The following is a 60,948-nucleotide window of genomic DNA, read 5'->3' on the forward strand; positions in this document are numbered from 1 at the left end:
AACTGGGGCTCAGATGCACGGCAGCTGTGACTCTCCCCCTCCTCTCAGCTCCCGGGCTTCTTCAGGCAAGATGAATGAACAACAAAGGCCTGGTGGCCATCTCAGCCAAACCAAGACATGGGTGTCATCTGCGGGACACATCGGCACAAACCTTTTATGTTGACAAATCAGGTTGATTAGAAGACGGATGGCCGCGCGGTCCTCAGCCTGCCAAGTGCTCAACCGTGATCCACAAAGCGCTCACAGGATTGATGGTGACAAATGGCCTTATCCTGGTGGAAACGGACACTACACCCCATTGCCTGATTGAGGACGGGAGTGGAGACACCATTGGAAATGTAGGTGCCAGACAGGGCAGAGATTCTCCTCCCAAAGTTGGTAAGATGCCTGCCCCTCCTTCCACACACACACACACACACACACACACACACACACACACACGTTCAACCAGGTAGTGGATCCCTTCCCTTGGAAAAACTATGGAGGAATTGCACTTGCAGTCCAGAATCCCCAAAGAGATTCGGACAGCTCCACCGGTGGGGGCCGCGGCCTGGGAGAGGTCTAAATGCCAGGGGACATACCTTGCCTATGCTCTTTCCTGGGATCCGTCACAAATCCCATAATTTCTCTCCGTGACCGATTGCAGGGTTTTCTGTCTTGGTCACTGAGGTTGCTGGTGAGAGACAGACGGGTCCCCACCGTTCATCCCGTTTTGCCTCCCGTGGGCAGAGAGGGAAGGCTCAGCTCTAGCTTCATCTTCAGCTGCGCAGAGATTTGGGCCCCGTGGATTTTCGGTTTGACCCAAGCTGGGTAGAGATGAGAACCAGCCCTGTGTGCGGAGGCCAGGGCACAGGGCACCCAGCAAACGCTGCCTTCGTGGGCTCAGTCGGGAAGGGAGACAGGCAGAGAGGGGCCAGTGCACGTGGTAAGAGGAAGTTTCTTCAAGAGGTGATCTTTCTGAAAGATTTGTGCTTTTTTTTTTTTTTTTTTAAATCTTATTGTGAGGACAGACAGAATGGTCAGTGTGAGAACATTATCACTCAGGAGACGGACAGCACTCTAGTATTTGTTGTTCACCCAAGAAGTCCGACTCCCACTCCTTCAAGTTAAGGTGAAGCGTTAGGATGGGCCCTGATCTGATATGTCCTCAGGCAAGGGGGAAATTTGGCTGGCAGGGTGTGATGGCGGACGTCTGTAATCCCAGCCACTCTGGAGAGACTGAGGCAGAAGGATCACGAGTTTAAGGCCAGCCTTAGCAGCTTCGGCCCCGGCACTGGGGACTGAACTCGGAGGTGCTTTACCACTGAGCCCCATCCTCTGCCCTTTTTCATTTTTTATTTTGAGACAGGGTCTCCCTAAGTTTCTTAGGGCCTCTCCAAATTGCCGAGGCTGGCTTTGAACTTGTGATCCTCCTGCCTTAGCCTGCTGAGTCGCTGGGATTACAGGCGTGTTCCACGACACCCAGTTCAAAATTGTAAGAAATAAAATAAAAGGGCCGGGACGGAGCTCAGTGAATAGTTCCCTTGGGTTCAGTCTGCGGTACCACACACACCAACACAAAAAGATGGTCGGGGGAGGGTTTGGACACAGAGACAGACACGTCCAGAGGGGGACAGTGTGAAGAGAGACGGGGGAGTGACGCTGCCACCAGCCAAGGACCAGTGGCCCTACCAGAGGCCGGAGGAGATAAGAGGTTTCAGAGGGAAATGGCCCCGTGGACACTTTGACCTTGGCTCAACCTTCCGTGCTTGTTTTTTGTGGGACTTTACGGTGGCGCCGAGGCCATACACATTCAGTGGAAACTCTACTTTGAATTTTGAATTTGGTCTTTTGGCAGGTGAGCAGAATCCCACCCGGTACTCAGCTGGGCTCCTGATTCCAGGCACGGACCACCTGGTGAGCAGACAGGGTGTATTTGGGACCTTCACTTCTGACAGGGTTACGGCAGTGAAGAAGCATCTGTAGCCCCAGAAAGGCTGGCGTGCCACAGGCTGCAGAGAGCCCTGGAATCAAACCAGGGCACAGACACTAAGGCACTGGGGACTCAAGGAAGCACAGGTCACCACCTCAGACCACCTAGTGGCAGATGGCCCAAGTCCTCAAAAAGACCTTTGAAAAACCTCCGTCCTAGGAACACAGGACCATTTAGCTGGGAGCTTCACGGGCAGCTACGAAGACGGATGAAGATCTCATCGCCGCGTGGCTTATAGTTGCAGAATTTGGAGACTACGTGAACTCCCGATTCTAAGCGGTTACGTGAATACGGCTCAGCCTTACATTTAAGTCATACTGTAGGAGAACATAGGAAAAAAACAGTTAATGATACGGAGACACACCAGTGTCGTGTGATTGGATCAACACGACAGGTCATAGAATCATGTACACCGTGCGGTCCTCTGTGTGTGTGTGTGTTAGTGTGTATTTCATCTGAAAGGACATTGCGGAGTGTTAATAGTCTTCGTCTTATAGGTGGCATGACTCTAAACAGTTTCTCTGTTCTTCTTTTGCTTCTATTCCAGAAATATTAATTGAGGGCCTTCGAGGTAGTCGGCCAGGGTTTCATATTCTGCGGTGAATGAACTAGGGACAAATAACTGAGCAATTTAATAATCACAATATAGTTACAGACCAGAACATGAAACGTAGGAAATTAAGGAAGTTCTGCCACGGGGGGCATCTGGCAGGGGCATACGTGGATCCCATCCCCAGAGAAGACCTCCGACACTGACGTGAAGGTCTGAAGGTGGAAAGGAGACCTTAGCAGGAGTGGCTGGGGGCGGGGGTGTGCCCAGCAGGATCTGCATAAGCAAAGGCCCTGAGCAGCCAGCACTCAGGGGAGGGAGATGGTCACTGGTGGATGGAGCACAGGGATCTGTCTTCAGAACTGGGCACTGGACAAGGTGCAGGAGCCTCTGTTCAGGGGGCAGCTGTTCTACCTGGGGCAGATCCCTTCCAAAGCATGTCCTTCCCACTACACTCACACAGTCTCCACAGCTGCCAGACCTAAGGTTCTGTGCGCATTCTCCACCTGGGCCCAGAGAATGTACCAGGCAGGCTGGCTGCTCTCTGGGATAATTTTGGAAATAGTCAACTTTTTTTGTTTTTAAACCAAGTTGCTACCCCCCACTTCCTGGGGTGCCCCTTGAAGTCCAGCCGAGGCTCACTCTAGGAAGTCTGGACCCTAGGGTGAGATAATAATTGCTAAGGAGGATGTAAATGAGTTCAATGAAACGTCTATGTAATTTTGGGAGTTTTTGTACAAACACTTAAGGAAAAAAAAAAAAAAGGAACATTTTTCTTAACCAAAAACCAAAATAACTTTACCCTAATTATTCAAATGGACTGGAATAGTTTCTTGGGGGTAATTAACTATTTCCTTCTTTTTGACAGCGTGATTATGGTCCCCATGTTTTCTGGGGTGGGGATGATACAATAGGATCCTTTGACCAGACCCCACATTCCAGAGCCCTACACTAATGGTCACCCTGGGCCAGAGTCAACCTAGAATTTCCAAGTACCGTGGAGGGACTTGGGTTCGAGAAAGGAAAACTGACAGATGCCTTGGAGCTGGAGGTGGGCGCCAGCTGGGAGTCGGTTGGCCTCAAGCCTTCCTGGTTGTGTGCCAGGCAACGGATGAGCAGGCGGACCCCGGGGGTGCAGCCAGAAGCGGGTGAGCGTGGAGCAGAGGAGGCGCCCCCGCTAGGAACACACCTCGGCTTCCCAGGCCCTCTAGAAAGTCAGCACCTCTGTTGGCCTCAGTGAACAGATGAGGAAACTGTGGCTGCCCCACAGGACACGGCCGCAAGTGGACTCTGGCCCAGGTCTGCCCCACCCACAGTCTGCTCTTTTTTTTTCCCCCAAAGTGGTCGGTGGACGCATTACCTTTACTTATTGATTTATTTTTATGTGGTGCTGAAGGTTGAACCCAGGGCCTCCTGCCTGCTGGGCAAGCTCTCTATCCTTAGCCACAGCCCCAGCCCACCCCCCACCCCCAGTCTGCTCTTGACCAGAATGACCTGGTGAAGAGTCAGAGAATTAAGGCTGGAGCCTGTGGAAGGACCTAAGCCTGTGAACCTGAGGCGGAGGCCTGAGCAGCACAGGATGTGCACACCACCCCTGGGGGGGGGGGGGACACACAGACGTTGGCTGTCCTGGGGGGCGGCGGGGGGCGCTCGGTCACCCCAAAGCAACAGGCCCTCAGGAAGCACTCGCAAGGAGCTTGAGGGGGGAGGGCCTGGTATGAAGATTTGGGATAGGGAAGAGGGGCTGACAGGCCAAGCCAAGGGTTTCTAGTGTTTTCTTTGGAGGCACAGATGCCTGAGAGCCCAGCGATGCCGTTGATCCCACCTCAGAGGAAGGCACACATAACTGACTCTGTACACGTTCAAGGTTTCACCAGCCTGGGAGCACATCCGGGCGGAGGTGAGATCCCCTGGTTATGAGTATGAGCGAGAAGCAGAGAAACAGGCCTCTGGGAGAAGCGGCAGAAGTATATAGTTCACCTTTACACCACGATTACCATGTCTCTCTATAAGGTCTGTTGACACCAAATTCACATCTTTATGCATGCATTTTGTATGATGAGGACCGTGCATTAGGAATTGTAATGTACACACACAAAAAAATCAATAAGAGAGCTCATGTATATGGCATAATTTGGTGTGAACATACTTTATATACAGAGTTACGAAAAATTGTGCTGTGAATGGATGATTATGAATGTAATGCATTCCACTATTGTCCTGTATGTAAGAAATAAATTTTAAAATGAACACAATCTAAAAGAAAAAAAACAAGTATATAGTCCAATAATATGTAAGAAATTTCTTCAACGCAGTAGCAAAACAACTTAACAACCCAATTTAAAACACGGGATAAAGACTCGACTCCTAAGACGTACAAGTATAGGAAAAGATGCTTGAGGTCAATCACCGGGCAGTAGGGAAACGTCAATCAAAACCACAAGGCACCATCACCTCCTCCCTGTTAGGGTGGATGTTAAACAAAAACCAGGTGGTGAGGCTGTGGAGAAATGGGTGCTCACCGCAGTGTTACTCACCGCAGTGTTAGTCACAAGAGCCAAGATATGGAACTACCCATGTGTCCATTGTTGGATGAAGAGTTATATGGAAAATGTTGGGTAGAAATACAATGGAATACTACTCGGCCTTTAAAAAGAAGGAAATCTTATGATGTGACAACATGAATGAAACTCCAGGACATTTTGCTAAATGAAATAAGTGAGCCCTGGAACAAATAATGTAATTCTGGGGCTGGGGTTGTGGCTCAGCAGTAGAGCGCTTGCCTAGCCCATGTGAGGCCCTGGTTTGATTTTCAGCACCATATAAACATAAATAAATAAATAAAGGTACTGTGTCCAACTACAACTAAAAAATAAATTTTTTTTTTTTAAATGTGTGATTCTGCTTCTATGAGCGACCTAAAACTGTCACTCATGAAGCTGGAGAGGAACATGGTAGTTCTGGGTGTGGGTGGTGGTGATTTGCCAATCAATCAGCAAATCCCAACCTGCGAGCTGAGTAACTTCTAGGTAGCCGTGGAACCGCATCATCGCTGTTGCTGAGAGTACTACACTGCACGCTTAGAATTCTGCCAAGGTGTTTGGTGTTTATACCACAATAAAAGAAGGGGTGGAAACATGAGTGATGGGCTAGTCCAGCTGAGATGCCAAATCCTCGCCCACAGCCACCAGGAGGTGGTACACTTTTAGCCTCTAGCGTCACCAGAGCTTCTCCTCCGGGCTGCACGGGAAGGCCTGAAGAGGCACCCCCAGCCGTGGCTCCAAGTGCTGCTAGGGCTTCCCCTCCCTCACAGAGCCAGGACTCTGGCCTTCATCGCCCTCCACCCGAGGCCGGGGGGCAGCAGGGACAAGTCAAACCAGACCCACAGCAGACCTTGATGAGCTCTCAGCACACAGTGCAACCCACAGAAGTCCTCTTAGTTTTAAAAAGGGTTCATCTGTAGGATTAAGAGGACTTGCTCAACGCACGGCCCGGGAAGGGAGCTCCGGTGAAACGCCACCCGTTGACTGACCTCCGTGTCCACATGAAGCACACCTACCCCTGGCAGCACCAGCCTCGCCCACTCTTGAATCACCTGCTGCTAGTTCCCCACACCTGGCCAGCCCAGAGAGTGATCAGATGAGGTCATCAGCCTCCCCAGAAAGGGGAGGGTGACAGGTTGGCAATGACTTCAAAGTCCCCTGGCCTCACCTGGCTATGCCACGGATACAAACCCATTTTCAGGGGGGCTCTTCACCTCTGAGACACTGAGTGGAACGCAAGTACCCCTAGGAGGACCCACCTCAGTCCCTTACCACTTGCACCTGCGTGGCCAGACTGCAGACACGCCTAGGAGGGAAACCCCGTACACGTGGGGACGCCGTCATTCACACCTGCTCCCCAACAAGAGCCTCAAGCAGCAACCAGGAAGTAAGTTTTACCAAACCTCCAGGCAGGCGCAGATCAGCCAAGGGCTCGGGTAAGGCGGGATGAATGGCAGATGCTCAAGCAGAAATGGTACCCAGTCCTGCTGCACCCTGGGATTCAAAGACGAGGCCAACGTTTTGAAAAATATAAAATTTTAATAAAGGCTACATCTCTTAATTACAATAATTATTGTACCAAGTAATTTTCCTTAGATGAACTCTTTATAATGCATAATTTACAGTATAAGTAGAACAAAATGCCATGACAAAAGTCATTGAGTACAAGACTTGTAATAAAAAGGCATAAAATATATTTATACATAAACCCCTTTCAAAAATTAAGGGAAGCTTGAGCCCTCAATATAGGGCGACACACAGGGGGTCCCGTGCAGGTACAGGTACTGTACTGATTCAGAGTCAAGCACTAGAGATAGTGGATTAATACTCTTTTGCCGTACACTATATACAGACGTATGGTACAGGTGACCAGGGCGGACCATGTACACATTAACTTAACACAAACCCCAACACAGTCAAGTGCTGGAGGAGAGGTGCTGCTAGGTCTCCCTGCCTCTGGGTGGGCAGGGTGGCGGCAGGGGTGGCGAGAGTTTCCTGAACGGCTGTGGTCCCAAGACTAATGGGAAAAAATCAGAACCGCCACTTCGATACCAGCACAGCTTGAACCACACGGCCGGGATCCCAGCAGCCCCAGCCACCGGGCCCAGGGCTGAGAGAGGCTACAAGATGTGGGGCCTCGGTCCCAGGGTGACTCTGGGGCCCCAACAAGGCACCCCCTCCTCCACGATGGAGCAGCCCATCCAACGTGACCACCCCAAAAAGGCGAGGTCGGCACACAGCCAACCCTCAAGACCTTTATGACAAAGCAGCACAGGGGTAAAAAAATGCACCAATTTCTGCATGTGTCAATGGCAGGGCACCATTAAAAAAAAAAAAAAAAAAATGTCCATCCTCCCCGGGAGAAAGGCAGTGCAAGGTGCAATTCCTTCTTCGCCAAGAAACCCTCCGTGCACTCCCAGCTCCGCTCCTAAGTGCAGACAGAACCACTGAACTTCCCCTCTCCCTTCCGTGTTTAAAGCAGCATATCCATAAACTGGGGCTGGGGGCAATCAACTGTTCAATAAATATCAGTAAGGACTCCTGTTCAGGTAAGCTACACACAGCTTCGCTCAGTTTATGGATCTCAGACCCCTAGGAAGTCATCTATTATGTATGGCAGGCTCTCCAACACAGTCAGCATCTTCAACAGCCACGAGTGGTCATGTTTTTAATAAATAGTTCAGGCTTTTCTTATCTCAGTACCCAGCTCATGAATAATGAAAATCAACCTCCCCCCCTCCCGAAGGCCCAGTGGCCAATGCTTCCCCAGAGTTAGTCTTCTTCATTGGTTTAATTTTCCTTCAAAATGTCGTGTGGCTGTTGCTTAGGTCCAAGACAGGGCATGCGGGCCCCAGCTCCACGCTTCGCCGAGGCTCAATCGATCCTCTCCACTTTGCCCAGAATCCTGCCCTCGTACATGGGGAGCACCGTCTCGTCGTCCCAGATCTCCTCAAACACTGCTCCACAGGCGAACTCATCACTTGCTTTTTTGAAGTAATACCTTAAAAAGAAAACAGGAAGAGTTTGTTGAGACTGCACCTTCCCGAGGAAGAGCCGAGCTGTGCACCGGCGACAGCAGGTGTGCTGCAAGTCGCTCTCCTCCTCTGGTTAAGGGGCAGGTGGGGCGTCTGGCCAAAAGGATCAGACACAGGGGGAGGCTGTACCCCTCCGGCCCGCCCAGGCCTCTCCGCCACAGGCCTTCAGCTCACACCGCTGCCCAAGGCCCACATGACATGGGAAGCAGAGCTGCTGCTCTCTCCCGTTTTGGGGGAGGGAGAGAATGGGAAGGGCAGTTCCGGTTCGGCCAGCCTAGCAAAGAGCCTGCACCCAGAAGGCAGAAGGCAGACTTGCAGCTGGTCTGTCAGTCCAGAGGCTGCTCGCCCTTCCCACCTCCTGGGCCCAGGGGCGATGGTCCCTGGCACAGCCATGCAGAAGGCCGGCCAGCTCTAGACCTGTCCCAGTGTCCAGAACAGAGCACTGGCCCCCCAACACCCTCCCGCTGGTCTCCATGTTCCTGCCTCCTCTCCCCTGCTCCCCCTCAATCCCCCTCAAGTCAGAGCAGAGGCCCTTCTCTGAGCTGTGGAGTCAGGCCCCTCTGAGCACCCCAGGCCTTTCTCCTAAAGCTGTGTGTGACTGTACAATCGCCAATGGCGGCCTCTCTCTGGAAACCACTGCTGTCCTCGGCCAGGCCCTGTAGAGGGGATCAGTAAGGGCCTCCAGGTTCCCGTTCCAAGAAAGGGAGACCCCCTCAGGCGGTCACAGTCCCCTGGGAGCAGGAGCAGCCTCTCAGGGTCAGGCTGGGTTTTGTTTGTTTGTTTTGCCTTTTCTCAAAACAAACAAAAAATCAACTGCTTTGTTAAGAGCTGAACTTCTTCCTGTCTAACGAGGTGAGCCAAAGGCTTTCTTAGGAGATAGGGTGAAGTCCAAGGGAACAGCTGGGTCCAGTCAGCGCCTCTGCTCCAGCGCTCTGGCCAGGGGGAAATGCTTCACGTCCAGGGAGCAGGTCAATATTCTTGGGGAAGCTTTCAGAGGAGACGGTGAGAAAGTGTGGAGGACCTCCATGGTGGGGACAGCAGAAAGGCACCCTTCCCAGTCCCTCAGGCAGCCCAGCCCTAACCCCTCCAGGCTCACCAACCTGGGCTCCCAGCGACCTTTTACACTACAACCCCCTCCAGAGAGGAGAGGCAAGGCTCCCCCGCCACCCGGGACTTCAAACGCGCTGCACTGCCCTCGTTTTCTCCAAGAAACAGGCTTTTCCACTGCAACATGCTTTATGTGGCAAACTCTGCTTTCTTCTGACATCTGGCACCAATAGCGTCTGGCACGTCTGGAAGGACTGTTTGCTTTTTGAACCCCTGCCACGTTGAGATTACTCAACAGCCCAGGTCCCCACTCCACAGCCCCAACCTCGCTGGGCCTTTTTATTGAGGGGGGAGGGGGTGCAAATTGAGATGTTGGGGCCCACACAGCACTGGGGGTAAGGCCTGGCACTCCACCCCCACCCCACCAGGAGGGCACTGAATCCAGCCCAGGCCCTGCAGAGATAAAGCAGCTAGGAGGACCTTCCCACAGCCTGATCCAATCAGGAAGGAATCTGAGAGTTGACCATTTGTGCAAGTCTCTGTGCATTAAAGGGGAGGCCAGGGCTTCAAAGCCAGGCTTATTAAATGTGCCTGAGGAAAAAAATCAGAGCCAGATGTGGCCGGAGTGGCCGACTGCACCTTCCCTGCAAGGCCTGCTCCGTGCTCTGTGCCTCCTCTCCCCTGAAGGTCACCTGCAGCTCCCCTCAAAGTCCAGCCGAGTCAAAGCCGAGATCAAAATGAATCCCTGGAGGAGCACACTTGTGTAATTAGTTTCACCTGTGTCTCCTCAAGATTAAAAGAAGCAGCAGCCAGGCCTGTTCCCTGGTCCCTTTGATAACTTCTCAGAATTGTCTCTTCCCAGGTATTAAAGGGAAAGATCTAGGCTCAGCGACACGCCCTGCTGGTCAGTCACCTGCAGGGTCTCAGCCCAACCTCCATCCCCTCCCTCTCCAAAGGAATCACTCTTGGCCCCTGCCCAAACTCTCAGATGAAGACGACTACTCTGGAGGGGAGGATGGCTGGACGCTGTCCAGGAGCCAAGGACCTCCCCCCACCCCACGCCACCCCTACAGGTTGCTGAGCCCTTCATCCCCTGGGTCTGGAGGCAGGATGTGCATGGATGCCTGCTGTGACCCTGCACAGGGCACACAATGAGGAGGTGGCACTCCTTCCTGGGTGCAGATGCACTGAGTGAGCACCTTCCCAGTGCCTCTGGGGTGTAGACGCAACTGAAGCAGAGCCCAGCTGTATTCTCTTGGGAAAAAGACCATGGACAAAGGGCAGAGAGCTCTGCAGAATCTGCTCTCATTAAGAGGAGACAAGTGAGAGATGGCCCAGGGTTGGCCCCCCTCTCCTCGGCTCCCGAACCCTCTCAAGGGCCCAGAAAATTCAGTGTGGCCTTCCCCAGGGCACTTCCACTCTGCAGATGAGGAAAGGAGGCCAGAAGTTAGGTTCCCTTCCAGGGCCCAGCAGGAAGGGTGGCCAGCCGTGTTCCCCTGTGCCCACCCACACACCCATCCTTCCTCAGTGGCCTGCAGACTCTTCCTTCCATGGTCTTGGCCCTTCTCTTGAGCTTCTAATGTGGAGAGGGGTGCTTTCAGGTTTTCCTTGGCAATCACTCTGCCCCACCCCCGCAAGGTCCCTCATGTCAGGCGGAGCCTCCACCCCAGGGACAAGCCCGGCTCTCCTGCTGCCCTTTTCCCCCAGTCCGTCCACTTGGAGGAAAAAGCCCAGTCAGGTCCCCAGAGAACCCCAAGCAGCCTCCCTCTTTTGGCTACTGCTACCACTGGGGGCGTGTGCGTGTGTGTGTGTGTGTGTGTGTGTGTGAGAGAGAGAGAGAGAGAGAGAGAGAGAGAGAGAGAGAGAGAGAGAGAGAGAGGGAGAGAGGGAGAGAGAGAAGGAACCAAAAAGCCAGCACCCCTGGAAGGGCCTCCCTCTGAGCCCGTCCCTCCAGCCCCGCCCAGGCCTGCCCAGGCCAGGGCAGCTGCTCCAGCCTCTGGCTCTGGGTTCTGAGCAAACAAACTCTAGAGCAAAAAAAGCCACAGGACTCTTACCTATAATTTCCCTTCTTGCTGAGCTGCTCTTTAAAGTGGCCCAGGGTCAAGCTCTGAGCCTTCAGCATCCTCCTGTACGGGATTTCTTCTCCACAGAAAAAGTAAGTAACGACCAACTCACTGGCCTGGAGCGCGTGGACTCCTGCCAGTTTCTTTGGCTCTTTGTGACTGAAAATAAGACGAAGTGCAGAAAGTTTAGCATCTCAAAACAGACACACGTTTAAAGACACGCCACGCATACCGAGGCAGGACAGGGTGTCCTGACACTGAGGCCGGAGCACAGGGCCCTCCTGTCAGAGGTGGCCACCTCTGGTGGACACACAGTCCAGAATCACATGATCTGTACAGAGCATGCAGGGAAGGAGTTTACCGTCCAGCTGTAAAATTGGTATCATCTTCCTCAATGCCACATGGAGGGACTCCATGCAGGTTAGTGCAAATGGGGGGTTTGCCAATAAGGCAAGAGAGAGGAGAAAGAACTGGAGCTACTAGGCTCATCCCCATTAGGGAATGCTGGGAGGTGAACCTCCAGGGGCGGCTTCCACCTGAAGCCCACCTAGCGTTCTGACAGAAAAAACACAACTAAGGTAGCCCAGTCATTTCAGCAATCCCAGTTATCCCGAGGTTTTGTAATTTAAAAAGTAACAACAACAACAACAACAACGACACTGATGATAGGCTGCTGGTGCCAGACAGCTGGTAGCCGTAAGGCCAACCAATGACAACAATGGGTGTGTCCAGGAAGACGACTTATTCAGGACTTCAAATGCCCACTGCTCAGGATGAAGAAGTCTAAGAAATAAAACTTCAGACCGTTTTAAATGCCCATCCTATAATTAAACTGAGCCAGACTTCTCCTTCTACTCTTATTGAAAAGGATCACGGCTCAATCTGGAGAAGACCACATAAAACAAAAAGATGCTCTTGTCAGTTGTCTGCAACAGCAGAGAACCTCCCTCGTGCTCAGGGGTGACGCGAGGTGCTTCTCATACCTCTAACTTACAGTTCAACGGGACAACTTTGCTTCTACCCATGAGCTAAGGGCTTCAGGTCCGGGCTGCTCATTCCTAGGAGGCCCAGAAAACCTGTGTTGTGATGCAGTTCTGAGTACTGACATGTTTTCCGGGATCCTCACTGAGTGCCACATCGACATTGACTGTTGCTCATCACTGGTGTTAAAATCAAGATGATTTTATATGCTGAAAAGAGTTTTACAAAAAAGTACCAGCCGGACATGGTAGTGGTACACACCTGTAAACCCACGACTTGAGAGGCTGAGGCAGGAAGATTCCAAGTTTGAGGTCAGCCTCAGTAACTTAGCGAGGCCCTAAGCAACTCTCATTAATAATGAGACCCTGTCTCAAAAAGTAAAAAGGGCTGGGGCTATCGCTCAGTGGTTAAGCACCCCTGGGTTTAATCCCCAGTACAAAAAAAAAAAAAAAAAAAGTAATTCCAGATAACAAGTACCCGGAAATGAAAGCCACTCAGCACATCTCAGTAATGCCGGGTAAAGACACTCACTCTTCTGGAGCCAGGCTTGGGTTGGAGAAGGGCATGGCTCCTGCCTGACCAGTGGCCAAGTGGTTCCTGTCTCTCTGCTGACTGGCCACACAGCACCTAAGGACACAGCCAGGGCAAAGGCATTATGAGATGCACAGCTGTCCCCAGGGCAATTGAAAACAGAGAGAAAATTACTCTCCTTGGCCTCCTGAAGAAACATGTGACCACCTCCATCCCTGTGAGACCCAGCCAGGGCCCTATGTTAACAGGGGCTACAGGAGGCCTGCCATGTCTCTCAGAACAGCCATCCTGAACCCCAGGGAGCCCAGGACAGGACTAGTCGTGGCTACTTACACGTTCATCTGTCCCACCTTAATGATCAGGAGACACTCATAAGGAGTGGGATTTGTAAGGAGATGCTGAAACTCACCCTCCCGCTCCCAGGTGTGACTTGCCCAGCAAACAGATCCTGCTCTAACTGGCAGAATGATCATAGCTAAACCAGTAATTTCTAGAGGGTAGAAAGGAGGCTCTTACTCAGCCCCAAGCCATCTCTCACCCGACAGGAGGGCCCTCCCATCAGCAACAGGCCACGTCTCCACCTCAAAACCCAACCCCTGCCTCAACCTCCAAGGGCCCCTGCACTCACCTCTGCTTTGGGGGCTTGGACACCTCTGCCAGCCTGCGGCAGGCCTCCTCTAGCTGTGCCAGGGTGTTGGGTGGTGTCAGGGGAGGCATGGCAGGGTCCTGGGTAAAGGGGTGGGGGCGGGGAGCCGGCCGGGGGTGCCCGCTGCCACCCCACAGATGGTGCCGGCTGACTCGTTCACCTGAGGACCCACGGGCAGACTCCGGTGGGTAGGCCTTTTTTGTGCTTTGGGCACTAAGCAAGGAATAAGAAAGAAAAAAAGAGAAATTAGGTTAGAAAAACTGGAAAATGTGACTTCAACAGAGACTTGTGTATTCTGCTGAGAGGGAGAAGAAGAAAATAACTCTACCATAACACCAACACAGGTCATTGCCAAAACATGACATTTTTGTGGTCTGCCCAGTCCAATGTCTAATATTAAGAGGGCAGGAGCAAACAGTCACATTTGTTTTCCCCACTTCAAAAATAGCCATCCCCACAATACCTCCGCACGGAGGCGGCTGCCCGTGTTTACCTATGGGGCTTGGGCTTGCTCTGCCGCTCACTCTCCAGCATCCACTGCCAGACATCCTGCGACCTGTCTCCTTCCTCCCCAGGAAGCTGCAAGGCCCCAGCTCCTCCAGGGGCCCCTCCTTCTCTGGAGGGCAGGGCCAGGCCCGGCTCCGTGCCTTTCCCGGTTCGTTTGGGCAAGGTACTGCCTCTGCTGCCACTGTGGGGAACCAAGAGCCACACTCAACCCAGCCAGCCAGTTAAGTCTCCAGGACTCTGCACCAGGCAGTCAGCAGATGGAGTGCGAGGAGGAAAGACCGCCCAGGCACCTGCCACCTGCCACCCTGCAGCGCCTCTGCCCACCTCCCAGAAGCCAAGTGCCCAGGACCTTGGACCCCACTTCCTACCCGTCCAGTGCCTGGGCTGACAGGGAAGCTCCACCTAGGACATGCTGGACTCCTGACACTCACCCAAACTGCTCCCCGGGGATGGGCTCTGGGGCCTTGGGGTGGCTCTTGCATTTTGCGTAGCAGTAATACTCGGTGCCCCCAGGGCAGAAGCAGCGCACCCTCTGTGTGGCCTCTGCCTCGATCTCCTCCTTGGTCTTGGGGATGGCATGGTGATGGATGTAGTGGTGGTGGACGTGCTTCGTCGTCTGTTTGGTTGTGAAGCCCTTGCTGCCGACCAGTGGGCAGGCAGCGATGGGGGGCAGCTTGCCCCCGGGCGGGAGGAGGGAGTGGTACTGCTGGTGGTGGTGGTGGTGGTGGTGGAGGTCGGGGGAGCGGGAGCGCGGGCTGTAGCGGCCCATGCCGGGTGACTGGCAGCCAGGGGTCTTGAGGACTCTAGACAGGTGGTCGTCCAGAATCGTCTGCGGGTCTTCCTCGTAGCTGCCAGAGGGCAGGAGGGACAGGGGGTGCTGGGCAGGCGCCCCCTCCCGCGAGCTCAGCGCCTGCTCGGACCCCTCCTTCTCTTCGTCCTGGAAGGGGAGGCAGCAGAGGGGAGGTGACCCAGGTGGCAGGTGGGGCCCCAGGCTCAGGTTCTCACCCACACGGGGCGCCACGCTTGCGCACACGGAGGGGCGCTACCTCGCGGATCTGCTGCAGCCTCTCCTCCAGGCTGTGGCGGCTCTCCAGCTCCAGCTTCAGCTTCTCCAGCCTCGAGATGAGCTCAGCCGCGAAGGCGGCAGGTTCCACGGGCGTCATCTCCTTGGGCAGGCGGTGGGTTCTCTAAGGAGGCGGGGGAAGGGACAGGCACGCTTAGCGGCCGGGAGGGCACTGGCGGCGGGCCCTGGCCGCAGCGGGGCCAGGGAAGCGCCTCGTCCCCACGTCTGGGTGGAGAGCGATTGGCGAGGCGGCCTGGGCTGCTCGGGATTTTTATGTGCGGGCGCCGCGGCCTCATGGAGAGCCATGGTCCCCACCAGCGTTTGCCTTGGGCAGGAGCAGTTGGTCGCACTCCGAGAGGCCCTGCTTGTTCTCTCTGTAGTACAACCAGCCCATCAGTAGCTACTCTGAAGTAGAAAATCTTCAAAGACTGTTGTCAAACATCAAAAAAAAAAAAAAAAAAAAAAAAAAGCAGGCCTCTGAGGTGGGGAGGGGAGAGAAACCAACTCAAGGAATAAAAAGTAGAGGCTAAACAGAAAGGGAGCTGGAAATTAGAAAAGTAAGATTGGAAAGGAGGTGGGGGGAGGAAGAGGGGAAAAAGAGTCCAACCGCCCCAGATCAGAGAAGAAGTGGTAATTTATTTCCTGGCCGCACACTGCGCACCTTTGAGGTGGTGTTGTCTCCACACTGTCCTGGATCTCCCCGTTTTTCTCCTCCCCTCCTCCCTATCTCTTTGTACAGAAAATGAAGAAAGCTGCTGCAGGCGAGGAGCAGAACACTGCTGAGCTCGGCTGCCTGAAGCTGATCTATCAAGGGAAAAGGGAACATCTCCAAATCAAGTGCAGAATATAAAAAGGCACCGAGAACGCCTGCCAAAAGCAGCAAACAGAGAGGACCCCCACCGCCCAGCTTTCTGTCCTTTTTCTGTCATCTTGCTCCCCCCCCACCACACCCCCCACCTCTCCACTTGTTCTAACCCCTTCTTCCTCATCTCCCTCTTGCTCTGCCGGCTTCTTTGGGGTGGGGGAGCAGAATGCCAACTTGCAAAAAAAGGCCAGCATCTCCCCAGCTGAAGACACGGGCCTTGCCACGGCAACCACTTAGCTTCGGAAACCTGAAAGGCCCCGGGTAGATGGCCATTCTCTCCAAGGCGGGCTCCACGCAGCCCAGCCCCCATCAGAGTAAGGCCCGGTGGAAGAAGTCGATTTGCACACCCCAGGACAAAATCATCTAATTTACAAGCCTGGACAAGAGAACTTTCCATTGTTAACATACATGCCACCACCACCCCAGTCAGAAATATCTGTCATCCACATTACTGCATGGGCAAAAAGGGAATTCTGGAGCACACCCGCCCCCCACCCCAATTAATTAAGTGTTCTGATTTGAAGACAAGGTAAGCCTGCCCTTGTCTGTGACAAGTGTTCAGAGGAGAGCTGTGGTCTGCACTGATGCAACATAGGATTAGCACTGGATGTGTTAATTTCCTAAATACCACATAGCCAGACAGACCAACTGGACTCTGAAGCCGGCAGATACCTGCTATAAGCTGGGTGCTCTCCTCCCTTCCCTGAGGAAGGGTGTCCTTGCATCCTGGATCTCAGGACATTCTGAGAAGCATATCCCTGAAATGGGATGCTTAAGGGGTAGCTCTGGAGTTCAGGGGGCCATGTACCAACTACTTTCAGGGACATGTAAATAAAAGGAAGGTTCCAGAGAAATCCTTTACCCACTACCTTAATCATAGGAAGAAGTTGCTCATGGGACCCTCACCTCCAAACACTTCATTCCTTCAAATGTGTTTGGCAGAGACTCATCAGCAGGTACTAACCCAGCTTCTGAGGTTTGAAACAGGCCCAAGAGAACAGCTGTCCTCCAGGGCTTCAGAAGTTAGTAAGGGAAATGGCCAAATAGATAAATGGATCACTGAAATGACAGAGCCATGCATCAATGCAATAAGAAGTCCCAGGACAGGGCTTTCCTTCCAAAGGAGCAGATTCCTCTAAACTCCCCATTCGTGCACTCTATCAAGTGTTCACTGAGCACCTGCTGTGTTTCAGGAAACCTTGTGCACAAAACTCCCTGCCCTCAGCAGGCTTCCATTTGCGTGGGAATGCAAATGACTTCACCGTGCAGTCATCTCCTGGCATTGCTTAGTTTCTGGAAAGGAGCTAATCTGGTTTCTTTCTCATAGGGAACTTTCCCTTTTGCGATTCAGAAAATGTAAAAAAGATTCAAAACATAAGTCATCTTGAACGTCATCGCGACATCACTGTCACCACACCCACAGAACCACGTTCTGCCTCTCATCCTGCTCTTCCTCCCTCTTTCCCCTAGGGCACCTTAAGTACAGCTCCTCCTCTCCTGTACCTCCCCACCCCACTTCCCATCCTTTTCTTCAGGACTCGGCTCTGGAGAAAACTGCACCTCCCCACCTCCCGCCTGAAATCTGTACTCACCGGGAAATGAGGTAGGGACACCTGGCCATTGGCCTTCACACTGCGATGCATTTCTCTCTGGAGCTGTTTCTTACTCCCCATACGGTAAGGAGGGATTCCATCGCTAAGGGAAAGAAAAGGACACGATCCATTGGCTCACAGGGATCATGGCAGCACATGCGTGGACTTACACATGCTGTCCGGAGACCCCACCAGAGCACAGGGCCACACACTTCCACAGGAGAGCGCCACACACCGCCAGACCTGATCAGTGTCCCCACGGGGAAAGAGCCACCCAAGACCAAGTTGCCAAACCAACTCCGAATCCTGCCCATCAATCCTCACTGGGAATCTGGCCCCCTCGCAGATGCAGAAGCATCAACTTGAAAGGAGCTTAGGACGTTCATTTCTCAGGCGGCTGTCTCAGAACCGGTGTGTCCTCCAGCCAACCCAATACAGAGCAAAGGCTTTCCTGTTTTCAGGTGCCCCAAACAGAAGATTCTCAGGCCCCTTTGGTTCTCCCCACAGCCTGTTATTATTCCAATTTAGGAAAACAGTGCATTACACATGGTGCTAGAGCAAAAGGTTGGAGGGATGGGAACCAAACCCACAGAGGATAACCCAGGCATTACAGAAGGTGTGCATAATCTCCAGCAGTCAACTTCTCAATCATTCCCAAAGTCCGTCTTTTTGATAAATCACCCTATGATTTCCCTTGGCTCCAACATCCGCTCCATAAACAAACTGGGGCATGATTTGGGCAAGGAAGTCCTTCTTGAAAGGAGACCTCAGGGCAACCTGAAGGAATTATGGGCCCATATGTCCATCAAGCTAGTTAAAAACAAGAACAAAACATTAGCAAACGTAAGAATTTTTAAAAAGAAAGCCTCCGCTCAAGGTAGCAGACACTAAACAATGACCCAGAGTTGCTATGATTCTTTTTAGAAAAGCATTTCATTTCATTCTTGAAAGCAGTAGAATGGTTAAGGACTGACTCTGTGTGCCGCCTCCCCCCATTTATGGGCCTCCCCGAGGCCACTTATTTACCAAGCTGCACGCTCAGGGGCTGGAGCTGCTGAAGTCAGGTCCCCACCATCTCGCTCTCCCTGGGGCTCTGTTCATCATGCGGTGAAAGGAAGGAGGACATCTTTGGTGCATCAGCAGTGCTGACCATGAACAAGGCCTGAGAACACCAAGGGAGCACCAGGAGGAACTGGGTACCTGTGGCTCCTTACCCTAAGTGATGCTCTTCCCCAAGTTGGCTGACCTAGGCCACAAACAGGGCCACGATGGAGAGTGCACTAGAGCAACAGGCCCACCGAGGCGAGCCACACCAGGGCTGGAGGGTGCACCAAGGGGATCACTGGGGGGCGGGGGGTGGCAAGAACTTCCAAGTGTGAGTCATGCTCCCCGCAGAAAGGGGAAAGGGCAGCAAGCAGAGAGTGAGCGCTGTGGCAGGGGCAAGCTGGCTGACCAGTGCCCATGAGAAGCAGGTCTCCCAGTCAGCTAGCTACTCACTGAGGCCTGCACTTGACCATGCCCTTGAAGGGCTCCAAGTCCAGCACCTTACTGAGTCACCTGAAACTAGTTTATTGCCTGCCAGACACAGGAGAAGACTGGACTCCCGTGAGCACACCTAGCTTGACCAGGAACCAACTCCCTCCCAAGGCAACTGACTGCAACCTCAGGCCATCAGCTCCCACAAACTGAGTTCCTACTGGGGGTCAGATGCTGGCTGAAACATCTGACAAATCATCGGACTTCCTTCTCTCAAGAACCTTAATGACGCCCGGCGCCGTGGCACACTCCTGTAATCCCAGGGCTCGGAAGGCTGAGGCAGGAGGCTCATGAGCTCAAAACGAGCTTCAGCAAAAGTGAAGCAACTCGGCGAGACCCTGTCTCTGAATAAAACAGAAAATAGGGCTGGGGATGTGGCTCAGTGGCTGAGTGCCCCCGAGTTCAATCCTCAGTACTAAAAGGAAAAAAAAAAAAAGAACCTTAGTGAACACACATTCTACAGGTGAGCAGAAATGGTAATTTGCCTGAAGTCATAGTCAGTAGCTGTTAGACCCAGGATCAAATTAAACCATTGCTGAACTCCAAAACAGGTGTCCATGACTCAGCAGCCCACCCTTAAGGCCATCATCATTCCGGATGCCACTCCCAGCCCACCAGAAGAGCAGAACTTCCAGAGGGTCTGAATGTAGTGGTGCCATTTCCTAAACCCCAAGGAGTCACTGGACATCCTGAAAGAAAAGAGAAAATTCGAGGAAGGTTCTAGAAGGTCCTCTCTACAACTTAATACTCCCTGGTCTGGGAATGTGGGTGGTGGAGGTGATCCCACCGATTAATCCTTCCTTTCACCGCATGATGAACAGAGCCCCAGGGAGAGCGAGATGGTGGGGACCTGACTTCAGCATCTCCAGCCCCTGAGCGTGCAGCTTGGTAAATAAGTGGCCTCGGGGAGGCACATGCTGGCCTGATCCACTGGCACTGTCCAGGGCTGCAGGTGGTGCTCATGGCCCTCTCCTGACCAGCTCCCCACCTTCAGAGACCTAAGAGTGGATGGCTCTGTTCCAGTCCTCTTCATGACAATCTTGGGAGCAAGAATCAAGCAGCCCACAGACCCTACCACAGTCTTTTCTCTGCTTTCCTTTTGGATGGAAACCCGTAGTAAAGCTTTATACCTCTTCTGCTTTCTTCATGCAAGGTGAGAGAGAGAGAGAGAGAGAGAGAGAGAGAGAGAGAGAGAGAGAGAGAAGAGGAAGGTGGCAGGAGAAGCAGGTGACAGCCAGAATGAAGGCAAGAAGACCAAATGATTTCAAATGCACCTTGCCCCACTCCCCAAACACCCAGGGCAGGCGAAGGATCCAAATGTGTGAAAGGCAACTTGTGAACAGAGTAGACAGAGGAGATTTGAGCTTGGAAAGGTGCAAAGGAATTTACAGGCACCTTCAAGGAAATGTGGCTTTAACTCCCCCAGCCAAGAATCTTCTTCCCAAACAGTCCCTCATTCCAAGAGGGGGCCTCTCTCTCCTTTTATTCAAGCTCTAGAAGTGTATGATCAGTTTCCTGGCTGCTCAAAACTGTGGGCTGAAGAGTGCCAGCGCTCTGGTCCCTCTACAGTCTCCTTTAATTATAAACATTTTAGCTAACGAGCCCGCTGCCAGGCCCAGCTGTTTCTGGGGAGCACAGATTTTGAAGTGTGGACTCCACTTAGCTGCCATTTAAGCCAAGCCAATTAGCTGAGCCTTTTGACTCCGCTGTGCCCGACCTAACCTGAATGTCGTTTTTCTGGTGGCTTTGAAATAGCAGGCTCCTGCACACGCGCGTCCAGGCGCATCTGCATTTGGCAGCCACTCTGAGGCAGCCTCCGATCACAGCCAACATCAAAAGCCTGGTTTGTAAGATAAGGTGATATTTGAAGTCCGCTTGGATGCATTCCCCAGTGTCCAGAACAAACCCCCATAAATAAGATATAAGGGAATAAAGATAAATAAATAAATAAATAAATATGACAAATCACGCCGCCCTGTGTGGAATGGGAGGAAATCATCTTGTGCTGATTTGGGGACACTCTGAGCAGAAGCAACCTACAGATGTGGCTGACCTTAGTGACAGGAGCAGCTCCACACAGAAAGAGGAGCCAGCCCTCCCGGCCGTGGGCTCAGCTTCCTAGTCCTGCCACCTCTGCACACCAGGCTCTACTTGGGTGGCACAGCGCCACTGCTTCTGATGTCCTTGGCCCCCCGTGCTCCGTCTTCCTACGCCTGATGCCTGGGAGCGGCCCTGCACTCCTTCTGTTCCCCAAGGCCCCACGGATTAGGGTTTAGGATTTTGCTGGAAGCCTGGCAGTTAACTTCCAAAAATATTTTAAAAAACAAAAAAACATTCGACAATCATTTCTTCTAAGAATACAGGTTCTGAGTGACAGGCTCATAAAACAGCCTTCTCAGAGGCCTATAATGGAGACTCAAATCCCCAGCCATCTTTAACAGGGCTTTTTACTTAGCGGGGAAAACCGAAGTCAGCAGCAGGCCCTGGAAGAAGGCAATGATTTCTTTCGAAGCCCCTGCCTGCTCTGCACATCCAGGCCTGGCGTGCGGCTCACCAGTAACCAAGCCCAGGCCAGCCCTGCCCCACCTTCTACCCAGGCTGCCTGCAAAGGCCCCTGGGACTTAATTGGTTCTGTCGCAAATGAGACGATTGCTTCCCTGGGCTTGTGTCTAATGAACTCCAACCTTCTGGAGTCTATTGAAGGCTGCCTGTGACCCCCTCGGTCCCCCTCCCCAGCCCTGTCCCCTCCCAACTCCCAGCAGGGCAGCTGACCCCCCTCACCAAGCCCCTCAGCCCCTGGCTGCCCACGCTGGCCATTGTGAGAGGAGAAACAGCCGGGGCTCTTTTCATGCTTTATGGGGCGCTCCTATTCACTTGCTCAGGAAATTTCAAAGGGGCCTGCTACCCTCTTATCCCCTCTAAGCTCCCCAGATGAACAATGGGCTGAAAGCGATTCAGTGCAGCTTTTCATCCCCACACACTTTATTTCTCGCTTGGCACTCTCATCTGCACGAGGCCCACAATTGGCAGAGCTCTGAAGAGGGGGTCTAATCCCAGTCCTGGGAATCCCGGTGACTGCCCGAGACAGGGCAGATCACACACACCCAGGGCCAGCAGGCCAGAAAGTGCCTCACATCGCACCAAGCTTTTAGTCCATGCCAAGTCTGTTCAGCAAAGAGTGGGGTGACCCCAAGCGACCCATCCCTGGCAGTCAATGGCAGCTTGAGACCTCAGGAACCTCAAAGTGTTAGTAAGCCCCATCCAGTCCACTCTTGGTTCTGGAGACCCTCTGTCCCCCATCATAGGCAGCATGAGACAAATAACCCCAAGTATGGGCAATATCCTACTCCACAGTTGCACTTACAGTTGGTCTACACACTTGGAATGACGGTGAGTCTAACAGTCCTCTCACTTGGTTGGGAGAAGGCTCTGAACCACCCATAGCTGCCAGAAAGATCAGAGCCCACACCATGAGCCCTCAGGTCTCTGGGCCTCACAGGTACTCTCTCTAGGCTGCCTGGTTGACTCACTATGGACCAAGACAGCTACACCTTGTGACACCCTGTTGTAACACCCAGAGGTTCTGACACTAGGAGCCCCAAGGTATGTGCTGTGCATGACAGAAAGCTGCTAGGTGATGGATTTCCCCATTTGTCTCTGTGCTCCTGTTCTTTACTGGCCTCCACACGATCTCCTGCTACCCAGGATCGGTGGCCTGCAAATCTTTCTGAGTCCTGAAAGTGGGTTCCCCACACTTGGAAGTCCACAAAGTGCTTCAGCTAATGCAGAAAGGGGCGAGAGCTTTTGTGTCACTTCTAAATGATAAACTGGAAGGCTGTAGGGAGAGCTTCCTCCTACTCCACCCAAACCTCTTTTTAAAAAAGCATTCTGATCACTAATGAAAAGAAACCCAAAGTGACTTAAAGATCTCATGAACAACTAGTCCCATCAACACAGCTCATGGCAGAAATGCTCATACTGGGAAAAAAGAAATGTTCATGCTCAGAGAAGACACAGCAGGCAAAGGGCAGGGATCGCTGTTCTGCTTTTGCAGAGTGGTCAAGGATGCAGCAGGATTTCCTGCCTTGTCGTCAAGTCACCAGGACCTGCCTACCTTTCTGACTGGGTCTTGTGAGGATCAAACAGAAGCAAGTATGAGGACCACACCCGAGTTATCTCATCATGAACCCCAAATAACGCCTCAGTGATGGGCACTGAAATGCAGCCAGAACCAGGAAGCAAGCCAAAAATAGTCTCTAAGAAATCTAAACAGAAGCCTCACAGTCTTAAGTAAACTGCGCTGGACTTAGAAGGCTCCCTCAAAGCCTTCATTCAGTTCCAACTTACTCTTATATTTTACACGTAGCACTCAGACTCCCACACAATCCACAAATTAATAAATGCGTAAGAGTAATACTTGGACAAGGACAGTAGGTAGAACGACAAAGAGAAAAATGACCTAAAGGGGGGATCAATACATGTAGGGGCAGGTGGCCCCTTGGAACCCCACAGCCTATGAGGTGATGGTATAACACAGTATGAACACAGATCTTGATATTAATTTTTTGGATTATCAAGAAATAAACTATGCCTTGTCTAATACTACTCAGTGAAGATAGATCAAATTGCATTGTGAGAAATATGTCCATCAAAGAATGATTTTTCTCAAGTATGGACACTCAAAGCGCTCAGTGAATATGGAACCCGAAACCTTTCATTCCTCCACAGCGGATGAGCCACTGCTTGCTCTGTGTTCACTAGTGCCAAAACGCTGTTCTTTTATTAAAATGGAATTTTTCACTTGGGGATCTCTCATCTTTTACTAACAAGGGAATTTGAGGTAACATAATAAAAGCCACCAGGAAAACCAATAGCAGAGTCCCAAGCTAGCCTCCTCGATGTTCCCTATGCCACAGGCCACGCAGCAGTGGCCAAGAGAAACCAGATAGTCTCTAACCAAAGGGAAGAACAGACCTCCAGTTTAGGAAGCCAAGAAGAACAGATAAATAAGCAGGCAGGCCCAACACCACTCAGTGGGTTCGGTTCGCCCTTCAAAACTGTTTCCTGGGGCTGGAGATGTGGCTCAAGTGGTAGCGCGCTCGCCTGGCATGCGTGCGGCCCGGGTTCGATCCTCAGCACCACATACCAACAAAGATGTTGTGTCCGCCAACTAAAAAATAAATATTAAAAATTCTCTCTCTCCTCTCTCACTCTCTCTTTAAAAAAAAAAAAAAAAAACTGTTTCCTTAGCAGGCAAAGTTCTGGCTCCAGAACATTTGTTGAAAAGCCTCAGAGACCATTTTTGGAATGGTGATTCTCAACTCAATGTTGGATAAAGAACCTTTGGGGAACTGCACCCATGCCCAGGGTCCACCTGAGTCTCCTGAATCAAAACCTCAAAAGATGGCAGGAAATGGGGACCCCCGCTCCCATACACCCCTACAAGACCCATGGAGAACTGCTCTCCATCAAGAGAACTACAGCTTAACTTCAAATGGCCTCAAACTCAAAGCAGGACCTCACCAGATGAGCTTCTGATCCCATCAGACCACCTCAGTGACTTGGATTACTTAAAATTAAAAAAAAAAAATCAAATCATCCACCTGCAAATGACCCAAACTCAGGTTCCACTTTGAGGAAACCTCTATTCAGAATCTCCAGATTCTACAGTCCAGCCTCCACCAACATTTACTGGACTGAACAACGTCCACTGGAACATCTCCGTGTGGGCACTGCACACACGGTGTCCCTTCAGGAGATACCTGGCTTTCTGAACCACCCTGCTTGGATGCCTTTTCCTCAAAAATACAATGAACCCTTGCAGCTCCTCCTGTGTCCCACCTGATGTTTTGAACCTGCATTTCAAGCCCAGTCAAGGCCAACTGCTCCCATAGGGAGAACCAGAAGGCAGGTTTTGAAACTCCCGGAATGCTCATCTTGACCTTCTGCTAAGGTGCCACCTCAACTTCCCTTTGAAAGCTCACAGCTTAATGCCACCCAACAACCATGTCACTCCCCTCAACCAGAGCCACTGTCACACTCCCCTGCATGGAACCAAGGTCCACACTCACACAGATGGGAATGCCAAGCCAGGGGAGGAGGAGAGGAAACAGGGGGAGTGGCCAGGTACTCACACACTGCTGTCCGTCAAGGACATGGAATCATCTGTCAGCGCGTCACTGGAAATCTCGCTGTCATTAGCGCTGGTGGCTGGTGCAAAGACACAGCCGGAACCCATGTGATATGGATTGACAGGGTCGCTCCTCTTGAGGGACCTGTGGAAAAGCACAGTCAGAGTGTGGCCACTGATGGTCAGTGGAAACCCAGGTCATCAGGTGAATACACAATCCCACACCTGTTCCATGCCTCCTGCTGCCCAGGTCCAGGTGGGCCACAAAAGGGAGGCCCATCAGCCAGTGAGTCACCCTGGGGAGATGCAGGCTGGGTCCCCCCCCCCTGTCAGTAGGTGTCTGCCAGAGCACAGTACTCCCGAGAAGTCCAGGGGGTCCTACAGAGTCCTAAATACACACCTGCAAAGAAGGCATAGACTCTGCTCTGCTCTAGGAGACTGTGATAACAGAGGGGAACAAGTCAGTGGATACAGGTGTCTTTCTCCCCCCTCTCCATACTGAGCCTGGCCAAAACAGTGCAATGCCAGGCCCCAAACATCCGAAGCATCCTCCCTCCCTCCCTCCCTCCCTCCCTCCCTCCCTGCCCGGTTGGTTAGCCCTGGACATGTGAACAACTGGGGGCCTGATGGGCTCTCTGGCTTTGATCCTGGTTCCACAGCAGGCCAGACGATGGGGCAGAAGACTTGAGGACAATGTTAGGGCTCCCTTGGCCCCTGTGCTGGGCCTCTGTCCGGCCCCTCCCCCCCATCCAGGCTGGCGGAGGCCAGCGGGACTGAAATGAGCAGCACAGCTGTTTTAAAAGCAGGCCCAGGCCCCTCCTCCAGGGATCTCCAACCCCTTTGTCTCAGTGGCCTCTGGGTCCCCATTGCTCTCTCTTGATCTCCTCCCAGAACAACCAGTGTGCCCCTCTCCTGCTGGGCTGCATTCCTCTTGTGTCACCAGCCAGGGAGTTCAGTGGGGGAAGGGAGGTAGGTCAACAGGCTGCGGGAAGGGACCCTTCCTAAAGTCCCTTCAAGCCTAGTGTACCAAGACCCTACCACGCCCCGCAAGGGCAAGGCAGCAGCAAAGAACTCAACTGGAGGAGAAAGGAAGGCTTCCCCTTCAGAACACATTCTATCAGGCCACAGAAGACAGTCCACAAAGACAGCCTTGGGGCTAGCAAGAAGAGGGGTCCGTGAGAAGTCAAGGGAGTCACCAACAGGTGCTCACCAAGCTCCTACTCATGTGTGTCCAGCACCCTGCTGGGCTCTGGGTATTCGCAGTCCCCAGGTTCTGGTCTCCTCACCATCACGTGGGGGGTATCAGGAGGGAGGCAGGCCTAGTGTTATCAGGGGCACAAAGATGACACACACTGCCCTGGGGACGGAGAGCTGTGCTGTGCCCATTTTATATCCAAGGCCCTCGGTGGTGCCCTGGCCAGAGCCGGAGCTGGCCGGCACGGCGCTGGTTCATCCAGCTCTCAATGAATCTTTCTTTCTGCCTCTTAATACAAATACAGTCTCAACCTTTTGGAAAGTTCTAGAATACAAGGCAGGACATGAGCAACCTAATACATGATATCAGGTGGCCCAAATGACAGACAGGAAGCTTCTAGCAGGGATGGTTGGGGACAGCTCCCTGGGATGGATGGAAATGAGGTACATCATGATGAATGAGCAGGAATCCAAGGAAAAGACACCCAGGACTGAAGGACAGGAAAGCTTTCCCCCGACCAGAGAGCAGGGTGCAGGACAAGGAAGGAGGCCCTAGGTGCAGGGCCAGTGTCTGTCTGACTGGGACGGGGAGGGGCCCTAAGGCTGGGGGCAGCAGGCACGGGGTAGAGAGGAGAGACAGCAGGATGTGGGGCCCAGGGTTTGCCACCAGGTGGGACTAGAAGGAGGGGCGAGTGCGAGCCACGAGCCTCGTGGGAAGCTGTTGCCACATTTGGTGGAAGGGCAGCAGGGGGCAGTGGGATGGAAAAGAAAGCAGGAGAGCCTGCCAGCTGCGTGTGCCAAGAGCTACCCCCGCAGAAACACTGGAGCGAAGCTCCAAGCTCACCTGCCGCCCTCAGTTCAGAAACGTTAATGACCAGGAACACCACTGACCAACCAACCACTAGGCATGCTCCTGAGGGGACAGGGTCTTTGTCACTACTCCCCAGTACCAAGAACAGGGCTGGCACACAGCAGGTTAACAGCTGGGGTTTTCAAATCCTCAAAACCACCCAAGGAGGTCCCCAAGCCTTAAATGGGCCAAGTACCTTATCAAGGCCACCCCACTGGAGACTTGGTTGGAGCGGCTGAACGTCAGCTGGGACCTGACCTTGTTCTAAGGCACTAGGATGGAGCAGAAAGCCAGACCTTAGAGGTGCGACACAGGCATGGAATTAACCAGAAGGTGCAAACATGCTGCATACTTTTGTGACTGAACTGCCCCAAGGACACTGGCCCTGTCCACCTAACTGTAGAGGCTAAAAGTCTTGCCACCTCCTGGGACTTTCAGCAAAGACTCAATGAGAATGGTCAGTCTCCCGTGCACCCCTGCACCCCATGCTTTCTGAACAAGCAGAGAAAGGCTGTGGACACAGGCCCGGGGGGACTTGGGGAAAGCACCGTCCCAGCCCATGAGGAACTCAAGCGGAGGATGCTCCCAGCTCACCCTCACCCAAGGCAGAACCGGAGGAAACGGGCTTCACAGTCAGAGAGGGGAAAGGACTTCTCCCCGTTCAGAGAGCTGTGGGCAGGAGTGGATGAGGGGAGGCCAAAGAACCACCCAGGTCCAAACTGCCCCAGTTTCAGCTCTCCTGGGCTCGCAGGTGGGGCCCTGCCTCACAGCAGGTGAACAAGATTACCTCTTTGTAGGTAGGTTCTGCACACTCTTGACAGAGACCAGAAGTCAGAGAGTGGGACTGGCCAGATGGACCCAGGAACAGCCTCCCACGTTGGGGGGCATCCACCTGAGAAGTGAGCAGGTCAAATGTGGCCACCTATGCTATGCTCTCCCACACGGACAGGCCAGGCGAGGACACTGTGATTGGAGGTGTCACAGTCACACTCCAAAAGAGCCAACCACCAGCCAAAACCACTGTCCTCAAAAGTGCTACGGACCTCTCCCACAGGATTTACCATGACTTAGCTCAACAGAGCGCTGGCCCCTTTCCTGTCCAATGTCTGTCTCATGTACCAGGCTGAGCACTTCATGAGGGGTTCAGCCCTGTTTGCCACGTGTCTCCAACACCAAAAGTAGCTGGTGGCACGTGGCAGCTCAAAACTTGGTTAAGCCTTCTTCAAAGACCCAGATCCAAACAGATTGCTAAAAAGTTTGAAAAGAGGAACAGAGCAAGATCAGAGAAACTGAGCAGCCGTAAACAGCACTCAAACACTCTCCATCCCTCGGTCCTGCTATCTTGGTGGCATTAACACATCAACGAGGCCTCAGATGTAAGACTTATATTTCTGCCTCCACAGGGAGAAAATGACTCAATAGAAATTCCTTCCTCCCCAGCAAAAAAAAGACACCTAACTCAAACCCCATGTGCGCAGAGTCCCGCCCATTCTTTCACACTTGGATCCCAAAATAAACTCGGCTCCCTCCACTTCTAAAATAGAGGGCTACTGTGTGGCCAGTAATTAAAACTGGAATATACTGCTCTCAACTCAGTTGACTGCAATAAAGTACTTGGATTTCCCTGCAGTCATAACAAGATGAAGCAGAGGAAGGAGGTAAGGTTGTGGGGAGACGGAAACTCAATTCTGAAGTGCCCAGAACTTTCTCAAAAGCACCACTTAATTTTAAGAAAGCAGATTAGAGCTGTTTTCTTGTGATTACTTAAAAAAAGAGGGAAAAAAAAAAACTCGACCATGCTACAGTAATTGCACCCAGATGCTTTGATTCCTTCTTCCTGGGCTTCCAGTTGCTGCAAGGACTTTACATTCCTATGGAGCGCAGAGGCCTGGGGCACATATGGGTATGCTCTTTGCACCGGGCGTGCGTCCACAGCCTTCCTCTGCCACTTCAGTATGCAGAGGGGTTTCAGCTGTCAGAGAGCAGAGGCTCCTGGGAGCTCAGCGGATGTGAGTGTTTGTGGCTAGCCCACTCTTCTCTCATCTCCACAAGATGATGAGATGCTCTGCGCGGCCCCTCCCCACAGCCCGGAACAGAGGCTCCCTACAGAGAGCCCACAGAACCATCCTCAGGGCCTCCTTACAGGGCCCTTTACAGCAATGTGACTTAAAGCTGACTTGCTTCCAAGCCGGTGCTAAGGCTTCCAAGAGTCTCTGACAATATACTTACAAAGTCCCTGCCCAAAAGGCAACACCCTCTTCAACAGCATTTTTGAAGGCAAGATCAAGGGGTGTGCAGTGAGGGGTCAGTGCCTTTTGGAACCAGGCAGAGTTTGACAAGTGTATCTTAGCCAAAGGCCTTCACCGAGCTTCATCCTCTGACTGCTGACTACTGCTTCCTGCATATCTTTCCAATGGCATCATTTTCTTTGATAACTGAAGCCAAGATTGATTCCAATGGCTTCACACAAAAACGGGCCTCATCAGCGAGTTCTTTCAGAGAACAGGAAGCACTTGGAGCCAGCAGAGGGCCATCTGCTGGGCCCAGTGGATTTTAAGTGAGGCCAGAGCAGAGGGCCCAATCCAAGGCAGATGAGCCCTGCCTGGGGCCCGGGCAGAAAGGGAAGCAATGCTCTGTGCACCCTACACTGTATCCCCTGCCCAAAATAAATGCTGGGCCGAGAGCCCACACCCGCAGTCCCCTCAGCCCACACCCCGACACTGTGTGTTTGTGTGCTGGGGTTTTACACGTGCTTCTACCAACAGGTCACTTTTGTGCTCAGTTATTTATAGAGACCATCAAAAGCCTCAGCATCCCACTCAACCACTAGCAAACCAGAGCCCTTCCCTCTGAGGATAATTCCTGCTCTTCCGTCCCAACTATTTATATTAAACCTGACACCAAATCAGTAAGGACGCAAACAAGTCATTAAAAATGAGGCTCCTTTGAGTGCCCAAGGTAAACACAGGGCTTGGAAGGCTGGCCAGTGCCCTGGGCATCTGGCTGCCAAGACTCTCGACAGTTGACCAGAGACCCTCGGCAGGGCTCCTGTTCTGTTTCATTTAGTTTACAGAAGTAACTTCCTATGCCCCTCCTGTGTGCCAGGCACTCTGCACGATGAGGAAGTGGATGCAGGGGTGGGCTTAGCACCAAGAGTCAGTGGATGCCTGCAGCACAGGAACTGGCTGGAGAGACGCGCTTGAGCAAGTCCAACAAGCAGCAAGCACTGAGGCCTGGGAAGGGGAACCTACAAAACCTCACAAGGAAAAATGGGCCAAAACCTAAGAGCTACTCTTTAAAAGTGATATGCCAACTCGGTGCCCTTTTCACATCCCCAATTACGGTTAATTATACCAATTATAACACTTTATATCTTTTCAAAATGCTTCCCTTTACAAAGGGCTTTTGTGTTTATTATTTTGATCCTGAGAACAGCCCTATGACTATGACAGAAGGATCATGCCAACCCGTTTTACAGATGGGCACAATAGGTTCAAAGTCTTCAATATTAGTTTCAGAAAGATGAACAGGGATGGAACCAAGGGTCAGGATAACTCCCAATACACTTTCAGCAAAGACTTGATGAGAATGGTCAGCCTCCCGTGCATCCCTGCACCTCGTGCTTTCTGAACAAGCAGAGAAAGGCTGTGAACAGAGGCTGCGGGGGGACTTGGGGAAAGCATCTCCCTTAGTGGGACTGTACCCACACTCAAATATCTTGCATGTTAAAATGAAATTAGATCATGTGGGTATTCTTAAATTCTCTGACAATGCTCAGGGAAGACAGACAGGCTGCATATAGTCCAGGGGAAATGCTTCATTCCAACCCAACAGTGGGAAGATCACACATGAATCTAGTAGGAGGACGCTCAGCCAATGAACAGCCATCCTCTATCCATCAAGGGTGTCCCCAGTTTACAACCAAGAAGGCAGCACTGAAAAAGGATCTTCTGTCCTGTCTTGGGACCTCAACAGCTGCTCATGAGCAATCTCAAATTCGGTGCTGGAAATACCCCAGAAGAAGCCTCAGAGAGGGGGAAAAGCAAACCAGGCTCTCTCCTGCCCATGCACAAGGAGAAGAGTGCTCTCCTCCTGCTGGCATCCAAAACCACACTGTGCTATTTGCAAAGGTGACAATCAGGTTGAGACACAGAAGCTCCCCTGTCAGAAGGCCTCTGGGAAAGCAGCCTTGTCACAGGCCTTCAGGCATCTCAGCTCTGACCACAGGTGAGTGGGAGGGCAAGGAGGCCAGCAGAAGAGGTTTACCATGTCACCATGATGGAGCAGCACACAGTGGCAGGTGTTCAGTGACTTCTCTACTTCAGGGGCCAGAAACAATCTTCCAAAACAACCTGACTCCCTAAGCTTAGAGGTGGTAAAAGAACTCCTTCATGTGGGGCTGGGGCTGTGTAGCTCAGGCACTGGGTTTGATCCTCAGCACCACATAAAAAAAAAAAACAAATAAAGATACTGTGTGTTTATCTACAACTAAAAAAAAATTTTAAAAAAAGAACTCCTTCATGTGTTCCTGTACTTCCTTGCAAAAGCCAATCCTGTTCAATTTAGGTATAGACCAGATGTCTGAGCATTGGTAAACTGGCTGCCAAGGCTGTGAGGGCGCCCCCTGGTGGACAGAGAATGAGCCTGCCATTGTCTCTCACAAACCGTCAATGCCCTTGGCTGCATCTAATCATAGCCTGCTAGGCTCAAACCTAGGGACCCCAACCTGAGAGGCTGAAGATATACTATCAGGTGCCTGCCCTCTCCTCCAGTACTGGACAATGGAGGCCACACCCTTCAGAGAGGGGAAAACCTCCAGGCAGCTACCTAGCAGACCAGGGTCCATAACATTAAGATCTACAGGGAAAGCAAAATAAGCCATTTAGATGGCAATCAAGTACGGCCCCACCTCTTCCCTTGCATGTCATAAGCAACAACCTAGGACCAAGAAGTGCATTCTCTTGTCAGATATTAGGAAGTGGGAAAAGGCAAGGAAACAGAAAAACTCAACCTTAAAGGAGATCTTAAGTTGCCTGCAAAGATTGAGAATCTTAAGAATTGGCCATTCTGCAAAGGATTTTGTCTTTGAAGCCTCAAAAGGAGAAAATATTCTAGGGCCCAGTCCTCCTGGACCAAGGTCTCTTCTCCATCAGCACTAAGCAACAAAATCAACTGAGGTCTTGACTCTCCGGCTCTAGGCATTGAAAAACTTCAATTCATAAACCAGCAGAGTCCAAAGCTAAGGGACCTTCCCAGGGTTAGAAGGGTTTGTGTTGGGGTAAATATCTACAAAGAGAACCACAAGTTTGGTCATTAAGCCAAATGCTGGCTCTTATCTTAACATAAAAAAGTTCAAAGGATCCCATTTACCCCTCGATGGGTGCACACATTATTTCCTGTGCCTCCACCACAACCCAGCTTTCTCCCTAGCCATGTTAATTCCCCTCTGCTGATTAGTGGTGGAATGACCCCTTCCCAAACCGGTGCTTAGTGGGTCTGGTGACTCAGAGGCATCAAAAGCTGCTGTCCTCTCTCTGTCTCTCTTTCTCTCTCTCTCTCTCAACCCCTTCTGAGGCTCTAGCCCAGGATAATAAGTAACCCACATTAATGAATACTGCCTGCTACTGTTTGAAGTCAGCACTGGAAGACTTCAGTATTTAGCTGTGCCTGCATCATCTCCACCCACCCCCTTAAACAACAAAACCAAGATCAAAGGGTTCTGGCCAGCGGTCCTAGATCTCAACAGACCTTTGTCAGCCTCTGCAGCACATCCATCCATCCATCCACCCAACTTAATTCAAAACATCTGTAAAGTCCAGATCAGCCTGCAAGCCCCGCCCCCACCCACCTCTTCCAAAGTCTTACCTGTATCCATTTTCAACAGTCTCTGTGGACCGCACACTCGCTGTGGCCCTCAGGGTTTTGCTGGACAAGCCAACCACAGTGGGTGAAAGTTTGCACTTGAAGTCAGCACAAGTCCATTCCTCTTCTTCATTCAAGGTGGGGAGGTAGCCACACAAGACCTTTAGGCTCCCGAGTCCAGCATTACTCATGTAAGCTGTGTTCTCTCCCCCACTCCTCACATATTCGAGGTATATATCAGAAGTCAAAAACATCTGGTAGGCATTTTCCTCCATCACCGACTGGATCTCAGTCTGTGCCTGGTCAAACATGATGGAGTCAATCTGTTGCTTCTTGATGCCATCTCTTATGTAGGTCTTGGTGGCAGGTTTCAGTTGCTTGGAGACAATGCTGTTGTTCTCAATGTACCTCTTGTAGATTGCTTTGGCTACTCTCAAAGTTTTGGTATCCTTAAGGTTCATCTGCCTGAATCCATTGCAGGCAAACCAGAAGTCTAAAGTATCCACACATTTCTCCCTCTCCAGGAAAGTCCGAAAGAGGTAAGCACCGTCTTGGTCGCCCAACAAGCAGTGCAGGGACTTGGTCCATCTAGTCAGAGGAGAATCCGGGGATGCCCGCCCCTCGGGCTCCCCCAATCCATCTTCATTTCGCCTGGTGTTTGAGGCGACAGGCACGAGTTTAGCGGCCTGGCCCTTGCCCATCCCCAGCTGGCAGGGTGGGGTCTCCCCTTCTTCCCCTGGAACCGGGGGCCGAGGGGCATCCTCGCGGAAGCTGCTGCTGGGATCCGGGAGGCGAGTCACCAACACAGCGCTACTCATAGTGAGGAAGCTCTTCTACTGAGTTGGGATTTTTTTTCTTCCAGTTCCTCTCAGCAATCCTCGTGGTCTCTCTCTTTCTCTCTCTCAAGTCAGCAGGGGCTCATCTGAGCCTCCTCTCTGGGAAGAAAAGGAAGGGGGGAGGTGGGGAGAGAGAAAAGGGTATTGATCTAATCAAAACCAGATCTACCCAACATCAAAGCAAGAAAGTAAACAGGCTTTTCAACTCCTCAAATTCAAATCAAGCAACCCCGCTATCCGTGAGGTGCTCATCTCAAGTATCCGAAGCTGCTTTTTCAAAGGCGAAATCTGAGCTTCCCTCACTCTTTTTCAGGGGTGGTGGAGCTGGGGAGGGGCGGAGAAGGTGAGATGGAAGGGCGGGGCGGAGAGGACAACAAGGGAGGTGTAGGACACAACTTTCCAAATACCGGCTCAGCCCTAGCGCACGCACATAGGGGCAGCCCAGTCCGCCCCCACCCCCTCCGAGAGCATCAACTCCTAGGAGGCACACTCCCAGCAGTCGGGCTGTGTGCAGGTGATGTCAATTTCGGTTAAAATTTCCCCGCTCAACTCTGCACAGATAACTGGAGCTCCAAACGTGCCCTTCCCCGGCATCTGGTTCCCATTCCTCCCATCCGCCCCCTCCAGTGCGCTCCCCCTTCCACTCCTTAAAAATATAGAAGATCCCAGCCCAAAAGAAGCCCGCCCAACATAGACGGAATGGGGCTCCCACACTTCCAGATTCAGTAGGCACCTTCTCCCGTCCCAGATGCAAATGTTGCCGCCCCCCCCCCACACACACACACGCCAAGAATCCGTCTCAGGCTACACCTCTGTCTTACCCGCTCCCAAAACCAGAAAGCAAATCACTCAGATGAGACTGGTCTTGGAACTTTGCAAAACAGCTGAGAAGCCTCAGAACCCGTCGCTCCCTTACCTCTACCCCGCCTCCCCGAGTCGCGAACCCTACAAAACCAGATCAGAAGCGGTCTCACGCTACTACTGCCTGTGCCAAGAATCCCGAACTCCACTGACCTCAAAGCTCTTTTTTTTCCCCCAAGGGGGAAAAAACCCCCAAAGTCTTATCTAACCAATAAACAAGTCGCTTTCCCTAGCACGGGAAGGATCAAACTAAGAAGGGTAGGGGCGGTCCGGGTGGACTGCCGGGAGAGGGGCCGGGGACCTGGCCCTGGGTGGGTACATGCCGCCCGGGCCTGGAACCTCAGGACGCCCTGCTGGGCAACGCCGCCTGTGGAATGGCAGGGCTGCGGGTGGCGCCGCGCACCCGGGAGGAGGGGAGGTGGGGCGGCCCCGTTACCTGCAAGACGAAGGCCGCCGAGGCCGGGCTCTCATCTCCTCCGAGCCCCTCTGGCCCAGCCCCCCAGCCCAAACTCGACCGAACACCTCCAGAGCCCGGGGGAACGAACCGCAGAGCGTGGAGTCCGAGCCCCAGGACCGGCGAGCAGCGACCCGAGCTCGGGCGGGGGTCGGTCCCCAGCGCCGCGGTTCGCAGCAGCGCCCGCAGAAAAAGCACGGAAAGCAGCCGCCTAGTCCAGAAATGGCGACGCGCGGAGTCGCTGCCTCTCCGCAAAAGGGGCCTGGGAGACCCGGGGCGCGGGGCCCGGACGGGAGGAAGGGACGCGGGCACCCCGGGCTCGGGCCGGTCCAGCGCGCAGACTGAGCCTCCGCCAGCGCTCAGGGCCCCTTAGCGCAGACCCGCGGCTGGGAGGGAGAGGAGGAGGAGGGAGAGAAGTGGGAGGGGAGCACCGGGCAGGGGAGAGGCGGGGGAGGGGGCGGAGGGGAGCGAAGGCGGGGGTGGGGGCGGAGGGGAGGGCAAGCGGGGGGCGCCGCCGCCCTTTCATCCCACCTTCCAAAGGCACTCCCGCGTACACTCACTGCCCGACTCACATCCATAACCACAGCGACGCGACCCCCGAGGGGGATGTGCGCCCTCCACCACTTGGAGAAGTCTCCCTGCCCGGCCCCCAGCCACCGGGCCCCCGCAATGGGGAGGGGGCTACGGCACAGGTCGCTCGGGGTGGCCCGGCCAAGCCCCCTGGAGTGCTGGGCGCCTGTCCGGCAGCTCCCCTCCGCGCCTGCCCAGAGCGAGCCCCGAAATAGCCGGCCTGCCAACTTCAAAGGGCCGCCCGGCACATCAAAGCGCGCGGGCCGCCCGGCCGCCGCGGCCTCGTCACTCACCATTGATACGCGCGCGCGCTCCGCGGCGAGACCTCGCAGGCACCCCGGGCAGGGCCCCGGCCCCAGCCCCCGGCTTCGCTCGCAGAGGCAGTCCCGGGCCCCCCCGGGCCGGCCGGGGCGTCGGAGAACATAGGGAGTCCGCGGTAGGGGAGGGGGTGCGGGGAAACGACGATCCCGGATTAGAGCGAGGTCTCCTCGGGGGAGGGGAGAGGCGCCCGCCGCCCCTTTTATGCAAACGATCCGAGCGGGCCTCCGCCCCCGCCGCGGCCGCCCCTGGCCCCTCCGGCCCCCGCCCGGCCCGGCTTTCAACACAGGTCCTGTTTCCAGCAGTCACTCGGCGCACCAAATGTCCTCCGGGCGCTTCCAACAAAAACTGCGCTGTGGATTTAACTGTGCACTTCAAAGGCGCGAGCCGAGCGCACGGTCCTGGAAGGGAGGTACTCGCCGGCCGCACCCGGCCGCCCCCCGCGCCCGCCGTCCCGGAGCCCGCCGCGCAGCCCGCACCCCCTGCGTGCCCTGCCTCCGGCCCGCTGGGCCCCCTCCTGTCGCCCGCGCCCACTACACAACCCGACACGACCTCGTCCTGGTCCTAGGGGGCTTTCCTTGAGCTACTCCTCTGGGGCCCCGCCGCCGCCCCCACCTTTTACAGCAGGGCTTTCGACCCGGGAGGCGGGCGCCGCGGTCGCCAGGCAGCCCCCAAATCCATCGCGCTGCGGGGTTATTTTTATTTCCCGGCTCTCGGGCTGTTACTGAGTTGCCAGGACCTTATCAAAGCGCAGCCGGCTCCAGCCGACTCCCCCGGGCCGGGCTTGGGAGCCAGTGATCCCGCCGCGCCAATCACAGCGGCGCTCGGCCGGCCCGCGCCGCCTGCCTTAAAGGGACAGCGCCCCGCGCCCGCCCGGCCCCGCCCCGTCCCGCCCCCGCCGCACGCTCCGCTCCCGCGTTAACTCTTCCCCAGCCCTCTACCGCCCCTAGTCAGCCCCCCGCGGCCTCCCGGGCGTTCTCTGCCGGAGTTCTGATTCGGTCTTTCAAGTTCTCCGGCCTCTTTGCTCTTGTCTCCTCCCCCTGCCTGCCCTCAACTGCTCTGGAATGCAACAGTTTCTTATAACAATCTGGCCATCACAAGAACTGCAAGCAAGCAGATTTTTTTTTTTCTATCATCAAACATTTTCCACCTCTGTTCAAGTTTCCCTGGGAATTTGTGCTCGGAGGAGCTTGGAAAGGGAGTTTTTGCCCTGGAATCGACTGGCCGAGTGCCGTAGGGCGCACGCCGGCCGGAACGCGGAAGGCACTCCAGGAGTGTGCACGCTTGCACGCATTAATCTGAGTTTGGGTAAATAACAGTTTGCGGATGATTTGCGTTTGTGCATGTGTGAAGATGAGACTGTGAATCTTCTAACTCAGGCCTGAGTGCTGGAGACGCTCCCTGACACTGCGTTAGGGAGTCTGCCTCAACTCCATGAAGATTTACCCCAACTTCCCAACCTCGCCTGGCTGTCAGAGTGCTCAGTGCACCCACGTGAGCCTTCTCTCTGAACCAGCGCATGCTCACTACTGACTCCCAAAAGGTCTCCATCCTCCCATGTATTACCTATTCAACAGACAGGGAATGTCTTTTTCCCCTCTTGATACACGATTTCAATGTATTGAAAACACTCTCTTGTCACCTTTGAATTCCTCCCCACATTCACCCCCAAATGTTTATAAGGCACAAAATAGACTGCAAACCCAGAACATTATTTATACATTCATCAATTGCTATACAATGATTCCCTCATTTGATGAGCTAATAAACTTTTCTTCCTTTTAAAAAACAGAAAAGTGTGAACTAAAGAGATCCAAAGAGTGAAAGAGCCCTGGCCTCAACAGAGCTGGGCAAGTCTTTGGCTCTCCAATGCTACTGACTTTTTCTTTATTTGTTGCTGAACTTAATGGATGGCAAGTCCTTATGAGTAGAGAGAAGGCCTATCAGTAGGCCTTCAGAACTTTAAAACAGGCAAGAAACATGACTATCTAGTTTCCAAAGGAAAAGAGAAATAATATAGGCAATTATATCCCTCCATCTCTGCCTAGGGGGCTGCCATAAGGGACTAGAGTTCTTATAGCCAAACTTGAGCTACTGGACACATGACAGGTGGCATTTACCTCCCCAAGGCCTCTCTGTGTCCATCAGCCTTGCCTCCCAGGCCTAAAGCCAGTAATCCAGGCTGTGAAATACAGTCCCTCCTGGGAAGGCCAAGGAAAGTGTGTGTTCCCAGGATACATCTTGGTCTTGGGACAAGTGTGAGAGGTAGGAAACTGGGGGGGGGCCTTAACAGCCTCCTGGCATCCTGGACAGTGAATGGCACAAGACTGCTCTCAGCCTTCATCTCAACTGGTATGCAGATCTGGACCAAGGGCACACCCACCCCTACTGGAGACCAAGACTACAGGAATGTCAAGAGCAGAACTGTCACCATGGTCCCTGGGAGTCATTAGGCCACAGAGGGTGTTATTACTGGAACAAAAGTGTAGAGGGGGATGAATTGCATAGAAGCATCTACAATACAAACAACAGTAGGAGTGGTGCATGTATACACACACACACACACACACACACACACACACACACACACTCTGCGGGGGAGGGGAGACAGAAAAAAAAATCAAAACAGTCCAAATCAAAATAAACAATGTTCAGAAAGAGGAGCCTTTCAAAAAGGAAGTGGAAAGTTGGTCTTCATGGGTGGTTTTCCTCCCCTCCCAGTTGTCCCCACTGACCCTCCGGTGCCCCCCAGCCAACCACAATCCTCACAGGCTGGGTTTTAACCAAGGGCTGTCCTGCTCCTTCATTATCCCAGGGCTGCGGCAGCAGGAAGGAGGGGCTGGGGAGCCCCGTTTGGTTTGGATCTTCTTAGTAATAACTCCTCTGGGAACTGGATTCCAGAACAGGTGCTAGGGTCACCTTAGGCCAATGGCTCCCCCACTATCACTGCCATATTACCCCCTGCCCATTCCCTTCCCCGGGGCTTCGTATCTGGTGGGGCATTTTCCATCTGGCAGGAGGCTGAGCCAAGTGCTGAGGAGCCAAAAGCCCTTTTCAGCCGCTAGGTCTTTGGCAACTTGTTGATAATATTTCTAGAGGAGGATCCCCAGTCCTTTGCTTATTCCCAGCCCCTTTCTCAAGATAGCACAGCTTTCCATTTTCCTCTTCTCCCTGGCAGCAGTGCTATCATGTGACTTGTTGTAATCCTGCACGGTTGCCTGGAAACTGGAAAGCAAGGTGATGGATTTTCTGCACATGCTCACTCACCCCCACCCCCTGTTAAAGAAAAACCTGACAGAGGATAAACAGCCCACTTTACCTAAGTGTAGACAAGTTTAATAAAGCAGAGAGTGATCCCTTTCTGGAATTATATCCTGGGCTGAAATCCTAGAATCCCAGAAAACAAGGACTAAGGGCTCCCTGGGAGGCAGCTGGTCAGATCTCTGACCTGTCAGCCCCACAAAGGGAAAAAAAAAAAATCACTGTGAAGGGGAAGTCCCACCAGCTGGGACTTCAGAGTTGCCAAGATCCAGGACACTGCTCTAAGATTCAGGAACTTGTTTTTAATTCTTTGGAAAAGTGCAGCCTTAGACAATGTGCCTTTGTTTTCTCTAAAGAGTTGGAGACACAGGTAACCTTTCCTAGGACTATCTGTCAGTTACCTACCCACTCTTGTCATGGGTTCACCTGCCGAGTGGAGGAACGCTCTCCTCAGAAAAGTGTTGTGTGAACTGTAAGCTAAATGCCCTGCCCGTGTTCAACACAGAGTAGGTGTCCAAAACATGGGGGTTCTTTCTGCATGGTCACCCTCTTCTCACAATAGCCTGTTCCCTGTTCTGGGAGAAAATTTCCTGATCTCCAAGCAAAGATTCCCTCCAATTAAGAGTGCATTGTGACCCCCGCCCCTCGCCCCGGAAGCTGAGAACAGGAGGGCCTGCAGCAGAGCCTAAGGAGGTTTTCCTATCACCATCCTTCAAAGACTGTCCTCTCCAGTTCTCAAAAAGAAATAACAGGTTTCTCAAGCCGGGTGGCCCTTTATGTGTTATCTAACTCAACCCATCACTTAAGAGATGAGGGAAATTATGCAGAGCTGAGTTAGAGCTGCCCAGGGGTCTTGATGCCTGGCCCATCCTGTTCTGTCCTCCATGGGGAGTGGACCCAGGGTAGACACTGCCCAAGAGCCAGGCCTGAGCATAGGGAGGCTCTGGCTTTCAGGACAGTGTTTCTAGGTACCTGTACCATTTGGATGCTTTCCAGAAAGAATCGCCACAGGGCTTCAGCCTGAACTTCCTCTGACACGTGCAAAGCCTTGATCCTTGGAATTGGGCTCCCCTCAACCTGACTCTGAAGGGTTCCACCAAATCTCCTGTGAGGGCAGCTGTTTCCATGGACATTTCAGTGGGCTTGGTCCACATAAGGGAGAACTGACTTCGTCAGAGACTCAGAGGAGGAGGAAGAGAGCAGCACTCGGACCCGACTTCCTGCCACTCTTCCTCCCTGCTCCTTTCCCCTTTAGCGGAGGAGGAATTCTAAATGCCAAGGTGGAGACTTTGAGGCCACAAATGGGAAAGTAAGGTTTCCCTAAGAAGTCCTTATCACAGAAGAGTTGTGGGAACTTGTTAACAAATCCTATTATACCATCAACATTGTTAAATTTATACCACAGTTAAATGATAACTTAAAACTTTCTAATTTGGTTTATTTTCACAAGGCTTTAATATTTATAATGAATAGAGCTATAAACTGCTGAACTTCTCAGCATCTCACCCTTCATCGTCTTGAGAGTTTGGCTTTGTAGGAATTGACCTCGGGTGTAACCAGAGGAGGTCATCAATATTGAAGCCAATCCAGAGTTCCATTTTTATCATCTCCACAGTGTGTGTCTCTCTTTCACACACACACACACAACAACAACAACAACAACAACCACAGCACTCACCTCCAAAAGGTCCTTTTCAGAAAAGGTATAGAAAACCAGAAGGGCCTCTGAAGTCATCACTCCCACCAAGAGCATGTGAACTGGCCACAGTAAGCTGGCCGGGTGTCCCAGCCATCCCAGGGCCTTGTCTTCTCCCAGATGCTTCCTTTTGCTCATTTTTAACAGCTTCTGAAAGTAAGGTTTAGCTCAGCTTGAATATATTCTCATATTCTTTAATTGTTTCTTGACTCTCTTGGAACATTGCCCCTGTGTGGCCAATGGCTTGCCCAGGGGCTTTCCTAGGGATTTGCCATGCTGGAGCAGGAGGCCCCGCAAAACCCCAGCCTGCCTCAGAACCTTCTGGGTGTTGCTCCACCTTCCCGACATCACATCCCCAATGTTCTGCTCTGTTATAAAGCCTGCAGTGCTGAAGCCACGCTCCCGTCCCTCACCCGACTGCAGTCCACACCTGCAGTAGTACAAGCAATCTGGTCAGCATCTTCGACAGGTCTACACTGGCTCCCTGTACTTTCTTAACCTTTGTCATCTACTCAACCAGCTATGGCCTCGCTTCCAAGAAAACCGGTCTCTGAGTTAAGTCACGTGGCCCTTTTTGATCTCTGTGTTGCTTGGCCTGCCTGCAGCTCTCTCCTCAGATCCTCTCTCACGTATCTGAGGATGTCTCTTTCCTCCACTCATCCCTCTTTCCTCGGGATCCTTCCTCAGGGATTGCCCTGAACTATGTAGAAACCAGGGCCTCCCAAAACTATAACCCCAGCCTCTTTCATGATCCTCATTGATCGTCTCCCCACTTTCTTAAACCAGCCACAGTCACCTCCAATTTAACGCACTTATAACAGAGATATTTTGTCCCTCACGGATACCAGCTATCTTTCCACTAGGCAGTGACTCATTGTCCCCAGCTGTCTAACGGTGGGGCGTGGTGGCACACGCCTGTAATCCCAGTGGCTCAGGAGGCTGAGATAGGAAGGTCACAAGTTCAAAGCCAGCCTCAGCAATGGCGAGGCGCTTAGCAACTCAGTGACACTCTGTCTCTAAATAAAATTCAAAATAGGGCTGGGGATGTGGCTCAGTGGTTGAGTGCCCCTGAGTAGTTCAATCCCCAATACCAATAAAAAAACAAAAAAGAAAGAAAAAGAAGAAGAAGCCTAGACAATGTCTGGACTCCACCCTTTCCCTCAAACACACCCATTCATTCGCCCAACCCTGTTGATCCTGCCTTCTAAATATCTCTCAGCATCACCCCCTTCTTCCCAAATCCAGCCACACCACAACTCTTCGCCTCTCTTGCTGGGAATATTCTAACTCTTCTCCATGTCTGCAGATTCTGCACCCCAGAGTTGGCCGTGCCACTCCCTTGCTTCACATCCTCCCAGCTGCACAGAGCCTCCAAGACAAACCCCCAGCCTTGAGCACACAGGCAGTAAGGTTTCCCTAAGAAATCTCCAGCATGTTTCTCGCTGCCACCCCACATCCATCCCCCGCCATGCTCAGTCCCCACGATGGCTTGCATTGCTTGCATTTTCCCTTCCTTGGTGCATTTTTGCTGGCCACCCTCCAGCTTCTTCACTCCTATCCTGCCTGTCCCCGGTCCAGGGTGGATGGCTCTCCTCCAGACTCCTACAGCACCCCAGCCTCCTCTTCAGCAAAACATGGTGGTTGACGTACTTCTCCGTCACACCCAATCATAAGCCCTCTGAGGACAAGGACCGCGCTTTACAATGCTTACATCCCTTAGCCCAGGACCTGGCACAAGGAAGGGACTCAACACAGGGCTGACTAAACAGAGGACAAGAGCGATATGCAGACTACTTAAATCTGTGCACCAGCCCGTTAGGACTGATGCTGACCTGGCTGTGAAATAGGGTCTGGGCCCTGCCAGAACTGAGCCTTTGGTGGGTGCATCATGAACGCTGTGGGTGGCGTCCCCTATGTTGACCCCCAGAGATCCCCATTTCCTGGCTTCTGTGCCATGTACACTTCTGACAAGGTTCCCAGGGAGTAAGCCCTCTGAGGAGACAAGGAGGGGTGGTCCCAGGAGCACTGTGTTTGGACATAATGGCTTCCTGAGCAGAAGCATCAGGGTGAGACTTGCTGACAGAAAATGGCCAACATGAGGAGCTATCCCTTCTAGAAGTCACAGAAGCCCGTGTTTTCTATGCTTTCTCTGGGGCCATGAGGCAGCTCTCACCTCAACTGAGTGATCTAGAAGCCAGTTCCCATTCTGCCAAGGCTCCAGATGACTGCAGGCCCAGTTGCTGGTCAATCACCTGCAGCCTCACCGGAAAAGCCTGAGCTGGAAGCACAAAGCTGAGCCAAATCCAGATTCTGAATCCACTCATGACCCCATCCTCTTTTTTTGACTCAGGAGCACTTAACCACCAAGCTACATCCCCAGGACTGCCCCCTCACACGCTTTTTTTTTTTTTTTTAATTTAGAGACAGGACCTAAGAACCAAGTTGCAAGACATGTGGGTTATGTTAACCTTTTCTGTTCGTAAAGGCACGTTGATAGGGAATGGCAATAAGTATCCTGGCAACAAGTTGGGTGCTGTGGCCCAGCCACAAGGTAGGCTGAGACAGGAGGATGGCAAGTTTGAGGCCACACTGAGCAACTTAGCGAGACCCTCAGCAACTTAGTGAGACCCTGTCTCAAAAAATAGAAAGGACTGGGGATGTAGTTCAATGGTAAAGCATCCCTGGATTCAATCTCCAGAACCAAAAAAAAAAAGTATAACCTGGCACCAATTATAACATGTTTAAAGCTCTTCAAAGGTTACTGGAAGTTTTTATAAAACATGTAAAAATTCTCCAATGGATGGAGAATGGATGGAAAACCAAATTACTTTGAGACTTTACTGAGTTACAGGATAGAGACCTTCTATCACATTCAAACCAACATTTCATAAGTCTCCCCCTCCCCCTAAATAGAGGGACAGAAATTATCTTCCTTTTGGAGTGAGAGGGAACCTGAAAGATGCTAATGAGAATAGCATTCCAATTTAAATTGGGTGAAATGTGACTTGGGCAGGGGGCTAATTCTTGGAATGGTGATGCTCTTTGAAAAACAAACCTCAGAGAGCCTGTAAACATTGGCGGGGTGGGGGTGGGGCAGTTCCTGAATGGAATGCCCCATAAATTCTTTGGAGAATTCTTTGTCATTTGATGACTTTTTAAATGACAAAGTTCTAGAAAGTGAGTCCTCTGAAGAGATAATGAGAAATTGCCTCAAGATCAGTATGGTTGAACACAATGGTATTCTTAGCAAAATTTAAAATCACAAACAAAAGTCAATGTGTGACTGGAGCCCTCCCCCCATCCCCGCCCCGCCCTGCACCGCACACACACCTGGACCGCTGCCCTTGAGAAATGCTTTGAAAAAATACATAATAATTATGGAAGCCCAAATCCAGCTTGCTAACCTGAATGAGTCACCCCAACACTTAGGGGATGTCAGGGAAAACTTAAGTGGGACTCACAGGCCTTGAGCTAGTCCTGGCTTTTCAGGCAAGGAAGACTGGGGTGCGGAAACAGGGAAGTCAAGAGGGGGAACCTTGCAGCTGGTGGTGTCCGTCAGTCCTTGCCCAGGACTGACTCTACTGTGAAGGATTGTGGTTTGTTTTCTTTTCCCCCAAAAGGATCAGTTTGTTCGAGGTGTTCAACCTGCCCACCTTTGTAAAACGTTCACATGAACCCTTTGATTCGCTCAGCAGAAAATGATCAGGACCTGATGGTCTGATTGGGGGGCCAAAAAAATACAGCCACAAAGAGCTGAGTGACGGGTAAGGGGCTTCTTCCCAGCCCCTTCCCTATTCCAGTGTTGACTAAAACCCCCGACCGACTTGCCAGAGAGGTGAGAAGAGCAGGTGCCAGACAGCTGCCCGCCTGAGAGGTGGGGGAGGGACAAGTCAGTGTCCTCGTGGTAGGTGCTTGGAGGACACGGGGGGGGGGGTGCCCCAGCTGCAGGATGGCTTACCGAGGCCCGGACCCAGAGAGGCTGAAGTGGAGCCCCACCACCCAGGAAGGAGCGCGGGGCGGGCGTGGGTGGCCAGGAGGCCTTTCACCCATTTCCGCTTTCTCAGGCGGCCACCCACTTGGCGTAGGTCGAGCAGCTGCTTCACCCGAACTTGGCTCATCTCTTATCGACCTGACTCTCCCCAACCCCCACCGCCTGAGCTTTGACCTTTGCTACCCCCAGGAAGGCTGGCTTCCTTCCCCTCCCCAGACATCCCCAGGGGGTCCCTTGCTCTGAATGCGCCTGTGAAAAGGTGTCAGCCTTAAACCCTGCCAGACTGGGGAGGATCCCGAGTGGCCTTGGGACAGCTGCTGTGCCCCTGGAAGATGGCTGGGATGTAGCTCCTTGGTAGAGGCTGGCCTAGCACGCTAAGGAGGACCCGAGTTCAATCCCAGTGTCCCCCACAACTACCCCACACGATGGGCCTGGCCTTTTCCCAGGGAGCCTGGGTGGCTGGGAAGAAACCTGGTGTCCCATGCAGGGTCCCAGTGTGAAACACAAGGGCAGAGCCTCTGCCATCAGCAGCCCTCCACCTGGGTAAGGTGGGCAGAAGACACCAATAAGAACCTGATGGAAATGCCCCAGGGAGAGAGGCGGAGTGGGGCAGACTGGCCCGGCAGCTGGGCAGAGGACGTGGGCCGAAGGAAGGAGGTGGTTTCTTTACCCTAAAGTATGATTATGAGCCGAGGATTGTGGCTCAGGGTTCAACATGGACGCCTGGCCCCCAGTGGAAAGTCTGTCACTTTTCTGTGCCTTGGTTTCTCTAAGTGTAAAATGGGTCTGGAGGTCACTATGAAGATTTAATGAGGTGCCGGGGAACCAGGCTTGAGAGCCCTGGAGAAGGGGCGGACATCTTAGGGAAAAGTCAAAGAGAGCAACCCAGTGTGGGTGCTGCTCTCCACCCCTCCAGGGGACAATTCTCCCTGGAAGTCATTTAGGCTCTTCAACCCCACTCATTTAATTATAATGCAGAAATAAAATAAGGGCTTATTTCAGGTGGGATTTGAATGAAAACATTCCGCCCAGTAAATGTAATTTCTCAAAGTAACTGCTCAGCACAAATGGCTTCCCAAGGTCTGTGAAGATCCTGTCATCCGTGCAGTCTTTCTGTTGCTGGCTTCCAGTTTTTCAACTAGGGGTAGGGTCTGCAGTCATCTGGCCTCGTGGAGCCTCCTTCAGAATGAACCCACTCCCACCCCCAAGCCTTGATGTGATGACAGGTACAGTCAGCCCTCCAGTCAGAAATATTCAGAAAAATAATCTGTACTCAACATTTTCCTTGTCATTATTTCAAAAGCAATACAGCTATTTACATAGCACTGACATTGCATTAGGTATTATAGTCATGTAGGGAAGGTTTAAAGTCTGAAGTACAGATTCTATGCCAGTCCAACACCCTTTTATATAAGGGGGACTTGAGCATCCTTGGATTTTGGAATCCATGGGGATCCTGGAACCAATCCCTTATAGACCCTGAGGGGTAACTGTACTTGCAAATGGTCAACTGTTCTTTGATTTTAAGACTCCCAGCCCTAAGCAGAATCAACAGCCCCCCAGTCTTGCTGGTTCCTCCTATTGCCACCATCTCCCACCTCTGGGCCTTTCCCCAGGGCTAATATCTGCACAGGACTTTGATTCCCATTGTTCCTCCCCAGCGCTATCTAATGGGTCCTTGGGATGAGGAGAGTCCGGCTGCCCATTCTCAGCCCTCTTGCCCTGAAAGCCTCTCTCTGTATGTTTCTCATAGAACTTGGCGTAATTGTTGACACTCACTACAGCATGTGAGGTCTCTTGAGTTTTAGCAGTGTTGTAATAATGGAGAGATGACCACCAAGTTCTATACCTTTGTAAATTCTGCAAGATGCTGTGTTTCATCAATTCCTTTCCATATAGATTCTATACATCAGATTCTGCATCAGAAAGAGACTTGTTGGAAGAGAAGCCTCAGGGTAGTGGTAGGATGGCTTCAGATACTCTACCCCTTCCCACTGGGGTACATTTGATGTTGCCCACAAGTGGTTCCTAAAGCCATGCTGGTGCACAAGTTCCCGGCAGGTTTTCCCAAAGACCAGGATGTCTCACCCGCACAGGAGGCTTCTGTGTGTCCAGGAGATGTGGCTGAGTGGAACGTATTGGTGTTGCGATGGCACTCAGGCAACCCCAGGGTAGATGGGAGGGTTAAGAGAAGACGACAGGATCCAGAATCCAGACCACGTCCCTCCAGCTCCTTCCCAGTCTTCCCATCAGTGGGCTATTGATTCAGTATTACTAGCGCCCGGTTCACTATCCGCCTGCCTGGGCTGCTCGTCCTCTTGCCTGGGTCTACATATCCTGGCGCCTCTTTGCCCTGGGCTCCTAGGCCTCTTTGCAGATGCTCACCAAGGGACACTGAAGATGTATGCAAACCGGTCTCCCACTGTCTTTGAAGCCAACACCATCCCTGCTGGTATAGCAGGCATTCAGGGTTGATAGAGGGAGAAGTCAGCTTGCTCATTTGGGAAGTCCTTGACTTTGACCAGAGGTCTGGCTGTATTGGCAGTGACGGCCATCCATGTTCAGATTTCACTTCCTTCTCTGGGCAGCTGGTGGTGGATGAGGGAAGTCGCTTGGCCTTGCAAGATAGAGCAGAACCAGTGCAGGGGTTCTTGGCCTTGTCTCCTTGCCTGAATGCCTAGGGGCAGAGGAGGGCAAAGGGAATTCTTAGGTCTTCCAGCTGGACCTTGTCAGCCTGGACTTGCCAGCTCTAGTCCAGTGAATGGAGTCTCTAAAGGCTTGGAGATGGAGTCTCACCGACGCTTCTCTACTGACACCACTCATGGAGGCTGGTCAGTTCCATGTCCTCACCCAGGCTAGTCAGCTTTTCATCACTGTGGCTAAAATAACCCACACAGCTCAGAGGAGGGAAGATTTCTTTTGTCTCACAGGGTTAGCCCACGGTGAGCTGATGCCAAGGCAGAGACATCATGGCGAAGGAGGTACCAGAGGAAAGCTGCCCAGCTCATGGCAACCAGGAAGTGGAGAGAGAAGACAAGGGCCAGGGACAAGATGTGAGCCCCAAGGCCAGGCCCCCAGTGACTTGCTTCCTCAAACCGTGCCCTACCTACCTGCAGTTCTGCAGAAGTCCACTGAAATTATTAACCCTCTAAACGATTAACCCATCGATGAGATCAGAGCCCTTGTGATCCAATCCCTTCCCCCAAGCCTCACCTTGGACAGTGCTGCACTGGGGACTTAGTTTTCAACATATGAGCTTCTGGGGACACTCCAGATCCAAACCATAATACTCACTGACTCTGGGTGGGGGCACACTTGCCCTCCACCCCTCTGGCTTCCACGTGGCTCCAGAAGAGGAGCTCTGCCCTTTCCACTTTGGTGTTGGCCTGCAGAGTGCCCCCCTTGGCCTTCACCACACCAAACCCCGAGTTTCCTAGGGCAGGCTCCAGCGGGCGGATCTAAGGTCGGCCCTCCACACCAGTATCAGGTGATCACGGGCCTAACTTGGGATCCGGCTCTTGGAAAGCTAATTACTGCTGTTTATTGCCATGTACTTACTTGATAAGCAATGAACTTGGCATTCCATTTCCATTTGCCTGACTCTGTGGGCCACTGGTACTGCCACCCTCATATGTTTGCCTCAATTTACTTTGTTTTTGGCAGAGAAAAGAGACACTTTATCAACCTCCCAAAACCTCAATACTCAATTTAGAAGTTGTTTCCTCTATAAATTGACTTTTCAGCCAGGCCTTCCCCCAGGGCACCCAGGCCAGACTCCAAGGAAACAGAGGGACATGCAGAGACAGAAGATACAGCCCATCCCAGAAGTATTTTCTATCACACTTCTGCATACGGTCTGTGCTGGGCTGTTTTTGTGGCATATAGATGGTGCTAGATTTTTCCCGCGAAGTTTGTCTACACAACCTGACCGACGCAGAGCCATCCACGTTGCCAGGATCAAGCCTTCCACTTGTTCAGTATCCAACACAATATGATCAAGGAACAAGCAGAAAAATTAACGAACAAGAAGCACATGATGCTTTGGACTTTGGAGTCAGAAAGACAAATCAAGTTTCAAGTTGTGACTCCAAGTTGTGACCTTGAGTAAATTGTATGTCCTTTTAAGCTTTAGTTTCTCCACCGAAAAAATGGCACTAAGGACAAATGACCACTTTGTGAAGGTTCCTGTGGCTGAAATAATCTTTGAGCCATCCTTTTTTGTTCCCCCCACATTCCTGTTCTTGGCACCTAATAGGCCTGGGTGTTGTGGGTACAAAGATAATAGAGTATGCAAACTGTCAGCCATGGCTGCTGGCACCGAGAGCAGAAAGACAATGGATGTGGGTAGACCAGGTCTGGGAAGCCGTCTAGAAACCTGATCAAACTCAGTCTAGCAAAAGGCTTCTGGGTAGAGTCAGGCGTGGCCATACAGCCTTCTAGGCAACCCCAGACCAGCCATAGTGAATCCTAACCTGTTCCCCAGAGGAAAGGTGCGTCTGTGACTCACAAACCACCAGCAATAGCTCCTGGTCCTTGGGGTCATCTTCTCTCACAAAGAGCGGCACCATCTGAACCCACGGGGCCGAGGGAGCAGTAAAAGGGCCATAAAGGGAGCAGGAAGAGCCACAGTAAACCAGAGGTGGAGTCCTCAGCAGTTTCCTTTCTGATAAGTACTTCTAGGGTTCCCAGGAAACTACTATGATTTCAAAGTCTTGGTTCTTGTCCCCAGATTTCTGAATCCTTGGCTTGGAGTTCATGGAGAGAAGATCAAGGAGGAGAAAAGGGGAAGCAGGATAGAAAAGGAAGTCAGATCCAACCAAGGGCAAGAGGCAGGCTGCAGTGGGGCTCTAGGCAGCAGAAACATAAGGATCACTAAGGTACAGAGGCACTTCCCGTGGACTGGCCTAATAGATGGCCCCACTCACGCCCCCACCCCGCCACTCCTGGAGGTCAACACTACTATTATCAATCTATTTTTCAGAAAATTCTGGTCTAGAGGTAGGACCCACAGCATAATTTACACAGTACAGTACAACACAACACGCAAAGGTGCCCCCCTTGTCCAACATTTATTAGGGATTTCAAGATGGCAGACTGCTAGCATAGATTCCTCTGAGCACGGGACTTGGAGTGACTGCATTGATCTTATACCTGTGAAATCAGCCCTGTATGGAGGAGTTGAGATGATCGACAAAGTTCAAATTGTAGCAAGAAGTGGTAGAGCCAGGCACTAACAGTTTAGTGAGAAACGTCACAACTTTGGGTTGGTCTCTCCATTCCTCTCAACCTTTCTACAAGATGGACACCCAGCCATCAGCCATGAGAGGAAGTCACATCCCTCCACGGGCAAGAGGTAGGCTACAGAAGGGCTCTAAGCCACAGGTTTAGAGAAAGTAAGTGAAAAGTTCAAGGTCACCCAGCTTCCTGACAGATGGGTCCTCCCTTAAGGCAGAAAACTCAAGATGGGCCATGGACTCTCTTCTGGGACAGTGGAAACTTTCAGGGTTGGAAGAAAATGCTGCATATATGTCTCCTGGATGTGTCTGCTCTGCCATCAGGCAGGCACTCACCTGCCTTGAAGCCTGGGTTTGAGTCTGCCCACTTCTATGTTCTCTTCCTTCCTTCCTTCCTTCCTTCCTTTCTTTCTTGTGGTGCTAGATACTGAACCCAGGGCTTCACACATGCCAAGCAAGCACTCTACCACTGAGCCACACAACCCCAGCACTTGTGCTCTCTTTTATAGACAAGTGATTCATAAAAACCCTGGTGCAGTGTTAGTTTTCCCCTCTGACTGACAGGAGTCAGTGCTCCTGAATCTCTGAAGCTAGTCTAAGCTGCTATTTTTAAGAATCAGAGCCATCAAACTAAAGAGGCATTTTATGACTTTTTCCAGTTGGCTAGGGATTCTTACCAACTGAAGGCACCATCAGGAGGGTTACTGGTGACTGTCCAGATTGGGCCCAGAGGCCCACATTCTGACTCTGGCTCCAGCTATTTCTATGACTTAGGCCATTGGGCTGTCTGAGGTCCTCATCTATATGAGAAAGGGCTCAAACCTCAGTTTCTCTGCCTCTGTGACTCATATCGGCAGCTCTTCTGTCCCCATTCTCCCTTCTCACTGCATATCTCAGCCACAGAGGGCAGCCCAGTCTCACTTCAAAGTGACCAAACTCATTGGCTAAGAAGAATAAAGACATCAGTCCAGTTGGGCATGGTGGTACATGCCTGCCATCCCAGCAGCTCAGGAAGCTGAGGCAGGAGGATCTCAAGTTCAAAGCCAGCCTCAACAACTTAGCTAGTTCCTAAGTAACTCAGTGAGACCCTGTCTCCAAATAAAATATTAAAAAGAGCTGGGGATGTGGCTCAGTGGTTAAGTGCCCCTGGATCCCCAGTACCAAAGAGAGAGAAAAAGAGAAAGAAGAGAGAGAGAGAGAGAGAGAGAGAGAGAGAGAGAGAGAGAGAGAGACAATAGCCACCCAACTCATTCCTCTTCCCTTTTCACAACCTGGGCAATTCTTGGCCTCCCTTTGGACTCACTGGGAGAGGACAGGTGCCTTGGGTCTAGCCCTCAGGTCTAGTATTCAAGAATAACAGCAAAAGCAGATACATGATACTGAGAGGTTGGTGCTAACCACCTTATTCCCTCTGTCCTTGTGACCTCTTTCAAAAAGTCATCATAGGGCTGGAGATATAGCTCAGTTGGTAGAGTGCTTGCCTCACATGTATAAGGCCCTGGTTCAATCCCACATACATACATAAAAGTCATTATCCCCTTGCCTGCGTAAGGACCAGGTTTCCCAAACATTCACATAGTTAATAATTAGTCCATAATGCCACCTTGTACATTCCTGGAAATATTCTGAGCGTGGTGGGTTGTGTATAGTTGCAGGAATTTGGAAATGACGTCCATATCTGTAAGGGATTGGTTAAGCAATCCATAGGCCACCCCCCCCACGTAGGAATGCTACGTGGTTATTGAAAAGGTAATAATAGAGTTGCAAAGATATGGAAATGCTTTGACATTGCCTCAAAACAAACAAACAAACAAATAAACCCAGATGCAAACTGTATTGGATATATATTCAGCCAAGCAAAATATATAGAAAAGAGGACTTGACAAATGTAGACATGGGATTATAGGTCTTTCTCTTCTTCTTATTCTTGCTTGTTGTGCTTGTTTTGCTGGCCACCCCAGCCCCTTCCAGACAGGCAGGACTGGATGGCTGCAGCTGGCACTGTGACCCCACCCCTTCCCCAGGCACAGTTGACTGGACCAGGCCTGGCCATGGCATTCTTGTGAGCTGGTCAGCACATGGCTTGAGAAACTGGGCCTAGAACATGAGCTGGGTTATTCAGCTTTTCTTTTGGACTCAGAAATTTGAATTGAGAAGCAAGTTAGAAATTGTGCTCCCTGGGGCTGAAGCTGTGGAAGGGGGCCAGTGTGAGGCTGGCGGAAGGGCTCCTTGGGTGAGGGGCTTGCCGAAGTCATAAGGGAGGTCAGGAGAGGGAGGAGCCATGCCCCAGGGTAGAGAAGACATGAACCCCTGCTCCCGCAGGGACTCCATTCTTGGACCGTGCCCCTGTTTTTCCCTTGAGGCCAATGGAGGAGGTCTATGGTTCTTGCAATTGAACAATATTATCTTGCACTTTTCAAAATTTCTACAGCCATTATATGTCTTTCAGTAAAAAAAAAGGGCGTTCTACAGCATCCCCAGGTGATCCTCCTGTCTCAGATGCTTTCCTATACCCAAATGCAGGTGCTCCGTGACTTCTGCTGGAGCTATGGCCCAATAAGCTCATCCTAAACTGAAAATATCCTAAGTCAAAAGTGTACTTAATACATCTAACCCACGAAAAATAGCATAGCCCAGCCTACGGTAAACATGCTCAGAACACTTCCATTCACCTACATCTGGGCAAAAATATCTGACCCCAAACCTACTTTCTAATAAAGTATTGAATATCTCCACTTATTGAACACGGAGAGAAGCGGAATGGTTGTGTGGATACACCTTCACACTCTGTGAAGTTGAGAAAGCCCGAGTCACCCATGCCTAGGCCTGAGACTGCTGTGTGGACCTCAGCAGGGTCTCATGTCTTTCTGCCAGGGCTGCCCGAGTGCTGCGGTGGGTTAAAGGCCATCTGGAGGCTGTGCTGCTAAGATCTCTATTTGGGGCTTTGGCATCAGAGACTCCCAGCCAGAACCTGCCAGAGGCAACCTGACAGGCCCACAGGACCTTGTCCCTCTTGGAAATGGCATCTTTGAGAGGCAGCATGCGCCGCTCACCTCGTGCTGACCACGTTCTCAGACCTGGATCCGTGGACATGCGTTTCCACATGGGCCTCCACGCTGCCTGTCAGAGAATCAGCCCTCGCACACGCACCGACCAGGACCCAGCAGCCCAGGAAGCCCAGACAGGAAAGTGGAAGAAAAGACATAATTGGTTTTCTAGAACTTGAAGTCCATTTCCTCAGCAAGGGCACTTTTGTTAGCGACTCTGGACAGATAAGAGTGATAAATTTCCTGGCCCTATAATCCTTCAGCATTTCCGTTCCACTCACAGCCATCTCCCCTTGAAGTCTCTGTTCACACTTCCTGCTACCTCAGATTCTTGGCCAGATGTACAGATTTGGAAGAGGCAGAATGGCCTTGAATGTTCTTCTTCCTGGAGAAGAGGCACAAAACCCTGCCGCCTGTCTATTAGCTTTGTGAACTTTCTCCCTGCCTGCCCCAAATGTGGATTGCTGAGCATCAGAGGTCTAGGGTGGGAGAAAAGCAGGAGGAGGCCTGGGAGGAGGGAGGTGGATGGAGTCTTCAAATCAATCAGGTCCAGCAGCCCCCTCCCCAGCCCCACTGGGCTGCCGAGAAGAAGCAAGGAAAGATGCAGCCAGGTGGAAACGGCTTTGAGAGCTCAAGCCTGGGCATATATCCCAATTTCATCACCTAAAAGCTGTGTGAACTTGGGCAACGGTTTTCACCCTTCTTAAGCCTCAATCTTCTCAACTGTAAAATGGAAATAAACTCTCATCACGGGAAGAATGAAAGAAGGAAACACACATAGAGGTCCATGTAGACAATAAGCACCCTGGATATGTCCCTCCATCTAGGGAACAGGCTGTGGCAGCCCTTTTCCTCCTCAATCTATGGGGAAAGGTCCACCATCCTCTGGGAGCCCTGTGGGGGCTGGGCAGTCACCTTTCAGACTCCTGCACAGCAGACTGCTCACTTTTCAGACTCCGTCAATAGGCAGTGCTGTCCCAGCCCCGGGAAGGGTGAGCAGTGATGACCATGGCTCTGCAACCAGGTTTGGAAACACGTGTCAAAGCCAATTCCAACCAGATGAGGCTGGCCTGCTTCCAGTGGCCACTTTCCATCCGAGCTCTGGCCAGGGGAGCTTTGCCCAGATCCGGGCCACAGGCAGCCAGGCCTGTTTGTTCCCCAGAGTCCTTGGGCTGAGACTGACAAGCTCACCTCTCTATTCTGGAGGCTCCATTTGGAAGGTCCAGCCATGAGTCATGGAGCCCGGCGCCGGTGAAGGTGGGAAGGGAAGGTGTGAGCTCAGGGACACAGAAACACCCGGGAGGACCCACCTGCCCGCCTCATAGTTGAACGAGGTCTGTCCATTCCCTGACAATCAGGGGAAGGGGACAGTGTGGAGGACTGAGATGGTCTCACCACAACTTGGAGTGAGCCATCGGCCTCCTCTAGGGCAGAGAAATATCCCACATGTGGCAGATGGGCCTGAGGCAGATGTCCAGGAGGAGCCAGTGACTCTCTCCGCTGGGTTAAAAATACTGGCTAAAAAAATAAAATATGCCACGGCTACCCCAAAAACCCACTGGAGAATGCGGCAGTCCCAGAAGGCAAGGCAAGGCAAATGTTTTGAGTTTAGCTATTAAGCATAGTTTCCAGCGAGTGTACTCATGTCTTGAAATGAAACAGATGAAAGCAACATGTGTCCATGGTTGTAGGAAGGCAATCATGTCATCAACAGGAAATAGAGAAATTGAACACTGAAGCTCAGCCCAGAACTTAACTCTTCTCCTGCCCTGGTCCCCAAGGCCTGCTGCACGGAAGACTGAGGGAGCCTCCTGCACAGCTGCCCTGCACCCACCCCCAGGGCCTCGGGAGCCTCTGCAAGGATCAGGAAGGACTGCCTGAGGACGGCCCGGGTTTCCTAAGAGAAGGTGCTTTGGGGGTGAGGAGGAGCCTTCAGCTCTGGGTCCACAGAAGAGGAAGCTGCAGACCCTTCTCCATGAAGCGGCTGCAAGGCTTTGGCGGTGGCATCACAGTTAAAGAGTTCCTGGCAAGGGCAGTGCCAGATGCTGGCAGGGGCAGCAAAGCCAAGGCCAGTGTGCTGGCACTGAGAGGGCGGGTGGCGCCACCAGGGAGTCCTACAGGCCCCAGGAGGCACCGAGTTCTGCTGGGGCTCTGGCTGCACAAGCTGCAGGCAGAGCCTGGGAGATCCCTCCTCACCCACTCTCCCTACTGAGGACAGAATAATGAGAGTGTGCACCTGCGCCTCGGCTCACCCCAGGGCGCCACGCGAAGGATGGTGATGTTGGGCCTAGGCAAGTGGAGTCCCTGTCCCTGTGTGTTAGTCATTTTTTTTTCACTGTTGTGACTCAAAGACCCACCACAACAACTGTAGAGGAGGAAAAGTTTATTTAAGGGCTCAGGGTCTCAGAGGCCTCAGTCCATATACAGCCAGCTCCATCATGGCGGAAGAGCACGGCAGAGGCAAGCAGCTCACATCATGATCAAGAAGCAGAGAGAGAGCCGGGCGTGGCACACGCCTGAAATCCCAGCAGCTTGGGAGGCTGAGGCAGGAGGATTGCGAGTTCAAAGCCAGCCTCAGCAATAGCAAGGCTCTAAGCAACTCAGTGAGACCCTGTGTCTAAATAAAATGCAAAATAGGGCTGGGGGTGTGGCTCAGTGGTTGAATGCCCCTGAGTTCAATCCCTGGTATAAAAAAAAAAAAAAAAAAAAAAGAACCAGAAGAGGACTCCACTTGCCAGGTACATATATATCCCAAAGCCACACCCCAATTCCTACCTCCTCCAGCCACACCACTTCAATTACCACTCAGTTAATCCCTATTAGAGGATTAATTCACTGATTGGGTTAAGACTCTTATAACCCAATCATTTCTTCTCTGAACCTTCTTGCATTGTCTCCTGTGTGAGCTTTTGGGAGGCACCTCACATGCAAACCCCAACACCCTGTGCTCAGGGAGTGGTCCGAAAGGCTCCTTGAGAGCAGCCTCGTGCTTTCGCCTCTGGTGAGTGCACACTGTTGTTCTGAGGTCGCCTGCCTCATGGCTGGCCCTGGATGTCACATGCAATAATATATCAAATCTAAGCATCAAACAGATAAAGAGGGATCGTGGAGCTCTGAGGCCCAGTGGTACCAGACAGTGCTGGAGCTGTGCCTGTCACCTGCACCGGAGTCCTTGGGGGAGGTCTCAACAAATGCAGATTCCAGAACTTTGCACCAGAGACTAAGAAGGTCAGCTTTAGGGGTCAGTGGCTTAGCCTAGTGGTTCTGAGACTAGCCCACACCAAGGCATCCTAGAACAAGTGGATGGCAGCACTTGTCATTCCGTGCAAGTAAAATGCCTCAATTCTTCTACCATGATTAAGAAGTAACCTTTTGGAAGGTCTTGATGCTGGATTCCAGTTATAAGTGCTTTGGTATTCACTCAGAAATGTCTTTATTGGAGTCTACTATACCTTTATTAGTCAGCTTGGGAGGCCATAGCAAGATGCCATAGTTGGGGTAAGTTGAACAACAGGAATTTGTTTCTCAGTCTGGAGGTGGAGTAGTCCGAGACCAGGTGTCAGCCAATCTGGTTCTCTTTCTGTCTTGAAGATGGCCAACTCCTGGCTACGTCCTCACAGGGTGAAGAGGGAGCTCAGAGGTTCTTCCTTGCAAGGGTACCACTAATCTCACCATGCGGGTGCCACCTCAATGAGATCTAATTACCTCCTAAAGGTCCTGTCTCCAAGTATTAGGGGTGACGTCTTCAACTTATAAATTTGGGGGGACACAATTCATCCCATAGTACCATGTGCATGGAGTTTCCCCAGGAGCATCACAGGTGGGTCTGATCCATGTCTGTGAGGGCGTCTGCCACACACCTGGGCACAGGGCAGCGTCAATGGCCATCAAACATAGCCTGTGGCCTTCAGGATGCCTCACTGTGTGAGAGACAGACACAGGAAACAGACAATGTAGCAATGGGGAAGGGCCAAGCCAGGGATGTCCCCAGAGTGCTCAGGGAGTAAAAGCGCACTGAGCCCACCTTGGATGAGATGACAAAGGTACAGAACCATCCCAAAGGAGCTAAGAAGGGCATCCCAGGAAACAGAACAGCGTGAGCAAAGGCTTGGAATCCAGAAACAGCCTTGGGAGTGGGGACAGCTCCCGCAGAGCTATATCTTAGGTGCTCGCAGACATGGTGCAAAGCAAGGGGGTGGAGGGGCTGTGGCCACTGCCAACACTCTGCTAGGACGGTGGCCTTAAATCTGATTGGGAGGAGCTATGTGACCTGAGCTGTTTCAGAAATTCTGTATTGTGGGCGTGTTGGGGCGGGTTTCAATGAGTAGTAGGATTTAGGAAACAGGGACAGCAAGGGAGTCCATTACACTAAGAGATTGCATTTATTTAGATATTTACACTTTATTTCAGCTCCCTAGACTCTGAGGTGTGAATTCATATGAATTCTTAGGAAACAGTCTTGGGAAAAGCCAGCCATGGAGTAAGGAAGTAGAAGGGACACAGAAGGAGGGAAGCCAAGTAAAGGCATGATTCCCTGCCCCCAACCCCCAGGAGGGAACTTTGGGCCACCTCTGAAGGCAGTGCAGGCCAGCCCTTACTGTGTCCTGGTGTGGTGGCGAGGGAGCTGGAGGTTTTACAGCCTCATGAGTCAGTCATGGTGATGGGCGGGGGTGGGGTGAGGATGGGCACACAGATACCTGGGGCTCTCTGAACTGCAGACAAAGCAGGTTCTAGAAGCTTCCACCAGATTTGCAGGAGGGAAAATTGTGAGTGAAGCATGAAGAAACTGGGGACCTGGATGGGATGAGGGGATCAGAGACCAGAGTCCCGCGAGGGCCTCTGCCACCATTATGGACAAGGACTTCCGGTGTATCCCATGAGCACTAGCCTCAGCCAGGAACTGGTGCTTGTGAAGAACAAGTGTGGTTCAAATCCAGAATGTCAAGGAAAGCTCCAAACAGGACTGATGAATTGGCTCCATCTCCAGGATGAGGGTGAGCTAAAGATTCCTTCCAGTGGAAAGGGGCACAGGCCCTAGCAACGAAAGCACTCCTTCTGTGCTGGCCCCATGTTGACCTCAAGAGCTAACCGTGAACCACGTTAACGGCTACAACAGGGCTTTGCAGCAAGAGTCGGGGCCCATCAGGGTCTGCCACTGACACCAGGCAGGGTCACCTCCCCATCCATTAGTGACTCAGTGCCCTTTATCTCCACAACCAAGATGACTAGCTGTCCTACTCACCTCTATGATGGTTATAAGAATAAAAGTGGGATTCCAGCCTGGGCAAGTTCTCCAAGAATGTTCAAGGCACCTTGTTAACCCAGAGCACACCCCACTTCCTGAGTGGTAAGTAATGTCGGCCAAGGGCTAGCAGGAAGGAAAGGGGCAGCACTAAACAGCCCCTGCAGGTCGATGGCTGCCCTTGAAGGCTTCATGCAGATGATAAGCTGCACAGGCTGCAGCTCTGACCCTCAAAGCCCGATACTGATAATCCTCAACCACAGATATCACCAAGGCATGTGATCTAAAAGCAGTTAATCACTGAGCATTGGAGTTAGCTCTTCAGATTGCAGGATGAAGAGAGATCAAAGTTGGCCATTCACTAAGACTCGACAGGCCCAGCGCCAGATCCCTGCCCGCCTTCCTCCCTGGGGCCAGGCCAGCCTTCTGAGGTGCTCCAAATCTATTCGGCCCCCAAGTTAACCTCTTCCCTGTTACAGTGAGGAAGGACGGCACCATCTCTCTCTTGGAAAACCAGTACTGTTGGCTGATGTGGCTGAGGGATCCCCATCCCACCTGGCCCCTCCCCATTTTCTCCCTGGTAGGCCCACAAGCACATCTCCCTCCCAAACACTCAACTCTGTGCCCCAGGTCCTTTTATAGAGCCTGATTGTCTTGAATTCTAAGTTGCAAGAAAAGAGTCAAAACTCAGAGAGTCACCTCTGAACTATCCTGGGAGTCAGGGCACCTCTGCCAGCTTCTCTGTTGGGACTTGAACTGTCTTCTTGTGGGAAACCTGGGTGTGGGCTGGGAGCCTGTGGCCTTCCCTGGGGTGGCCAGGCTCTCCTTGGACAACAGGGTCTACATCAAAGCCCTCATCATGGCAAGGAAGTCTCTGCCCACGACTTGCTTACTTTATTTTTACTATAAAATAGGCTTATTGGTAATAAGCTTTTATCATTTCTTCCCTATAGTTGATGTAACAAATAGTACGGTCTTAGACATATGTAGAATCCTAACATAAATTCCATTATTTGAGTCTTAATTGCTTTTGTAATTTCCTTTTGCTTTTTCCCACAAAGACCTATGCTGTTCCTTCCATAAATGCATTCAATAAATGCAAAAATAAACTGGGAAAAAGCTGTACAATTTTAATAAACTACACGACTCTCACATGAGACACATTTCTTAAGAGGTTCCTTCTTCCGGAACAGGAAGGTCCTTGATGCTGGTCACCTGTTTTTTGAATAATCCCAAAGCACCTCTATGGCAAACAGCGGCTGTTACTGTGTCAACTTCTTCCTCCCTGGACCAGTGCGAGCAGATGCCACAGTTCCTTGTTATTCCTCTTGGTTTCCTTTTTACAAATTGCCCTATATCCCTTCGGATAATAATAATAATAAAAAAATCCTTGGTCCATCCCTACAACCACAGATATCACTAAGGCATGTGAGCTCCACCCAAAAAACAATTAATCACTGAGCATTGGCGTTTCCTTTTGGCAGAGAACTTCATTCAAAAGTTCTGTGGGCGAATGCTGGGGACACGTGGAAGCTACCTACAACTTTAAGGGCAAGATCAATTCACTCTACATTCCCAGCAGCTCGCCCTAGGCAGGTACACAGCTCTGGTAGGTGCCCTGGGCGTCTGATTAGTGATTGGCTGTAGTTGCCCACAAAACTCCTAAGCCACAAAGGACCTCCTGGCTGCTGTCTTGCCCAAGCTGGGCTGGTCAGTAAATGGCAGTCTGGACTTGAATACACATCTGTCTAACTTCAAAGTCTGGGATCCTTCCAGTACATCACACAACATCTCTGAACTAAAACATCTGGGTTACCACATCACAAAAATCAAAGCTTGGCAAGACTCACGTTCCTAGCATCTCATTTCACACATGATTAGTTCTATACCAGAGCCAAGGACTCATGACCCTGACCTCAGGCACATCTTTACTGACCAGGGGTTCTGGGTAAGAGAGTACAGAAGGCTCATGTCCATGCAGTTCCCTGGGGAAGGACAGACCATGCTAAGCTTGTTTCCAGTGATCTCCAAGTTCTCTCTTCTCTAAGAGTAAGCAGGCTGAAGTGTGTAATATCTATTAGCAGATGCGTTTCTCAGAATTTAGATTAATTCTGGAATGGATCATACCATCTTCCCCTATCAGCCTACACTAAACATCTATGATAATTTTCCAAGAGCAAACCAAATGTAAGGAACTAACCAACTAACCCTTGATCCCATGATTTGGAAGGTGCATAACTTGATGGAGGAGAGTCTGTTCTGGTCTGAGTACATACAGCTGCACAGGACAAGTCTTTCTTCAGGGGACAGACACTCTGTGATCTCTGGTAATCCTGTCACCATTGGGCAAAGTGTTATTTTGTGAATTTAAAAAAGAAAAAAAGAGAAAGAAAGAAGACTGGAAGTGGAGCCTGATCAACTGAATAGATGACAGGTGATCAACAGTGCTAGAACCCCGGGCGTGGGCTTCC

The 60,948-nt window shown here is 51.9% G+C and overlaps 1 protein-coding gene across 8 annotated transcripts; it reads right to left on the minus strand.

Annotated features, from left to right (window-relative positions):
- Nucleotides 1-6,584: 6,584 nt before the first annotated feature.
- Axin2 (axin 2) lies at nucleotides 6,585-40,966 on the minus strand. 8 transcript variants are annotated; one of them, XM_040268562.2, is made up of 11 exons: nucleotides 40,946-40,966; nucleotides 32,971-33,902; nucleotides 25,066-25,206; nucleotides 17,396-17,498; nucleotides 14,922-15,062; nucleotides 14,307-14,812; nucleotides 13,862-14,056; nucleotides 13,351-13,581; nucleotides 12,723-12,818; nucleotides 11,202-11,369; nucleotides 6,585-8,066 (listed from the first exon to the last, which is right to left on the minus strand). In XM_040268562.2, exons 2-11 carry the CDS (start codon nucleotides 33,783-33,785, stop codon nucleotides 7,940-7,942), a joined length of 2,523 nt encoding a protein of 840 aa, XP_040124496.1. In that variant the 5' UTR covers nucleotides 33,786-33,902; nucleotides 40,946-40,966; the 3' UTR covers nucleotides 6,585-7,939. The 8 variants fall into 8 exon arrangements, with proteins under 8 accessions (XP_040124496.1, XP_013215399.1, XP_077897958.1 ...); XM_013359945.4 differs by lacking the exon at nucleotides 40,946-40,966 and adding an exon at nucleotides 36,622-36,796; XM_078041832.1 differs by lacking the exon at nucleotides 40,946-40,966 and adding an exon at nucleotides 35,982-36,123.
- Between the last annotated feature and the right edge of the window lie 19,982 nt (nucleotides 40,967-60,948).

The sequence above is a fragment of the Ictidomys tridecemlineatus genome, chromosome 3, assembly GCF_052094955.1.
Source record: "Ictidomys tridecemlineatus isolate mIctTri1 chromosome 3, mIctTri1.hap1, whole genome shotgun sequence".
Lineage (NCBI taxonomy): Eukaryota > Metazoa > Chordata > Mammalia > Rodentia > Sciuridae > Ictidomys > Ictidomys tridecemlineatus.

What these genes read in the sequence shown, in the direction of transcription:
- Axin2 (XM_040268562.2), bottom strand. Translation starts at nt 33,785, where the DNA reads ATGAGTAGCGCTGTGTTGGTGACTCGCCTCCCGGATCCCAGCAGCAGC. An exon ending in TGTCCCTACCTCATTTCCCG is followed by an intron (nt 15,063 to 17,395) that starts GTGAGTACAGAT and finishes CCGCCTCCTTAG; the next exon opens with AGAACCCACCGCCTGCCCAA. An exon ending in AGCAAGAAGGGAAATTATAG is followed by an intron (nt 8,067 to 11,201) that starts GTAAGAGTCCTG and finishes TTTCTTTTTAAG; the next exon opens with GTATTACTTCAAAAAAGCAA.